Genomic DNA, 72089 nt, shown 5'->3' with positions numbered 1-72089 from the left:
AAAAATCACAAACAATCAAAAAGGAAAACCAGAGAACACTGATAGATACTTGTAGTTCTGGGGAACCAAAGTCACGGTTCAATTCATAGTGGCAAGAGAAGTGTCAGCATTGAAAAATATTATATCAAATCTTCTGGCCTTTCAGTCTGGGAAGTGAAACAGGAAATAATCAGTTTAGTATAAAGACTATGCTCAAGTGATGCACATAACTTAAACAGAAGCTTAAACAAAAAGTAATTTTAAGTGTTACTAACAAGTAACACTTTAAAACTTATTTTTTTGAATTTAAATTGACATACAAAGTTGCGGGTTTTGTTGATTATGGACAGAAAAGTGTGACTAAATTTTGGCCATGTGTTTTTCAGTCAAGGCTGTAGGAAAAAAATTATTTTACATTGGATATTTATGAAAACGTCAAAAATCTCAGAATGCTCATAGTCGTATACATATAGCTAAAATACTCTATTTCATTTTGTTGTCAGTCATCTAGAAAGAACAAGCAGTACTGTTACTGAGGTGATTATCATAAATGAGGTATTGAGGTAACAGATATAAGTGAATTACTTTTTCTATGAAAATTGTTTACTGATATCCATTAATAATGTATACAGCCAAACAAGATAAGCTTAAAAGCTCAACAATTTATCAACAGAAGTGAACTTCTTACAGGACTATTTATATGTCTGTAAACAACAACAAATATATTTTTGGGGCTTTTTCTTAGAACATATAATTTTGGTTCTTTTATTTTTATTCAACTGTTGTGAGTAAAACTTGGCCCCTCTGTGATTCGGCAAGGGAAAAGAGTCGATTTTTTTCATTGCGTGACAATCTGTGGCAAGCTAGCTTGAGATGGTTCAGGCTGATATTTGGTTGAATGATGGTTTGAACATAAGAAAATATGGAAACTAAAAAAACAGAAAAAAGGATTCTAAAGAGAACAAATAGTTTCTGCATATCTTCAAAGACCAAAATAACCCTCTGCTGCAGAGAGGGTTTTATTATGAGTAATTCCTATTACTCTTTTATTATGAGTAATAGGAATTTTATAGAAATATACAGGAATACAATGCCATTGTATTTCCTATTTCTGTATGCAAGGCAAAGCATCTAAATGTTTTTAAATCCTTTAATTTTTTAAAATAATAATAAATCATTAGGTTAGTATTTTTTAAAAAGAGAGAACTATTATTTAGCTTCTCATAGTTTTGTTCACTTTATACTGTGCAAAAGGCCAGAGAAGTGTAAGCTACATATGACAGAGAATCAGACAAATATAAGATTGCATTATTATTCTCTTAAGTTTTCTATTAATTTTCAAAGTAATGCTAAACACATAAGAATGACACATGCACCCCAAGAAACACAAAGAAAGTGGGGTTTTTTTTCAGGACAAAAGAACATTGCAAGCTGATTGCCATGACCTGATCCTAGGAGGTAAGAGACATATGTGTCAATTTATTGAATGCGGTGTATCTATGCCAAAGTATCAAATATTCTCAAGAAGGTGAATACAGAATGGTTTCTGGCACTCCTTTGATTCCTGTCCGTTCTAACTTTCTTCCATGATGTCCTAACCAGGACTCCTAGGGCAGCTTTCTTAGAACCACTATTTCTGATTACTGCTTTTGCCAGAGGGGTAGGAAGAAAGAAAGTGTGGGGGGAAAAAAAATTAAATGGGCAGAATAAAGAAACAGTGTTTGGCAACTGTTTGACCACTATGTCTCTTGTAATTGTTGAGAACTATTTATTTCTATTAGTCTATTTATTACTATTATTCTTCTGATAATACCATTGTTACTTTACTCATCATTTCTGATGGACAAAAATCCTTACAGGCTGTGAAACTCTAAGATGTGGGAGCACTTCCAAAATTCGAGCTCCACATTCACAGCTTGACTCCACATGGTGTCCATAGCCCCTCTCCTGTCTTTTGAACTAACAGGTGTGCTCACACATTCGCACACATCGCTGTCTATGCTGACATTCTTTATTTTTCTACTGCGTAAATCTTGAGGACAAAAGTGTTTTTCTTGATCTTCCTCCTCTGGACACACAGATAGTCATGATTGTACCCTAACTGATCAAGGATTCTTAATTAATCAGAATTCATCAAATATCAGTATAATTTCTAAGACTGTAGATTTTTACATTATGCAGTAGCCTTCTTAATAAGATAAAATAAAAAAAAACTCCAAAGCACAACACTCTGTATTTGTATATTATATTTCGTGTTGAAGAATGTGATACCCACATTGCATCTAACGTGTCTATATATTCAGCTGATATGTCAAGCTGTGTTAGTATAATATGTATCAAAACAAAATTACATGCAAGGTACAAAATGAAAAAAGACATTACCAACTCCACCCCTTATATGACACAAAATGAGCAGCAAAGCATGAACATGCAGAATGAGGAATCTTAGTAATATGTTTAGTAATTCAAAGTTTAGTTTTTAAAAGCAAAATTAGAAAATATTAATTTTGTATTTTCTGGCTATTTTATACTTTTCCACATGCTGGCATTTTTTAAGTATAAATCACTGAATACATTTACAAAATCACATCCTGAATTTTTCTCAAAATTTCTATCTTTCCTACAGCACCCCAGAGTAGCATGTACTAGCTATTTTAAAATCCATTTAAAATAATAATTGATCTTTAATTTTCAGAGGGGAAAAAAAAGATTAAATGGAAATCCTGTTTCTCAGTTATTTCTGAGAGAAGTTCAGTGCAAACAGGCAGATTTACCCAGTGAGATACCTGCAATGCCCCTTGAAGGCAAACCAATCATTAACTTGTATTAGCCTAAATGTCTGGGTTGCAAAGACCATGAAAATGGGAAAAACTCTGTGAAATCAGGAAAACAAAAATAAAAATCCACTCGTATCTTGAGTGGCATGTCTCAGCCGCATTACTGCAGTAATGCTACATAACCCTGTTCTGCAGTAGAAAATGAAAATAGTGTCTCAGGCTGAAGCTCCAAGACAATTTTTTTTTTGTTTTGTTACTACTCTGTGGCCCTGAAAAACCATTAGGGTCTAAACTACAAAGGAGGATAAGATCATATGTTTCCTAGCTCTGAATTAAAAGCCCAAGTTAAATGCCTAGAATTGCAATGCACTAGTTTGACAGACTCTGTACAGCCAGAGAGACTTTTAAGTTGTACATTATTCATCCAGTAAGAAAATGCAAAAGATTGCAAAATTTCTTATCCTCCACCTCAATATTACAAATGTTTTCATACATTACCAAGAATTGCAGGTCATGACCTTACCATACAAGAAAATGTCTCCACCTACTTTAAGAAAAATTTTATCATGTGGTTCTCACTTTTTTCCCTGCTAAAATTTTAAGCAAAGAATGCATTTTATATAAAGATATCTTGATCTTTTCTCTTAGGGTGAGAGTGTTCTTAAAATTATGCAACAAGTCATTCAGTGCAGGCCCCTGCTTGGGATGTGAAGATTTTTGTTTAGTTCCTTCTTCTGCTTCAGGACAGCTCAGTCTATTATCTTTTACTTGTGTACTGCCATGATTGCCTGCAGGTATTTTGAGTTATACTGGCCTCATGACTCTCCCTTTTAAAGTTCCACAGTTCATAACCCAACCAACCAGACAGGAAAGAGCTTCTTCCAAGAGGGAAAGAAAGGAGCATGACATCAAAGTGCAGTGATTAAAGTGTTTGTCTAGATAGAAGGGGGTGAAGATCTATTTATGCTTTTTTGTTATGCAAGGGACTAGACTGAAAGCTCCCCCTTCTCCATTATTTCCAATTCCAGTAGGGTACCAGTCTGCTTTTCCTTGATATCCAAGATGAGATTTCTGTAACCTCCTCAGTAACAGGTTTAGTATATAAAAATCAGGTACATATGAAGCTTTTTTTTATGAGCTAAGCGCCTGGTGATGTTTTAAAGCCTGACATTTTGATCATACAGGCCTCAATCCTGCTTAAAAACGGCCAAATAATGTAACTCATGTTAAAGGAGCTAGATCCTGTACTGCATGCCTGAGGCTGGCACCTCCTGCCCCTTCACTGTGGTTTTGTGTGTGGAAGCATGATAAAGATGATTAAAGATGAAAATGTACATTCAGCAGAAAACTTTAAATACAGTTATTTTGTTCAGAACTCCTCAATGTGGTCTGTGTTTTTACCTCCTCTACCTGTGCTTAATGCTGTAGGAGACATCACATTTGAACAGCACCTGGGCTTCTTTGACTGAAAAATGTCTTTTTGATCTTTACAAAATGGAGTAGGATTTGTACCTAAATCACTGAATTTTACATACTGGAGAAATCTGGAGAGGAGACAGGGCAGAGGCCTTAAAAATCTTGTGTGTGGTCCTCATATTAATTCTTGGTTTTGTCTTAAGTAAAAAGGTTAGAGTCAATGTCCTTAACTGAAGAACTATTTTTTTGGTTTAACATTTAATAACACAATTTAAAATGTGCATATGCTGAACATTTTTGTTAGCAAACATTTTTGATAGCAAAAATGACATTCCCAGACAGTGCAGTGAAGTATAAAGGATAAGTCTCAGTAAGAGTTTGTGTCTGTCCTGTGAGGAGCAGATAAAATATACTTTTCTTGGAAGTGTTCTCATCCTTTCCTCCCTCCAAGCCTTTCAGCTATAAAGCTACAGTCTGATTTAATGGCTTTTATTGCAACTTAAAATAAGCAGTTTAAGTATTTAATATGTCTTAGAACTGCTATTTTGTGTCTGTCATTTAGTCAAGTTCTTCACATTCTGATAGCAAGACCGAACAGGCAATGAAGAAAAACAATACAATTATATTCTCAGCACCACAAAATCCAAAAAACCAACCAACCAACCAAAAAACCCAAACAAACCAACAAAAAAAACCACCCCAAAAAATGCAAAAAAACCCAAGAAACCACACGAAATCCTGCCTTAAATCCATCACTGTAGAGAAATATAATGTCCCAAATGCTGGCAAAGACCAAATTTATCAACTCAACTGGGGTAAAATAACAAAGCAAAAATTGTCGAAAGAACTAGGAAAGAAACTTTTCCCCTAAAAACATCTTTCCATTGTCCTTTATTAACACCATTTTCATGCACAGCATCCTACTTAAGATGCAGAGTAAAATGTTCACCCTTTCTGCCAGTGAAGCAGGAAAATACTTCCCATTAGAATAAATAGCTGGAATTGTTGCCATGGTCCAAGTATTCTGCAGAGCATTTCCTTGGTCCTCAGAAACATTGTCCCTATAGAAAATGTGTGGATCACATCTCATTCTTTTTCTCACCTGAACTAGTAGTCACATGTGTACAAAATTGATTTGCAATATTTCTTTTTCATTTTATCAAATTTAAAAATAAATTTCACAAGTTAGAAACTACATATAAAAAAATTCCTATCTTAGGGCATAAATAACTGCAGTTCTTGAAGCTAGTTCTTTTTTTTTAAAGTCAGTATTTATTTGAACCTTTCCATACCAGTCTTTCTGAACTTGTGTTTTGGATAAAATATTTTGGAAACTAGAGGGGATGTGAAAACAGACTAAAGAACAATTTTCATTTGCATGGGATGCTTCCTTCACAGCTCAGTGACACTCTAGAACTGAATTTCCTCAGGTTAGTGGTATAAGTGCTAAATAAATTGTGTATGCACATAACAATGTAATATATGTAAAAAAATCCAACCAAAAAAAACCAAAATCACTTAAAAGTAAAAACAAATAAAATCAAATTACAGAACTATGTGTATGTGGATGTACAGGTAGTTAGCTTCCCTGAGAACATTTGACTTTCTGACTGAAGATGACAAAGAATAAATCTTTAATTTTTTTTAATATTTCAGAACGTTGTAAAAAGTTGTAACAATAAATGAAGAAACTGCAAACATTGAAAGGATAGAAAGATTGAGAAGAACACATATTTTTCAAAGGATGAATTTTAGAACGAAATTGGAATTTGCAGTTTTGTACTTCACTGCATTTAAGTAGTGAAGTACAAAGTGAAGTACTAGACATTTATGGTAGTTCTTATGGCATTAGTACACACAAAAAAAATCACATTTACTTATATATATTGTGAATGTGTATATCAGAGGACCTGGTTCAACCAGCAGTAAAGGATAATGTAGTGAATTCACTCAGAAGTATAAATCCAGATAATTGCATTTTCTTTGTCATAGTCCTTTTTAATTTGTCTGTTTAAATTGTTGCAGAAATTATCTGGGCATGGAATTCATATGACATGACACTGGATCTCAGTCTTCTGTAGCCCATATTCCTTAAAGACAGAATATTTTGCCTTTTGGTCCTTGCATCAGAGGAAAAACTAATATATTAAATCATACTAGTATATAAAATTTTTAATATTTCCCCGTTGTGAGAGCAAAATTCTAAACTTCAATTTATAAAGGAACTTGATCCTATGAGTTTTAAGGAAAAAAAAGCAGAAAGAAAATTAAAGGGATTGTACTATATTTCTTAAAATGAAGACTTTTAATTAAACCTTTAATGTTGGGCTTGGGGTGGTTTTTTTTCCTAATATTACATTGATTTAATTATTATTTTATTTAGCTGATTCGTGCACATTTCTTCAGTGCAGTTGTATGAGATTATTATAATAATTCTACATAGAGCTAAATTTGTATATTTGAGATTTATCTGCCCTTAAGTAAAACAGAACAGGCCATGGGACATATACATTATTGATAATGATAAAGAGTTGCTTACATTAAAAATGTCAGGAGACTGTCTTGAAACAAATCCAGTCAGAAATAAAGCAGCTTTTGGAAAAAAAACACTTTGCCTTGAAGTAAAGATTTGAAGAAGCACTGGAAGTTCTTTCTAATTTTTTTCTTCTTTTTCTTTGAAAAAGAAGAAAAAGGTAAAAAAAACCAAAGAAAAAATAAAGCCTTATTTGAAACAAAGTTTTTTGATCCTGTCAACCTTATTAAAAGTTGTTACACAGGCAACGACCTGTTTCTGTTCTGTATGCCAGTATTTCCAATCTGTGACAATATTACCCAACCCCCATTTATTCCTCTGAGAAGCCTGCATTGTTCACTAAAGGCATATTTAATTAAGCATAATTTGCAACCCTTTGATCACTTTCATGGTTCTTGTTTGAGTTAGAAAATTATTTCTATACCCTTCTAAGCTGCAGAAATCTGAACACCAAGATCCAGCAATAAAAAGCAGTGCCAAATGCATACCATCTGCTATATGATATTATCATTTGAATTCACCCAGCAATTAATTTATCAACATATTAGGCACAAGACTTCACATCTCCCTTTAAAAAGATGCATGCTTCTTGCATCCCAAAATATTCTAATAATTCTTTATTAGAGACTATCTGCTTCCTTATTGCCTACATTCTTTTTGTCATCTGTAGATGCGTTCAATAATGATTTTGTGGTTTTATTTTTTTCTTTTTGTCTTCAGACCATTTTTTTGATAGAAATGTTGAATAACACACAATGAAGATCTGGTCTCAGAGACATACTAGAAACACCATATTTCATTTGATGAAAATTCCCCATATATATTTGTCCTGGTTTCAGCTGGGATGGTAGCTGGTGCAGGGCTGTGTTTTGGATTCAGTGTGAGAATGATGCTGATAGCACACTGATGTTTGGTTGTTGCCAAGCAGTGCTTGCCCCAAGCCAAGGACTTTGTTCAGTGTCCCAGGCTCTGGGACACAAGAAGCTGTGAGGGAGCATGGCCAGGACAGCTGACCTGAACTGGCTAAAGGGATACTCAGTGCCACATTCCATATGATAGGAAGGCATATCCAGCACATAAAGGGAGGGCAGCTGCCAGGAGCCACTGGTGGCTGCTCAGGGTTGAGCTGGACATTGATCAGCAACTAGTGAGCAACAGTATTGTGCATCATTTCCTTTTCTTGTGTTTTACCCCCCTTTCTCCCTAATGTTCTTTGCTATTATCATTAGTAATAACAATATTTTATTATATTTTGTTTAAATTATTAAGCTGTTATTATTTCAAGATTTTCTTTTACTTTTCTGATTCTCATCCCCACTGGGATGGGGCAGGGAGAGAGTGAATAGCTATGTGGGATGCTGTTGCCAGCTGAGGTTAAACTATGACAAATACTTCAGACCTAACTCATAATTTTGAATCTTTTTAATATACAATTAAAATAACGTGATATGAAGCTGCATGAAAATCCAAGTACATTAAAACACTATTATCTTTGTCAACAAAACCTCTTATTTCAAGTTGATTTTAAGAGCTTCCATTTTCCTCAAACTAATGCCAATTGGCTTTGATTCTGTGGCCTCAAGCCTATTCCCACCAATTTGTTACATTGCTTAGAATGGGTATCACATGAACAGATGTGTAATCTATGATAATGCTCTCTTCCCAGAATGCCTCTAGAAACCAGAGCTATCTAATCACTACAATTTGCTTAGAATCCAAAAGGTGAGAATTGTCTATGTATTACCCTCTCCCACATTTACATTTATTAAAAAGAAATTAAAAAGAATAAACTGAACCATGTTTCAGAGTATGCCAAAGGCAGATATTCTAAACTGCATACTTTTCTTAAAGGGGAAGCGATGAAGGGATGAAGAGTATGTGACAGATCCCTGTAATTTTGCTTAATCAGCAGTGCAATGAATACAGCTGAGAATATATAGACTGCTACTGTCAGAATCACATATATTTTAGTACTGTCAAACATTACCTTTACCCCTGTTCTATAGTCTTCCAAGATTAACAGAAAACCAGCACTCCCGATTTATAAAGTTCCTTGCTTAGCTAAGATCATTATCTGCTTGCATTTGCCAGTCAAAATGTCCAAATTTTCCATGATTTCTGGATTTAGTTTCTTTATAAAGTTAAATTTTAAATCACCTGAGCTACATTTATTTCCCCCTCAGGTGACTTTTTTTTCAGAACCTGAAATACCATTTTAGGCAGCATGCCTTTGTAATTTTAAAAACATGTTAAAATATTTCTTAGATCTCCTTCCTGTATTTTTTTTGGATTAAATTATTTTGCCCACATAATACAACTGCAAACCTGCCCCTTAAAAAATTATGCATTTCTGATTGAGACATTTTTGAAACTACATCTTTGTTGAGTTTTTTGGAGTTCATTTACCCATTCTTGAAGCTAGTATGATAGGGACAATGAACACATGGATTCAATGATGCTACATAATTTTTACCTTGATAAAGTATTTCCTCAACACTTCAATGTGCAGCTGTGCATAGTAAAAGTATAAATTATAATACCAAAGTTTAATTATAATTATTACTACCGAGTTTTGTGTATGAAACCAGAAATGTTCAAAAGCAGCCATTTGTTTTTCCAAAGAACTGTGGCAAGAAAACTGCAACACAAAACAAAAATGCTACTCACAGAAGGGAGGTCATATGAAGACAAGATTTTGGTATTGCTGCATGCCCTAAAAATACTTCACTGTCCTTGAAAACAAATTAAGAAATTGCTTCTAACAGAAATATACCCTCATTTGAGGAAAGATCAAGAAAGTGACAACTGGAGAGGTGCCTGCCCAAACTGAGAAGATTATCTTTTTGTTTAGCAATTTGATTTCAAATCTGTGCCTATTTCATCATCCTCTTTATCCAAGTTCCAGGCTGATTAGGGTAAAGACAGAATTTTCTCTTAAACCCAGAACATCAGACAGTTATTTCAAGTTATTTCTAACTATACCCTTTATTTTTTCTGTGGAGAGAAGTCTAACAGTATTAATATTTTCTTCCTTCCCCTGGTTTTGTTGCCCAATTGGTATTTACAGTAATCCACAATTTCCATCATGCAGCAATTTGGATGCCAAGTCACTGCCCACTCCGGGCCTTTTAGGTTAATGTGGAGCGTGACTTCCAGTGAGTGAAAAGTTATTGCAAAGCTGTTGCATGGCACTGGTAGAGAGAGAAAGGAGGTGACATTTTCAAAGTGTGACATAAAGTTAAGCTCTCTCACTCTGCGCGTGGAAGAACCACCCTTGCTGACAGTATTCTTGTTAAGAATTGTTCACAGATTTTGTATTATGCCTTTAAGAACCTTGCATATAGAGAGGTTTTATTGCTAACTACTTAGTTCTTTAGTAACTACTGTTAGTAGTTACTAAAGAACTAAGGCCAGCAGCAGTGGGACTGTTAGTTTTCACTTCAGCAACTCAGAAACACAAGGGGCAGGCCTGCCCTTCTGGTTTTTGAGATTTGTGATAGTTCTGTGACATGGAACTTTTTTATAAAAACCCTTTCATCTTTCTTTTTCCTATTTGATAATATCATAACAAAAGATGCTCATACCTATAAATATGTAAAGCATATGCACTCCCTTTGGAGTTATTTATTTCAGCATCCCAGCCTAGTGTGCACACAAATCACTGTAATGACTGATTGCTAATCCTGTACCTGCTGTGTGTAAAAAAACAAAGGGAGAAAAGGGCCCTAATATCAATAATATCCCATGAGTATTAGGACTTCATTTACCCATATATTGCTGCATCATCAGGGACCTAGTTAATGCCAAACTATCTGCCCGCTACACAATTTCTTAAGCAGCCAAAACACAGAGAGGACTGGCTATAAATAGAGCGTTAACTAAACACAGGCCTGGAATATTTCTCCTCTGACTATGCATGAAGACAAGCAAATCAGTGATATTTGTATGTTTCTTACAGTTGCAGCAGGAAAATAATTACAGTACTTGCCTCTCTGTTTACTCTCAGTGAGGGGAAGCAACTGCATCCTGTCTCACACATGATTTTGTGGCTTCATTAATTAAAGCACAGTTCCAAAAAGAGCTGGTCTAACTTTTAGCTAATGAATAGAAAGCATGCAAAAAATAACTGGTCCATCTGAGAGCTGTCAATTATTTCAACCAGGAAATGGAAATATGAAAATGTTTTCAGATTTCAAGGAATAGATCTCACTATCACATATTAGCCCAAGTGTGAATCTGGGACTGGTGAAGCAGGAATGTGTATATCCAAATTAATATGTTCATATGAGTAAGATTGATTAAAAATTAATAATATTTTAAAGAAAACAGAATTGAAATAAAGATATATTTTAGAGTATATATATAAGGAGAGAGCACTTGTGCATTGCAAATTACACAGATTTTCATTAAGCATGTTAGCTTAGGTTCCAAAACCATCATATGTGTGTCATCCTAAAAGTTTGAAAGACTGATAAGGCTTACAGATTTTCTGTAAGACAAAGTAGATCATGGTCAGTTCCATATTGCTAACTTTTTTTCTGCTGCTCAAGCTTGCATTTGTTGCAGTATATTATTCCAATACTGCAAATTGCAGTGTAGTAATTTTACTTATCATTGAAAAAGTGGTCAAACTTATCCCTTTCTATTCAAAAGGTAGAGAACTTCCAAAAACACAATCAAAATATTACTTGCTACTGCTTCTATTATTGCAAAGGCAACACTTGCACAAAACAAGCCAGAATTTTTCATGGTTTATTCATCACTCTGAGAACTAAGTTTTGTTGTCAAAATTCATACAGCTGGTTCTTATTTCAGAAGACTAGTGGTTTGACCTAATGTTTAGCTTCCAGATTTTATCTGTAGTGGCTCACAGTTATATAGGAAGTATAAATTTTTATATATCTATATATATAAAAGTATATATTTGTAAACTCACAAGTATATTTTACTTGTGAGTTAACAAATTTCAGATCATTTTAAACATATTTCATTGCTCTGTTGTGGGTACCTCAACTTTCAATAAAACTACTTAAATAATGCTTGTATAAAATGGCTTTTATTTATTTGCATTTGTTCATGAATAGTCAAATACTTGTACAGTAAATTGTCTCATCACTCAGCATTATGCAGCATAACCACTTCTAAGGTTTTTTGCTGGTAGTGTGTTCTTGTTTTAACTCCCTGCCCTACACAGGCTTTGTTAGTTGTATATAATCTTTGAAAGATTTGTTCAAAGGAAACCAAAGACCAATCATTATGTTCAAGCTCAGTCCAGAGTCCAATAGAGTCAAAGCACAAAACAATTTTCAGTGTTTCCATTATATATGGTAATTTTCCCTTAAGAAATGTGCATTAAGTAGCAGTAGCCTTGATTTTATTAAGTCATATTATTCAAATCGATTTTGACATTACTTCCTCATGTTGCTATTTCTTTATTTTAGCCCTTAGTGAAGGAAACAAATCCCTTAAACTTCAGACAGGTGGCTAAGGTTTTTGAGTATGTGTTGTACAGAGGCTCCCTCTCTGGAGTGCCTGCAGGTATCCCCTAAGAGATGTTAACCTCCCAAATCAAGGGCTGTTAGGACAATAAACACTCTGGAATAGAACAGTATTTAGGACATCACTAACTTTTGCAGCCTATATTCTGTTCAGCACTGACATGATTTTGCTGTTAGCAGAGAACTGCCCTGGGGAGTTTTGAACAGTTCAGATAAGTCTACAAGAATTGAAGATACCTCAGCAGCTGTGGTGTAGTTTCTTCTCTCATGAAGAAAGGATAGTGGTGCCTTTCAAAACTGTTTCATTATTTTATGTGAATACACTATGAAGCAGGTTCAGTTAAGTACCTTTTATATTCAAGTGATCAAAAGAAACTTTTCAGTCTTTACACAGACAGAGAAATCAGAGAACAAGTAGATTTCTGTGAGGAAAACTTATTCTGAAATTATAAAGAAATCATTAACACAAAATGTTGGACTATGGGTCTGGTGTAGAGCTGGAATGAAATTATGAATAGGATTTATAAAGTGCTGAAAAAGGGGTTCATCATAGAAGTGCTGACACAGTAGTAGCAAGGGTTGACCAAGTGTGATTTTTGTGAGGACTGAAGATGCCATATGAAGTTAAAGAAAAATATTAGTGATTTATTCCTTGATGTATCTAAATCCCTCCACTTCTAAGACCATCACCTATATATGTCTTCCGTATATAGTGGAAAATATTTATTTTTGTGATGCTTTAGCATGTATTAGGAGATTTTCTTCAGCTGCGGGCTTAATCCCAAACTCATTAGCAAAATCCATTAAAGGAGTTTTTGAAATCTTTGTTTGTCTTAAACTATTTTTTGAGAACTCATGCAATGCTTCTACCTGTTATGATATTTTTGCATCATGGTCTGAAATCAAAGAAACTGAAAATTTGGACATAGATAGATTTTTAAAGTTCAGCACCTCACAATATTTAATGTCTTAAACAAAATCATGTACATTGCAGAAATGACAAATTTCTTTCAAAGTGATTATCATCTTTTAAACTTTCATCATAATTAAATTATTTTACTCTTTGGTATCGATTTTTAGAATTTTAGTCACTCTGTTTCTTGCTTCCCAATTATAAGGAAAACAATCCTTTGTTATACATTGGTTCCCAACAGCAGGCCTTTGAGATCTCAGTATTGGTGTGATATGACACAAAACATGGGAATTTAAACATCATTATCAAACGTCTTTTTTTAATTATGGCAAGGATAATGAGGTGAGCTGTATCTGACAGACCCCTTGGAACCCATTACTGCACTGTACAGCAGCTTATGCTGACACCACTGAGGTGCAAAACTTCAGACACCCACAAAGACTTTTAAAAGGCTCTGAAGACTATGTTCTGGTTGCCTATTGGGATACTTAATACCATCTTATTTCCATGTAACATTTAAAAAACAATGAGTTTCTCTATAACCAAGAAATTTCAAATGGTAAAGACAGTGCAGCACCTAAAATAAGTTGTTCAAGAGGTGATTTATATTGTCTCAGGTAGAAAGCTGCTCAAGACAGTCTAGTTAAATGGACTTTTATATGTGTGACCATTAAAAAAATGGTCCAGTTTTATTAGTGCAGTTAAACTCTCTCTCTGAAATGAGTGAAAATCCAAGCTTCACTTTATGGGAAGCCAAGGTACATGTGTAAGCATTCATTAATGGAACAAAAGGATCTTTATAAACTATACCTAAACTCTCACAAATACCGAGGAAAAAAACATTTATTCCATATAGGTGATTTCAAAAAAATTGGGTGGGGAATACGAAGGACTTGCATATGGTCAGTGAAAAAGCCAATGTAGGATGAGATATTCCAATGCAGAGCCTAAATTCTGCTTCATTTTCCTTACTCATTGATAATGTAAGAATACTGCTTGGAGACATTGAGACATGGTAAAAGCAAGAATGTCCTTCATGGAGACTTATAATGAACAATCCAGTTTTTTAATCCATAACAAAAATCCAAGATTTTGTTTATAACATTTTATATTTCAGTATCTATCAATAAAAAAGGAAATTAACATCTAATTATCAGTTTATTACTTATCTGACTGATATATGTCACAGTACTACATAACTACTTCAATTACAGAGCTAGTCTGAACTTCTCTTTGAAATTACTGGCCTAAAATGGTTTTGTGAAAATCTGGGGTTTCTCAAAGTAAAGTTCTTAATTTCATCAAGGCATCTTCAAAAATTGTAATTTCAGAAATGAATATTGCATTATACAGTGTTTAAATTCTGTTTTCTAACTTTCTACACATGACCCCCACTCTAAACTGCTTGATGTCTATAATTTTGCTTTAAAAAGAGCTACAATGTCTACTATCTGTCCACATTAGAACTTGAAATAGGCATGGTTCCATTTTGTGCTTCTTTCATGAATGAGAGAAATTGCATTAAATTACCTCATTTCCACAGAACTTAATTTAAAAACTATTTTACGAAGTCTCTTAGGTCTGACTTTTAGAGTATCTCTTTAATTTATAAATATTATCTACTTGTATACATAAAAGCCAGCCATTGTTTATTATTATGAATATAAAAATTAGAAAATATGTCCACAACTCCTCAACTACCCCTTACAGATTTGGATTTTAGCCCAAAGGGGTGAATACACTCACAAAGATTTCCAGACTCAGGGAAAAATATTGAGGGAAAATATTGCTTGAACACAGTATTCTCTGAGTGCTTCACAACCACAGTATAAGAAACAAAAGCTAGAAAAAATGAAAATATTTAAAATATTTGCATTCCTAACTTCATAGCATTACACAGTGAAAGAGAAAGACAAAATAAATAATCATAGAAACACAATCATATCAGATGGAAAGTACTTTTAAGATTACAGAGTCCAACATATATATGTTGGCAGAAATAATTTGAGTCAGCAGTGCCCTGGCAGCCAGGTGGACCAACAGTGTCCTGGGGTGCATCAGGCTCAGCATCACCAGCCAGGCAAGGGAGGGGATTGTCCTGCTCTGCTCTGCACTGGGGCAGCCTCACCTCGAGTGCTGGGGCAGTTTGGGCACCACAATATAACCAAGACATTAAACAGTTGGAGAGTGTCCAAAGAGGTCAGCGAGGACGCCAGAAGGGCCTTAAGGGGAAGATGTGTGAGGAGTGGATGAGGTCACTTTTCTGTTCAGCCTGGAGGAGGCTGAGAGGAGACGTCAGTGCAGCCTACAATTTCCTCCTGAGGGGAAGAGGAGGGGCAGGCACTGATCTCTATGGCGATCAGTGACACGACAAAGGGAATGGCCTGAGTTTGTGTCAGGAGAGGTTTACGTTGAATTCAGAAAAATGTTCTTCACCCAGAGGGTGGTTGGGTGCTGGAAAAGGCTCCCCAGGGAAGCAGTCACAGCACCAAGCCTGGGAGAGTTCAAGTAGTGTTTGGACAATGCTCTCAGATACATGGTGTGGGTCTTGGTCATGGTGCTGTGCAGGGCCAGGACTTGGATTCAGTTATCCTTGTAGGTCCCTTCCAACTCAGCATATCCTGTGACTCTGTGAACCATTAACCCAGCACTAACTTTACATGTGGTAGGAGTAAAGCCCACCATGAAACCATGTACCCAGATGCCACATCTACATGTGTTTTAAATCCTTCTAGAACTGGTGACTCAACCATTTCCCTGTACAGCTTGTTCCAATTCTTGATAACTCTTTCCATGGAAAAATTTTTCCATATCCAACCTAAACCCCACCTGGTGCAAGTAGAGGCCATTTTCATTTGTCCTGTCACATTACCTGGGAAAAAAGGCCAACCCCCACCTCACCACAACCTCACCACAACCTCCTTTCAGGCAGTTGTAGAATGATAAAAACCCACAAGCCGCCTCTCCCAGTTTCATCAGCTATTCCTCATAGGGCAATTCACCAGGATTTTTGTCTTTCTCTGAACATGTGCCAATGCCTCAGCATCTTCCTTGTAGTGAGGGGCCTAGAACTGGATTTCCACATGCACACAAAATGTTCAAAAGCCTTACAAAACATTCAGTGTAATAGCACCATTAAAAAAAAAAAGAAGAATCATCCAGTTATTAATAATCCAAATGCCTCCCAGCACATTAAATATATTTGCCACCTATAATTTCTATTGATTAAGTATTATATGATTTCATATGCATTAATTCTTTCTAACAATAATGCTTCTCTGACCCTCTCACTGTATTGCTATTAAAGTCTAAGTGCCTAATAAAATGCAGTTTATGTTTTCCTATATACCTTTGTTTTTGCTGTTCTTTACTCAGCTTCTGTACCAGATGATTGTAAGATTAATGTGTGTTCTTTATGACCTCAGATAATTACAGAAATGTTAAAATGAAGTGGTTGATCAAAACACCTGAAACTCATTGTCTCAAATAGTAAAATTCTTTAAAGACATGGGAAGGGCTCATTTTCAAAATTATGTAATCTCTTACCAATGTTGGGAATGGTTTTTAGAATACAGAAGGAGGTTAACTACCAAACTCAATTTTAAATATATTGATTTAAAAACATGTAATGATTAAAATAAATATATTTGTTTTGAATATATCCTGTAGGTGATATATTCTCTTCTATCTACTCCAAGCCTTGTGTAAAAGGGGCTGATAGTGTTGGTTTAGTCTTTGGTAAGAAATGGCTATGTAACAACCACTGAAATCTCAGCTGATAATAATTATAGCAGTCTCAGTAGGGAAGCCAAAGATGGATTTATCGTGACAAGATGAACCATTTTTAGCAGAGTTTGATTCCTTTAGAAGAAGACCACACAGAAAAAACTTGAAGGCTTTTGAAATGATGCATTTGTATGAGCTAAATTTTAAATTTGTGGTGTGCCTGTCATGAGGAGTGACACATAGCTGTGCCACCTGAGGAGCAGGGGATGACTCAGAACATCACCGTTTTCTCCTCCCCCGTGGGAGATGTAAGTTACTTTGGAATTCTCTTGTGTAGCAGTGACTTGTCTTGCATGTCTGTCCAGATGCTCTAGGAAGCCTCAGAGGAGAAAAAGTCTGCCTGCTTCCAACACAATTCCTCACTGCTTACTTTGAGGCTTCAGTGCAGGCCTTTGTGAATGAAGTCAGGCAGCCCATGAAGACAGGGCTATTAATGTCACTCCTTCTACAAACACTAAAGGAGTAAGTCTGAAATGCTTCCTCTTGTTGAGTAGCACTTCATTTCAGGAATCATTCTAAACAGGAAAATTCATGTCTGCTGATGTCATTTTTCCCTCTGTTCTGTGAGTTTTGTGTATTTTGTCCATTTATAATTGGTCTTGCAACTTGCTGAAATTTTCTTGTATTGTATTAATTTTGATATCTATAACTAGTTTTAGTTCATGATCAATTTAACTTTGAGGATCAAGAAATAGGTAAGTATTTTTTTCAAATTCTGTCCTTGTTTGGTTCTTCATAGAGGTAGTAAATGGAATTTGTGTTAGTTCTGTAAACATCAACACCTAGTGAATAGCGAGAACTTCCTTGAATTTGACAGTGTTCTGTGTTGAACTGGTTAGCTGTGTTGAATGGTTAAATTGCTGTACCTAAACAAACAAAAAAACCCCACAAAAATAAAACAAAAAAGGCAGTTTGTTCTGGCCAAAAATATATCCAAGGTAAGGAGAATATTAATGAATAGGTAAGAAGAATTGTAGTAAAAGCCTCAAGGAAAAACTATTACATGTGACTGTAACCAAGGATTTATTCTCATAGCTTTTAGCAATAAGAACAAAAAAAGAAATTCCATTTGCTAAAATGATAGCATCAGGTTTTCTGAACAAAAAAGAAAGGAAAGGAGATTAACTGAAATATGAAGCAATCCCCTGCAAACTGTTTATATAGTAGCCCAGTTGCTAGGGCAAATTCTGAAAAGACAGTGGCAACAGCAGGTTTAATATCAAATGTGTCACCTGTTCTCATACTGAAATCTCAGAAAAAGCCTCAGGCCTTCCCTGTCCCATTTATGCTACATGGTGTGCAGGAAAGAAATCCTAAGCTTTGTTCTTGCTCCTGTTTGCTGGTGACATCATAAAGGTCATTGCACAAGGATATTGATAATGACTTTGGGCTGATGGAGGAAACCTAATTTTAAAGAATTAAACACATAAGTTATGTTACATATTAAAGTCATACTTTTCGGGGATAATTTTCCATGTCTTCTTTTTTTTTCTTTTTTTTTTAATATCTGACTTCTTGAAGCTGGAGATCCTTAAAACAGAAAATAAAAATAAGGTGGCTTTAACAAATTGAAAATTCTGAATAAAAAAATTATGGTCTGGCATTTACAAAGCTTGTTTAAAGTAATAAAACTCTATGTATTGCCAGCTATACACTCATGTTGTCAGAGTTGGAAACAGTAGAGAATGTCATTCTGTAGGACTGAGGTGTCCATGAGGAGAAAAAAAGCTGTCCACATTGTAAAACATCAAAGCACCATTTAGAAACATGGGAGAGAAAAAGATAAGTATCTGCAATAGTGAAACTAAAAAGCAGAGTCCTATGTCCTGATCTGCCAACAAACAATAACCTCTAGAGGAGTATTATTAATATAAATGGCTGAGAAGGCATGCCAAGCAGTGCTTACAAATGTGTTACTGTAAATGTAAGAAATATTAATAAATCTTAATATTTTAAAATAAATGTCTTTTAAGGCAAACTCAAATATATGAGTATATTAGCCAAAGTTTTGAGAGTATTTAACATTATTTAAAATTAAATTAGGTGAAATGAAATAAAAAAATCTCATTCCATAACTTTTCATTTTAAGACAAAAGGAGTTTCTCCTTTTCTGAAGTTCATCTGTTCTGAGCTATTTTTCCTTGTCTTTTCTTTCTTTCAGAAAGGATTTGCTTTTTGCTTTTTTTAATCAGCTGCTGTGATCATTAACCACAGTCTTGAGCACACCCAGTTCCTTTGTATGATCGTGTCTGTGATTAGAACTGCATTAAACTGCATCCATCATTATGCATTTTCCAAATATGAGAAAGTGTAAGAAAATGTCAGTGAAAGAAAATGTTGGTCTTAAAGACTAGTAACGTAGTTTGCAAGCTGGAAAAGATACCTACAGTAGATAAACAATAGTCCAGCTCCATCAAGGAGTGAGGTTGGCTCAAGGAATGAGTCACAGCATACAAAAGTACATAATTGAACAGAGGTGTTGATAACAAATATCACCCTCACTGTAAAGCCCAGGAAGAGCCATTGGTGTAGTACTTACTGGCACATGAATCAGACATGGGCTTTGCAAGATCAGTCCTTCTTTTCTGCTCTTATTTTCTTTCCTCATTTATTATGTTTTTCCAAATATATATTCCTGATTATTGCCACCAGCTTCCTTTTGCCATTTCCTATTTGAACACATGGCCTGGAGATTTATGGTTTCACACAGTAAAAAACATGTTTTAACCTTCCCTCATTTCTGCTGGTACTACAGGCCAGTGGACAAATGGTAATAGTGGAGTTTGCCAAGGACATACCCAACTGCACATTCACTGGCAGAGATAAGGATATATAATATTTAGCAGTAAGTGAATTTTCCAATATAGTCTTAGGTATGTGCCATGGCCCCGAGCTCTCCCTTCTTATCCAAATCCCAGTGTTGGAGGTTTTCTTTTTAAAATAGCAGTTGGTTTGTATTCGGTAATTGGTTACCAGTTTTTAATCATGCCAAACATAATTGTTTTTCACAGGTTGCCATAATACATTGAAGCTAGGAGTTTGAAAGCCCGCCTTCTTAGGGAAAAAGTAGTGTTCCATTTCTGCAGTGCGATAAAGAAGAACAAATGCCCTTTGCAACTCCATAAAGCATTTTGAACTCCCTACTATTGTTCATGTACTGCTTCCTTTTATATTTCTAGTCTTCAACCAATTTTTAAGAGAGCTGCATATGTGTATATATTCAAGCAGCACGTATAAGCCTTAGGATAGTCAGCAGATTATCTACATAAATATTTAGATCTGTTTCAGAGAAACGTGACTTTTTATTTTGCTGTCTACAGGCACAGAATGTTTGTGACTCACAGCATCTAGATTTTGTGAAAGAATAACAACAAAAATGCCTAGTACGTGAGAAAAACAACATGAGAAACTTGTGTTTGCTTCCAAATAACAGTCTGGCTCAACCAATATTGAGGGTAAATTGCTGGTATTTTTATTAACATGTATTTTAGTCCTATCTCATCTGCCATTATTCAGACCTTATGAAGTTGTTAGTTTTTTATACACTGAAACTTTTTCAGTGATTATTTTAGCCATGAGTCTCCTGCAGCACTCTCATTCAGGAGTGAAGTCTTGCAGATGCATCTCCACAGACTGTGCAGAAAAAAAGAACCTTTCACTCTAGTGTTTGACCATATATCCATGCAGACCTTATCCATTTCAGAAGAAGGAAGAAAAGAAAGGTAAATTTTCTGCTGTAGAACTCTTACAAAAAAGAGTTTTTTTGTAAGAGCTACTTTTTTATTATAGGTGTAATTACAAACTTGTTAAGTACACCACTAAGTAATTTGACTCCTTAGATTCCATTTTTGCAACTATAAAATAGTGATTAAATATTGTTCTGACAGGCAATGAAATCATGCAGAGCTTGGGTATTTTTTTGTGAAGAGGGCTATGTAAAAGTGACTCATTTTCTGTGATTATTCTCTTGGATGTAGTAGAAAGCAATCATAAAAAGGACACCGACATGGAGATGAACATTTTGTTTTAAAACTTAGCTAATGCTTGCAGAGAGACAGTTTGTTATTCACTATGTCAGAGTTCTGTTTTTACAATGTATTCTATACAAATGTATTAATATCAGTGGAATGTGTTTATGCCAGACTGGCCCTTGTGTAAAAATCCATTTTCCCTGGATTACAAATCTTTTCCACAGTAGTCAGCATCTGATTAACTGGAAATACTTTTTTTTTGCTCATGTGAAAGGGTCCTTTTCCTATTCTTTATAATATTTAGTTTAATTCTATTTTCTCATACTAAGTTTATTATTGTACAGGAAGTGCTCTGTTTTCACATGTGTATTTTATATCCATTAAAGCTGTCTATGGTCATTATAAACTGCCCATATAAAACACTGACAATGTCTTCACAGCATGTGATTATATTCTCTCCCTAATCTTCCATAACACAATCCTGCCTGGTTCTTTCTTAAGCAGGACTAATTGAGTTGCATCAATCCATTCAGTGCATAACTAGGACTGAATTAAATATTGACTAAGTCTGTAGTTCTGTTAGAGATCTGAACAGAAAAAAAGTATACCACTAAGGATAAATATTTATAAAATATATATATATATAATAAAGAAAAAATTTTAGTGTGTAAAGGGTTTTTCCTATCTTTTTTAAAGCATTTGAGGATATATATATATTCATAAAATAAGGCAATGTCCCTTTAAGTCGTGTGCTAGTCAGCTGACCCCATTCTAGTTTGGAAGCTTTTCCCCTAAGGAAAATATGTTCTAACTAAGAAATTAGTATTTTTTCCTGAAAAGAACTCTTCATTTCCCATTACTAAATGTGCAGGTTTTGATAACAAAAATATTTTATTTATTCAAAACAAAAGTGAATTTAAGACTTATTTTTGTATTCTGATATCTGAGATTATTACTGCAATTCAATAAGCTTGGAAAATTTTACCTTTTCCGATGCTAAAAACCTGAAATATATTTATGCCTTGGATAAGAAAGCTTACTTCCAAATGGAATAGAGTTGGTTTCCACAAAACGTAATGTAACTTCTTATGTGATGAATAGACTTTCAGTATTCAAACTGATTACTCAATTTTGCAGAAAACTATAAGTTTAATGAGACATTGAATTAAAATGCTCAGGAAAACAAAAAATCTTATTTCCTTCTACTTTATGACAAATGTTCTCCAAACACAATATAAGCAACAATATCCTCACATATGCAGTGCTGATGCGCTGATGAATTTTGTTGTACTGTGAACACATTTTAGGAATTTTGTATTTGCTGCACATATGGAAACATGTCACTGGTGGTAATTTAGTTCTTGGTCTGCGAAATGGGGAAATAATAAGAATGAGAAATATGTCTTTTTTTACCATCAAGTGCGGGTCTAAAAAACTCTCAGACTCTCAGAACTGTCTCCTAACTGGGTATAAAGTAGCTGACAATAAATGCAATTCTGTTTCTGGAGATGATGTTGTTTAATTCCCTGATCCTTTTCATTCTTCATTTCTTACAGGTTGAACCTTTTTTGTGCTGGAGAAAAAAAAATCCTATTCAGGTTGTACAGAAATTTTCTTGAGAGAAATTCTGGCCTTTTTATATGCAGTAGCCAGTAAAGAGTCAAAGTAACAAACACACATAAGCCAAGAAGAGAAGAGAGAGAAAGGGCCTAATTCATAACAAATATTTTTTGCAATTACTAATTTGCCCTATGCCCCCTTTTCTTTACCTGTTACTTTCCTGCAATCAGGTGCAGCTCTGGAGGTACCAGTGTGATTAAACCTAGGCAGAAATCCTTCTCAAGGGGAGTTGTGACCTTCTCTGTTATTGTGTTTCATAGGCTGCCAGCAACGGTGGTGCTTTACAGAAATCTAAGATTAATTGCCCACCTCACATACTGGGAATGTCTGTCACCTTTTCCTACCCAAGAATAACTACATCTCTCTCTCTTTTGCTTTGTGGTTTGATTGGTATTTATTTTTTTTTCCCTGACCTCCTCCGAAGCTGCTGAATGGTTAAGCTGCTCCTTATTTTTATCTCAGCACATTTTCTGCTATAATGTTACTTTACCATCTCACTTGCAGCACCATTTATTCTCCTGTTGTTTTATAACTCCTTCTGAGACACAGCTCTTCCCAACTTTCATTTGCTTCACACAGGCCATGTGTCAGCTTTGCCAGCCTCATCAGAAGTACCTGATTATCCTCTCAGTGAGCTCAAGGTTAAGTATCTTGACCCCAGAGTTTGAAATTCTGAATTGCACCATATCTCATTCACCTCTAAGTCAAAGATAAGAGTTTGAACCCCCTTGTGGAAGATGAAGATGGAAGATTGTTGTTTAAACTCCGAAAAATACGCATTTTTCTAATCTTATTCAGATCCGTTTGATTTCTAGTTGCTGCAATTTCTGTTGACTTTTGTAGCAGATTGTCTCTGTTTAGCTTTTACCTAGCAACATTTCTGACTCAAATGCTGTGAAAAACAAATAGATTTTACCACACAGGCTGGAAAAAAACTGTGATAACAAATAGGAGATGCATAATATGCAATGGATCTGACTTCCAATTTAAAATATTTTTTATGAAAGCCACTTTATAAGATTCAGTCAGCTCTAAATTATTTCCTTTAAAAAAAAACATTAAGAAACCCCAAACAAAAATATGAAAACATCTTCACATCCTAACAGGGAAAGGGAATTTTAAAATGAAATTTATGGGAAATATGTCATTAATATTGCTCTTTTTTATGAACTCTTTGGGTGCTATTATCTGTGCAGAAATTCAGCCATATTGGAAGGACATTTTGTGAACATCCATGATTTAGTGTGATTTTACAGCTTAAAAAAACCAAAAAACAATCACATACATTGATGTATAAACAATCAATGTTCATCTTGATAGCCAGTTATTAGTGTTTGTTTTGGAAAATAACAGTTGCCAGGAAAAGTATCAGGATGAAAGTATAATTTGTCCATGTCTTTGCTGTGAGTGCCACCATCTATGTAAATACAAAATCAAAACTGTTTTGCTTTAAAATTCAATTATTTATTTTAGGTCTCACATTTTATAAATATTGAATTTGCTTTTATTATTTTCCCCAACATACTTCCAAAAAATTCTATATCATCTTTAGGATTCCATGATTTCCTAAAGTAGTTGATAGTTCAGAGGATTAAAAGAAATTTTCAAAAAATAAATATAATACTATTCTTTTTATATTCTCTTTCACTACATAGGATTTATATGCTGTGCTGTATTTCTCTTCACTAGAGATCAGGGAATGGTCTAGCAGGAGGTGTCCTGGCCCATGGCAGGTGAGGTTGGAAATAGATGATCTTTATGGTCCCTTCCAAACCAAACCAAACCAAACCAAACCAAACCAAACCAAACCATTTAATAGGACTATGAATATAACAAGATATTTTCCATTACTATGTCCTGTGCATGATTTTCTATTTGCTCTACTTTCCATATTAATCCAATCATAAAGAATATTCAGATGATTTTAAAAAATCTAAAATTTTCCTAGCTAAAAATTAATTTTAGTGGGACCTGCTTGGATGCCACAGGAGACACATTCAAAATAGTCTTTTAGATTCTTTGCAACATCAACTTTTAAAAGTGCTTCCAGCCAAAAAGGGGAGTGAAACCCAAAAAGAATCTGGTTTTCCTCAGTTTCACTACTTTTCTTTTATATCTTAATTTTCTTAAAATATTTCCATTATTAAAACTTTTATCGTAGTTGTTCTTAAAAGTATTAAAACCGGACATTTGAAAATACAAAGATTTGAACTTCATCCTTCAGTCTTTAAAACAGCTCATTTTCCATCCTTTTGTTTAAATTTGGCACAATTTAAAAAAGGGATGCTGTTTTATTTTAACAGTGGAATGCATGTTGCTACACTGCAGTGGAGGGTACCTTGACAGTATGAAGTCAAGTCAAGAATTGCAGCAATACTTTCAGTGCTGCACAAAAGGAGGCAGTGACAATTTCAACAAAGAGCTGGCAGTCTTAGGACTTGTTTAGGCAAAAGCAAATTTCAGCTCATACTGGATTTCTTTCAAGTTTCTCTCTCTAAGTTCTCTTTAATCGTCCTTAATATTAAGTGTTTTATATTGTACTGTATGTAACAACTATTCATAACCAGATTTTACAGAACAAAAGTATACACCAATAAACTGCTATATTAAGCTGTGTAGAAAAACATGGTTTCCTTTAAGACAACAGGATTGGTTTCCAAAGGAAGGTCGGCATTTGCTTTGCATCATCCTTCAGCTCATACTGAAAGTATCACAACATAGCCAAGTCTTTGGCTTCTTCTCAGCCATTTCCAAGGAGAAATAATAACTGATGTCAAAATGCTCATTTGGCCACCACATGATGTCTTTCTTCATGAGAACCTTCCAAACAGCTTCTCTGAGCTATTTCAGAGCAGCAGTTATCACCTGTCCTGGTGATTTTATGAAGGTACAAATGTCAAAGTTTCACCTGAGAGAAAACATCCATACAATAAAAGTAGCATAACATGCTTTACCCTTTAAGAACAGAAAACTGCAGCTGTTTCACACAGATTTTCTTTGCACTGAGGAACAAATATGCATGCCTAAATGTGATAGATATTACGTCCATAGATTAGTCAAGTAGGTTCTTGTGATGACCTAATAGAATATAACGTAGATTTTATATGTGTACCTATATTACTATATTCATCATAGAATCTGCTAATTAATATTAAATGTATACTTATGAGTTTAGTATTAAATTATGAATTAGTATTAAATGTATACTTATGAATATTTCTAAGTGCCATGTATCTATATGTATTAATATCTCAAGGTAAACACATAATTTATGAAAAAAAATAAACCAGATTTACTGGCAATGCCTTCTCTCTTCTTGTCAGATATCACAACTCTCCTTTAAAATAGAGGTCTCAAGTTCACTTTTCTTGATCAATTTTTAGCAGTCTAAGGATTATTTTTTCAAACAGTAATAGTAAAATTTGGAATTTAGATAAGACTAGTTCCAAGTGTCAGTCCTGATGCAATGACCAGTACAGAAAGAGACAACATATACATGTTTGAGATATAGCACAATCCTCTTCAGTATAACATCTTATTTTTTGTGCTTTTCTCTTCCAGTTTTTCTACATCTTTATGTCTACCTTGTGCTCAAAATTTTTGGATAGAACTTGTGGAAAATACTCCTATATCCATAGTAAGCCAAAAATTGACAAGGAATAAAAATTACTGCCGACAATTAAACAAGGAAAAATGAATGTAAGTTACTTCAACTTTTCTGAAATGTAACAAAAAGAAATATGAACTTCTTTTAGTCATCAAAATTTTTGACAAGGGGAAATTTATATTTTACATTGAATTTTCTTTTCATGATTTGTGACCTTTTTTTTAATATATATTTAATTTTTCCTTATTTTGTTCAGAATAAGAACATCAGATTAATAACCCCAGTACTTTGGAGTTTTGGAAACCCCCTACATTTTCAGTAATGAAACTTGCAAGTTCATTGCTCCAGGCCCTAGGCAAAGGACTCTGTTCCAATGGTCTTTCTCTTTCTTCATGTAGAGTTTAACAGGTCTGAAGAAGTATTTCTCCAACTAATATAACCTTTGTTTAACTTTCTTGAGCATATGTGAAACTATCAACATGGAATGTTTATAAGCCCCAGGCCTGTAAGGATTAGGAAAATAAGATTTTTTTTGCTTTCTGCTCTGCTTCAAAAGCAGTTAAGGGTTATGCATTCCAGTTTCACAAAGCACCTCATTCAGACCTAGCTTTAGGTGCTTAAGTCCGAGAGAGAGAACATTTCCTGAGTACCTCTTTTCAGAGATTTCTGTTGCCTATTTAGCCTGAGGTGCTGCAAACCTCATGCTCAGATCTGTTGATGGAGTGTGCCTGTCTCCTAGAGATATCTTGTTTATCAATTACAGTTCTGAAAATAGGTACTAGGCTGTAATTGTCAAATCTCTATCTTGAGCACTTCACTCATTATCCCCACCAAAACTCAATGCAATATTGTTTGTAGAAGCAGGCATAAGAAGCAGGACAAAATTACAGTTTTGCTCAACTTTGATCTATCTGTATCACTCTTTATGCTCCTTTTCCAAAATTCATATTACTTGTAATATCCAAGTAAGAAACAGATCCTCATCTGGAAGCAATTGGCATTGCTGTTGATGTTAACTTCAAATGAATTTAGGGACAGTGCTTCAATTGTGATGCCACCTGACCTGAATCTCAATAGAATCCATAGAACACGAATAATATTTAAAATGCCATAAATACCCAGAAAAAATGTTACCTTTTATTTAGACTCTTGTAATTCACCAGCTGTTTAGCTTTTAAAAGGATCTTAATAAAACATTTTCATTACTAAATGGAAAAATACCATGCAAAACACATGCATAAATATTTTCTAGAAGGAAGTAAAATGGAGCTATAACTCAAACACTGTGTATATATCTGCTTCTAGTCAGCAGATGAGATGACCATTTTGATGTGCCTTTTTGAAAGTGGTTGTTAACTCTGAGACAAATATAGTTTTAATTGTGTTCAACCACTTCATGGTTCAAAATCATCACCATGAAGTTAAGCATAAGTTGAAAGCATAGGCTTCTGAAAAACACATTCTCAGGTAAAATATTTCTATGCTTCCATTGACCCCACTAAAACTTAAATGTAGTGCTCAGAAGAGTCACATTCCATTTTTTTTTTCTTTTTATGCAAGACTGTGCAAAATCCATTTTTAAATTATTTAATAATTTTAATTATTTTCCATTTTCCAAAGTGTCATCTGACATTTTATCAGCAAACCATTTTTTCCTGCTAAAATCCCAAAGTTTTTATCATGAAACTATTTCCATCCAATATCAACAAATTAGTTGTGAAAGGCTTGATGTGTTCTACTACAACTAGGAATTACATAAAAATTCATGGGTTTTTTAGTAATGTTGTTTGCTACAACTGACAATGACTTCTCACATCCAAATTTCACAGTTTTCTAGCTCAGATGAAAAGCTTCTGTCAAATTTGCCTTGCAGTCATTTCAGCTTCAACTTAGCTTTTGTTTGTTTGCAATGTTCACATTCTTACTGGGAAGGAAAACAAGGTATAGGAAAACAGGGCTGCCATCAAACTTTTATACAGCATAGTGGTTTTAGGCTGATTGCTCTTAGCCTCCTGTATGCAAATCAGATAATTAAAAATGTATAATGAAAATGTAAATATGAACAATAGGAGAACCTCTTTGACAATGATCAAAGGAGTCTTCTTCAATGTTAGAAATCAGAAGATAATGAACCAACAGAACTATCTTTCAGTCTTTCACCTTCACAGATTAACTAAGGGGATTTCTTCAGCAAAAAGATGAACATGTAAAACAATAATCTGTGGAAATGCTTGAAAACTCATCCCTGAGGATTTTGAATGAATGAAGCAGACTCACAGAAGGATTTTGTAAACACTGCAGTCTCTCATTAAGGAGGTCTCCATGAGCAATGTATTTATTGGCCAAGTCAGTGTTCTTCTCTTCCCTGACACATTGTCTTATGGGAATGTTACATGAAAATATCTCTGAATGCCAAGGCAGAAGGGAAATTCATGTTATTTAAAGAACTGGTGTAGCTAGAGAAGGTTGGAGAAACTAGTGAGACTCAAGCCTGATGGGAGAGCACAAGAGAAAGAGAAGGAGCCTGTGAATTTTGTTTTGTGTTATTGTAGATCTCCATCAAAACTGTCTTTTAAGAAAAGGTCCCCTGCATTATAAGTGGGACTGATATTCCACAAATTTACCAAATGTCTAGACAGACTTCATCTTCCTCTCTCATGTGTTACCTTCTCCAGTAAGCAAACAACAGACTCAGAAATCTTACATTTGCATCCTCTGTTGCATCCAGTCTGGACATGTTTGTGACTATATGTTTAACAGTTAGATTACAGCACCTGATCACAGAGCTTTCACCTGTGTATTTGCTCTTTCTTGTGAAACCCACCTCAGCAGCCACTACAGCATCTGAAATAGATACAGTGAGCCTTCTGCTTTGAAATATATATTATCAGTTACTGACTTTACTCTTTGCAGCTGCTTCCACCTGATATATCCTGTGCCACCAGGAGTATCCAAAAATGGTGTAACTTACAAAGACAGCTTCTGAATTGTCATGCAACATTCAAACAGAATCCAAAATCAATAAGCTAATAGAGCTTATTGAATATGATATTTATGCAATTGTGAAATTTTTCTCAAAGCAGATCCCATGATCATTGATGAATCTTTGTTTCACCAGGACAAAAAGAAAAAAAAAAAGCAGAGATTTAATTTTGGAAACAAGAAGAAAAGGACAAGATTTATTACAGTTTTGGTCTGAAGGTTCTGTATTGCCTAAGCACTTTTCATACTGCCATTTCCAATGTATTGCTCTGACAGAAAAGGTCACAAAGTTTTATGCTGCAAAATAAAGAATAAAATAGAAAAGGAGAAATATAATTGTTTTGGTTGAAAAGTTCAGTAAGGTCTAGAAACGTTGAACAGTTGGACACTGATTTTATTTGACTGCAGGATCACACATATCAATGACAGTACAGTCGATTCAGTACTGCAGCTGATTCAATCTCCTGTGCCTTGCATGGGAAGAAAAGTAACTTTCTAAAAAGACAGTATATTTTCAATAATCTTTCAAATCATTTGTCTGTAGCAACTGCTTAGAAGGCTGACATTGAAATCCATTTGCTTATCAAAATGTTTTCTTCTACACAGTGTGTAAAGCTTCATGCTGGTTATTGTAAACTTGCCATTGATTTTCCAAACAGTTGCAGAGAACTGGGGTAAAAGGAAGGTCACATTTTGAAGAAATGTGGATAGTTGAAAGGTCTAAAAAGTAAAATAGATGACAGATAGTATTTTTGTAAATTGCAAGCTTTAGGTTTTCAAGGCATGTTGAACAGTGTTCATTTCACTTCATCACAGTTGGCAGTGATACAAAAAATATCTTTAATTCAAAGCAAATCAGTATTACAAGAGTTTTCAGTCTTGTAAAATTGACCATTCATTCCAACAATGGCTTTTTTGCCCCTTGAACAAAATTGCTTTCAATATTATTTTTGAAAAAAAAAGATAATATGATGCTTATTTCAGAGTACTAAGGAGAATACCTGTTTTCGTTATATAATTTTATTTTCATTGCAAATAGATGAAAGTAATATCCAAATCTGGAATTTCAGCATGAGTTGGCATTGGATAAGAGAGCTAGGTAACTATGTTCTCCAAATGTCCTCAGCAGAATAAAAATTTGGTACCTTGAAATAATCATACCATAAAAGATTTCAGAGTTGAATCAAAGAGGTAAAGCCTCAATTCTAAAATTAATGACTTGTTACAGAGGAGTAACATTACCTGCAATTTCAAGTGAAATTATCAGTTGTGTTAATACATTTTATCTGTGACCAGTGGAACATACTGAAGCTTTGTGTCTTTGATGTCTGAATTGCCTTTTAGTGTTCTTTCCTTTTTTGATTAATTTACATAGAAGAATGCTTGTTGTTCCTGCAGAAAAATATGCATTTTTGAACTGCTAATACCTGCAGTTGAAATGACAGTTAATTCATTAAGGGCTTTCACACCTATTTCCATGGGAATCAGTTATACATGACACTACTGCAAAAAAAAATTGCATAAAGTAAGAGGACAGCACTACCTATTGTTAGACCATTTAAGCCTTTTTTTTTCTTTTATTGATAGGAAGAAAAAAATTAAAAGTTTTCATACAGGCTTAGGGCAACCTTCTGTTTTTCATTAAGATTTTGTCCTGGAAGAAAGGAAAGAAGTAAAAAATAGAAAGAAATTAATCTTCTTACATAAAAGGAAAGAAATAAAAAGGAATTAAAAGATTCTGTCAAAATACATCAGAAAGAGTTGTTGAGGTTTTTCCCCCATAAATCAGAAATTGTAGTTCTAAATAAATTGAGGTATACCTAATGTTTGCTATACGTAATACAAAATTTTTTCATTTTTATGATATTTCTACTGAGTTTCAGTTATTGCATAAAAAAATGGAAAACTTTAATTGTATTTTAGGATATAGTTTCAAAACACAGCAAATAAAAGGGAGTGGATACATAGGATATAAATTCATGTAACTGATAATCTTAATTCACCAAGGAAACTAGGAAAATATATTTACTTAATAAAGTTTATACTATTTCATAATAATTTTAAAGAGCAAAGGCTAACAAATAAAAAGATATAATTTATCTGTTCTTGTGTAAAAAGAAACATATATTAGAATATTTTCAACCAAAACTACTTAATGAACACAGAAATTTGTTTTGATGAGGAAATGTCACTAGAAATAATTACATGAGTTTACAGTTTTAAGTTTATCTACACAATTAAAAAATGCAATGTTAACAAAGCAAATTATTTGCTATGAGTAGGCTGCACGTCAGATAAGACACCACTGAAAAGACTGAAAGCTTTCATATGACGTTTTCTAGATTTCGTGTTTGGACATGTCAAAATTGAAGAGATGAAAATTCAGTAGTACATCAGAGAAAGAATGGTAAAACCAGGCCTTTCATACCTCAGATAAAATACTTGAAAAATTACCTCAGGTTGTTTTGTCAACAAGATATGTATTTGACTGAACATCTCATGAGGGAATAAATTTTGTGCCAGAGCCAGAAAAACAGAGCAAATCCTGGTGTTCTTGATTTGACATGGCAGCAGAGCCTTCCTGCCTGCACACCTCACCAGGCTCCACCATCTCCTGACTTGATACCCCTCTCAAGTATTGGAAAAATATCCCTCCCTGCCAAGTGTTTCTACTGACCATCAGAGAAATCAGTGAAGACTAGCTGGCTTCCAAGCACTTTCCTCCTTCCTATAACCCCTTCCCCTGTACTTGTGCACTTCACTGCTTGTGCTAGCTCTATTTCCAGTCCAAGAGAAGAAACAGATACCAAAGGGAAGCAGCTGTCAGTAGCAGAGCCATGGTTTTCCTCCTGACAGAAAACAGTTTGTCTGTCCTCATCACTCTAAGACTAATGTCTAGAAAACCTGCTTTGCCACTTAAGCACCAAAAGCTCAGCAGAATTCAGGAGCTGCTGACATGAAACCTGAAGGATTCTTATCTTCCATCCAGATTCAGCCATGACTTCAAGTCTCTCATCAATGTGACACGCTAGACAACTACTTTTCTTGTGTCTGAAGTCAGCTCTTTTATTTGAACACAGATATTTGAGGAATATCTAACATTGATCATGCAGGAATAACCATGCTCTTCTTTACCTTTAAATTACAGAGACTGTAACAGATGTTTGATGTGGTGCACTTCTATTAAAAATACAATAAATATATAGGACTGTGGAGAGATATTGATAACATAGTGGCTTAGTGAGCTGGATTAACCTGGAGGGCTCAAATCCAGGTGCCAATCACTTTGATTAACAGTTCAGGGAAGGCTGCTCATGAAGTTACTCAATGGCAGCCCATTTTCTGATGCATTTTGCCATAAAGAAGTTAACTTCCAGTCTGGAGATTGTAAAGCTCCTGGTTATAACACTGGGAGTTGGTTAGGCTTTGAAATTGGAGTCGTGCTTACTAAGTAATTTGAATCACAAAGAAAGTCCCTTCCAATCAACTGGTACAAGGGTTTACCCCAATATTTCTTTTCAAAGATTCTTGTTTTTCACATTGCTTGAGAGAATTTACACCCCTTGCTGCTTCTACCTCTACATCTAGGACTCAGGATATTATAATTCTACCAGTTGTGCAAATCTCCAAAATGATAGAACTGCCTTGATGATACCACACAGCTGTAAAGAGCTGTGAGTGTTTGTCAGCATGACATTTTCTCCATACCTGCACTGAGCAAATTAACTGGGGATGAAAAATAACTACAAGAGTAGATTAAAGATTTTTGACTAAAAATACTGACTTGGTTATGAAACAAGATACCAGATAAATCTTCAAATTCAATTACACTGAGAATATAGCATCTCCATACTCAGTAACAGCTAAAATGTATTCAAGTAGATTATGTAAATCGTGAAACACTGAAAAAATTCCTATATGAGGTGGCAGATTTGTAAGGTAACTGGACTTAAGACCTTTGAAAAGTTTTTTGCTTCTCTTCCTTTACCCATATGGTGTCTTTAATGTTCTTCACTAAATAATGTAAATTTCTCTTTGTTTTTTAAAGTGAATTAAAATACTAAAAACATGCATTAAAATATTACTATTTTTAAAGGACCAATATATATTATTTTATCTATATCATTTTTAATATTATTATTATTAGTATAATCATAGGATCATTTATGTTGGGAAAAAAACATTAGGATCATCAAGTCCCACTGTTAAGCAAATGTTAACACAGCACTGCCAAGTCCATGACTAAGCCATACCTCAAGTGTCACTCCTATAGGTCTTTTAAACACCACCAGGGCTGTTGACTTGACCTCTTCCCTGGGCAGCCTGTTCCAATGCTTGACAACCCTTTCTGTGAAGAAATTTTTTCCTAATGTACCATCCAAATCTCCTCTGGCACAATTTGAGGATTTCTCCTTTTGTCTTTTTGCCTGGGAGAAGTGACTCACCCCCACCTCACTTAAACCTCTTTCTAGATAGATGCAGAGTTGTAAAGTCTCCCTTGAGCCTCCTTCTCTCCAGGCTAAACACTCCCCATTCTCTCAGCCATTTTTCAGAAGAATTCTGCTCCAGGCCCCTCACCGCCTCTGTTGCCTTTCCCTGGACCAACACCAGCATTCAATGTCCTTCTTGCAGTGAGTGAGGGGCTCAAAAGTATTTCAAGTATGGGGGAAAATAATTTCCTAATCCTGCCGTCCACACCATTTGTTTGCACAGCCCAGGTTGTCATTAGGGTCCATGGACATGTGGACATGCAGCTGTTTCACCCTCAGCCAGCTGTCCACCAGCACTCCCAGGTCCTTTCCCAATGGGCTGCTTTCCAGCCACTCTGCTCCCAGTCTGTAGTGCCGCAGGGGGTTTTTGTGGCAGAAGTGTAGGACCCAGAATTTGATGCCATTGAAACTCATGCTGCAGTTTCAGACTCAGAGTGATGTCTCAGCCCATCTATCTGCGCAGATTCCTCTATAGTCTTCTTATCCTCCAGGAGATCAATACTCCCACCTAACTTGGTGTCTTTGAATATACTGCGGGCACTCTCAATCCCTCATCCAGATCATCAATACAGGTATTGAACAGGACTGGGCCAAATACTTAGCCCTGGGGGACAGACACCAACTGGATACAGCACCATTCACCCATCACTCTCTGAACATGGCCATCCAGCCAGCTCTGCCTTAGACATGGGCTCCCAGCTTCTCCAGGAGAATGCCATGGGAGAGGGTATCAAAGGCTTTGCTGAAGTCCAGATGGACAAAATCCACAACCATTTGATCATCCATCCACTAGACAGGTCATAAAGGGAGTTCAACATGGTCAAAAAGGACCTTTCTTAACACCCATCCTGGCTCAGCCTGATCTATTGCTTGTCCTGGCTCTGTGTGTGTGTGTGTGTGTATATATATATATGTGTGTGTGTGTGTGTGTGTATAAATATGCATTTGCATATATATGGGTATATGTATAAGGACTACATATATCCTCACACACATATATACTCATAGCTTTGTAATTGTAGTTTAGTAAATCTGTGCATACAGTGCAGATAACTAGAAGTAACGAAACCAGAAACTTACATAACAATATTGAGCTAATTTTTTTAAAACCATTTTTTATTTGAAAAACTTCACACCTGAAAGTCCCTGATCTCCAGAGATATTGTAGAAAGCAAATGAGAAAGAGAAAATAGTGTATCAATCCAACAAGCCACCTAGTCCTCTAGATAAGCATGCATAAAATTACAAATAAAGAAATTTCTTTCCTATTGTCAATATAAATCAGATTTTCAAAATTGATTGAATGGAGTTATTTTTATCTGCTCCAACTTTCCATTGCTACATGCAGTGCTCTTATCTTGATAAAACAAGGTTGCATGGAGGGATAGGAATAACTCTCCTAAATCAATTCTGATTTAAGACAACTGTGGTAAGGATGTTTTTGGTATGTCTTGAAATGAAAGAGTTTAGTTTAAATGGTAGTGTAACAATACATAAAATCTCTCAAATTGCTCTGCACTCTGAAATCTTTTGATCAGAGCATTAGAAAAAACAGATCAAAGTGATATAAGGACATTCTTGAAACTTCACTACTAAATTTCCCAATTACTTTTTTTCAAGCATACATTATACAAGTATACACTTAATGACTTGGGGTGGGAGGGGGTTTCTCAATAAAAGAAACCTCTGAGAGAGCTGGGAGAGCCACTGCGATCCCACAGGGACAGGACCAATAGTAGCCAATCCTGTAATGCATAAAGGAAGCCCTTGGGGAGCACTGGTGGTCAGGAGCATTGCACATGGGCTGTGGGGATCAGCCAGGGCCCTGCACAGCACTTGGTGTGGTAATTCACACAGGAAGGGAGCTGGAGCCCTGCCAGCCCAACCAGGCTGTGGTGTGGCACCCAGTCAGCAGAAAACCATGGTCTCTCTAAGCTCTGCCCCCACCATGGCTGACTCAGTGCACAGACAGAGCTCACTGGGGACATGCTGCCACCCTGGTGTCAGCTTCAGGCTGTGCCCTGCTCTTAGGTCAGCATGGGACTGCAGCCGTGAGCACCCCTGGGGAGGGTGTGCCCAGGTACAGGAGCTCCTCTGCTCAGTGACCAGGCTCTGGGAGGCATGGGTGAGTTGACAGTATCAGGCAGTATGAGAGAGATACAGACAGCTGCAATCATCCCCTGCCTTCTTGGGACAGGCCCAGCAGCTGGCTCCTTCAATGACATATAGAACCTTCAATCATATATAGAACCTTCAATGATATTGAAGGTTCTAGAACCTCTCTCCAGCTGCCAAAACACTGTGAGCTAAAGGACAGGTGGCAACAGTGATGAGCTCCTGCTGGTCAGCCAGCACATTTCTTCTGTGACTATCTCATGTTTCCATGTGCCTTTGCATATGAAGTACAAGGTCTTGCAGATGGAATCAAACAATAATGAAGATGGTGGCTCCCAACAGTCCCATGTAATGCTGTAGTCTTGGGGCAGAGTGCCTGACCATCAGCCAGCAGTGTGCCAAGACAGCCAATGGCATCCTGGCTTGTGTCAGGAATAGTGTGGCCAGCAGGACCAGGGAAACAATTCTCCCCCTGTACCTGGCTCTTGTGAGGTCACACCTTGAGTTCTGTGTCCAGATCTGGGCCACAGCTCAGGAAGGACATTGAGGTGCTGGAGCAAGTCCAGAGAAAGAAAACAAAGCTGTTGAATGGGTCTGTTGAAAGACTAAGTCATATGAGGAGCAGCTGAAAGATATCGGGTTGTTTAGCCTAAAAAAGAGGAGGCTCAGGGGAGACCCTATCACTCTCTACAACTCTCTGAGAGGAGGGTGTAGCCAGGTGGGATCGGCCTCTTCTCACATGCACCCAGTGACAGGACAAGAGGGCAGAGCTTCAAGATGCATCAGGGAGGTTCAGGCTGGACATAAGGAGGAATGTCTCCTCACAAAAAGAGTTGTTAAGTGTTGACTGCCCAGGGAGGTGCTATAGTCACCATCCCTGGATGAATTTCAGAAAGACTGTGTGTGTATATATATGTATGTGTGTATATGTATATATGTATATATACATATGTGTACGTATATGTATATATGTTCACCTAGCAATTTTAATTATACATGAGGGGTAAAATGCACTATTATAAATTACATTTTCACTTCAGTGGCAAACACTGGCAAAAGAAATATCAGAGGTATTCTACATCTGGATGTAACATATGCAGTATCTGCTTCAATAATATCTAGTCTCTCCCAGCTTTCATCAATAGCATTTTATAATCTTTATATGTTTCCTATTCAAACACTTCATGGCCAGTACCATGAATTATTTTGTTTCTAAATTCCTAATTCAGTCTACAATGAAAACATATTATTCATCCAAGTTTATTATGAAATTTCAGAAAATGGGCATAAGACTTTAATGTAAGGTAAACTAAGCAAATATAAGTTCACAGAATACTTTTAGTTTTCAAACTGGCATACATATGGAACACAGACCTGAAAAGCCAACTAAAGTTAATGAGAATCCATATGCTTGACTCAAAGGCCTTGGCTCAGACTGAACATGACAGAGGCTATTGTTTTTTTCCAGCTGCTTGACTATACTGGCCAACAGCTAACTTTAGCTAGATACCTTGTATGCATTTCTGTTATTATTTTTCCATGTAAGCAATATTACCTTTTGCTACAGGGATACCAGACAGCCATAAATAAGGGACAGATGATCACTACAATGAAAAAATAAAATTAATAGTCTGTGCAAAGGAGGATGTGATTTATTTTGTGATCTGAATGAAAAAATTATGATAAAATAATTATGATAAAATTTATTTGGTACACTGAAATATGGCATAAAGTAAGCAAAAAAGCTGTTTGTAATAAAATTATACAGAATAATTTTCGTGCTTTGCTGCTTTGAAATCTCAGACTTATTTTTCTTTATGAAACTCAATAGCCATTTTGAAGAGTATCCATAAGGTTTCTTATATTTGTTGGGCTCTGAAGCACAATATATAGTAACTCATTAGATAATCTAGTGCATCTGCCCATGTGTATACTCTGAGCCTGAGCAAAATGGAGCAATGATGTTAGAGCCCTCTCCATGCTGATGTTATCTCAATTTTACTGTCTGGTTATTCACTCATGCTTGCTACACAGCACACGTGTGCCTGGAGTAACTCTCCCAGGTGCATGTACCTTTGAGAACAACAATTGCTAAACCTTTCTTCCCACATCTGTTTTTATAAAGAGCCTTGATGAATCTGATATTTGCAGTGGCTGGGGAGCTCATCTCCATTTCCCCAAGTAAGTGCATATCTGTATGGTGTCAAATAATGAGTACTGCAGCATAATGAGGATTTTAAAACAAGAAAAACAATGTTACAGTATTGTTGACACTATCATTGCTGAAGAAGTTTGGAGAGGTCAAATTGCCAAGAGAGGATCAGTTTTCATTAAAAAAATGACTGCTTTTAGAACACCCTAAAAGGGATGTGTGTGAGGGGAGGAGGACCATAGGTGTTCTTGCTTGTGTGTTTTTGTGTTGGGCTGGTTTTATTTTTTTCCTCAATTGTATCACTTGTTCCAATCAATTATTACCACTCCCTCCAATCCTTGCACTTATGAATTTATGTTGGCCACACACATGGGCATGTTTATTTCCAACTGGCAATGCCTTTGTGCATGTCAGAGGAACCAAAGCAGATTAAAGTAATGGTGCAAAAGCACCAGATGCAAAAGGCATGGGAAATGGAATGGGAGCATTCATTTATAAAAAAAGAAACAAGTTCTTCAATAATATCTATGCTGTTTGGCTTTTTTTTAAGTAAGCAAGTCATAACATATACTTGTTCTACTCACAGGGGCTGACTGCGAGCATAGAATCAACCAAGGGATTCAAAATTCACGAGGACTCACTTATTTTCTTGGTTTGTAAGACATCTGGCTATTTTGCTATATTACACTACTGGCCAAAAATACAGTCATAATTTCCACAGAAAAGGGTGTAATAAGGAATTTAAGGTAGAAATTTATAAACTGGTGTTAATAAATAGAGATTCAGCTCTAAATAATGTTGTGATTTTCAGGTTGCAAACAGAAATATTTGCATTTAAATACTGAGCCAGGAAAAACTTGTCTTTAATACCAAAGTAAAGCTTTTGTCTCATACTGCTCACTTACAAATTTGCTTCAAAACTTTCTGTTCTGTTTAGCTTTCTAGTACAAAATTAAAGAAATTACAGCTTGTTCATCTTCATAGTTAGGGAAAATTACTTTGCTAATCTCTGCCAAGAGACACAGGTCTGATTAAAAATCTTTGCCTCCGATATAGAAAAATTTCAGCAAATTTATTTTAAAAATGCTATAGCAAGAATGCTGAACAAGAAACAAAAAGAAAACAAAAGAAAAACATACAAAGAAAAAAAAACAAAAAACCACCCCAAACTGAACCAAACAAAAAATATCCCCTATTCATTTGTTAGATATTTGATCATCAAAGTCCCTAAGTATGGTCTCACTATGGTGCAGCTTCTATCTGAGCCTTCTTATTGAATAACACAGCTTTGACTTTAAGGCCAACTGAACTCTGTCACTTTTGGAGCTCTATTATAGACAGGAAATGTACGGATTTTTCTTTAAAATCTAATCAATGTGACCTGGAGCACAGTCAATTACTTGCTCTTCTAAGTAAAAGAATATTGTTATTGCATCTCACTGAAGTGTAATGATGCAATTCTTTGGGTACCTAATTTTTTAATTTCCACAGTTTCATATTAGGCATATTAGATCATCATAAGTGTAATACCAGCTCCAGGTGTCACCAGATTGTATATAAATGGGTATATTACGTACCACTACCAGAATTCCTACCTTAAAATTCTGAGATTCTTTGTTGTAAATTTTTGCCTGAAAAATGTACTCTTTATTGCTTAAAATGACAGTGAATTATTAACTTTTGTTATTCAGATGTAAATCAGAATAACTTTGCTATATGGAACTTTTCTATCAGACCAGACTCAAGAGATGGTCCATGCAATAGGGCTGTTTACTAGTTCCACTATACAAATGAAGTCAAACACATAGAGAAATATCTTTTATCAAAGCATTTTCATGCATATTTATTCGTTGACACTTCTGTCACTTGATCCAAGTACAGATGAGGAAAATTAATGAAGCAAATAAACTAGTCAGTTTAGGGTTTGTTTGCCCCTTCCAAAGAATGGAATAAGTATTAATATTATTCAGTAAATAATCACCATTGAAAGAAAATATATTCTATTCCAAATGAGACATATGAATATATAGATATAAAAAAATAGAATATATTTTCTTTTAATGGTGATTACCATTGAATATATGGTAAAATATGAATATATGGTAATTTTACATCCATGTGGAGTTTGAATTCATATCTTGGCAGTTACCTGCATGGAATTTCTACTGATGAATTTCCTCTGCTGGAAATTCTTCTTTCTCAAAAAATTTCTTAACTTCTTTTGGAAAAAAATTAAATTATTGGAAAAAAGAAATTATTTGGAAATAATGAAACAATATAAAAAATACAAAAGAGAAAGATAAAAATTATACAATTGGTGAGAAAAAGAAAAATTTAAAAGGAGAATTAATACTAAATTTTGACAGTACAGTTCAAATGAATGGAGAATTTATTTTGATTTCAAATTTCAAACAGAAAGGAAATTTCCTCAGTTCAGCTTTGTTGGTGTTGGTGCTCTGAAAAGCCCCTTAAGAAAAACAAAACCTCTTACTAAACTTTCTGATAATATATTTGCAAAGGGGTAAATATAATTTTTATATGTCTATCTTAAATATTTTAATCAATACTGAAACACAACTGTAATTTATTTGTTAATATTCATTCAGTCTACTATTCTGCATTGAAAATGATTGACAAATGTTTATTTTTGTTAACAGGATTTCAAGAAAAACCTCAGACTTGAAGACATTTAGTCCTATGTATAGTTATATATCCTATATATAGTTATATATCCTACTCTGTCATATGCATAGACAGAGTAGTACTGAATGAAGTTATTTTCCTCTATTCTCTCTCCAAAGGGGGAAATAAAGCTATTTTCTTCTTTTCTTCTTTGTTTTGGTTTTTTGGTTTTGGTTTGGTTTGTTTTTTTTTTTTTTGGTTGGTGGGTTTTTTTTTGGTTGGTGTGGTTTTTGTTGGTGGTGGGTTTTTTTGGAGATTTTTTGGTTGTGGATTTTTTTTTCCTTTAAGGGATGTTTTTGTGTCAGTTTCTGTATTTGTTTTCCCCTGGAATTTACTCTGCTTTTCAAGGATGGCCGCTTCTTTCACACATTCATAGTACACTGTGAATACTAAAGCTATTCTTTAAAAAGCTGACAGATCCCTTTTCCTTGTATCCCTCCCAGTCATGGCTTAATTGCAGAAATGTGAGGAAGGTCAGGCTGCTAGCCCTTCTAGAGAGTATTTCCAGTGAAAAGTGGAAAGCAGGGAAAAAAGCAGACACTGCCTGCTTTAAAAGTTTCCCTATTACAGCTTTTGAGGGCTGAGACAGAGTACACTGCATGGTACTCTCACACAAAATTTTAAACACAGCTGTGTGAGTTTCTCTTGGTGTTAGGACACTTAGAGGACACTTCAGCTGTTGTCTTTTGAATACACTGCACTTTTCACTGATAGGAATATTCAAAGTGTGCACTGGACATTTGACACACATCAGATTTGCTTGGTCTTTTGCTTTTAATGATATACTAATGTTAAGATGAACATTGGTGACTTACTTTTTTTCTTTTCATTTAACAGACTTACAAAGTAATTTTAATACCTGCTGCTGGATGGGCAATGCAGTGGGGTACAAGCAATGCCACAGACTCCTGGCTTGCATTGGGGACAATTATTTGGCAAAGAGACGGGACAGAACAATCAGAAGAGAGACTTTACTGCTACACATAAATAGAGAAGACTTAATCAAGGATGTGACAGTCATTGTCAACCTTAATCTGACTGACTGACATTGAAGCAGTACTGCTTCAGATCGTGAGCAAAGTGAGAAAACAAACAGCTGCAATCAAGTCCTTAAGTTCCAAAATTATGCATTTTGGCTCATTCAGGAAAATGATAGGCAATACAGAAGAAGTAAGGCAAAGACAGAAAATTTATGCCTCCTGGCCCTTGATCTGGCAAGTTCTGCTCCCAGGAATCCCAGCTCTCTGGGCCAAGTAACAGGTTCTGGGGAAGCACTACCCACAACAGAAGTGAGTTGAGTTAGATATTGCTTAAGTGGGCATAAGCATGTGTGAGCTGTTGGAAATCCTCTGAGAATCCTGATGGAGCTGGGTGATGTTGAGAGGCTGCACATGAATGTCTTTAAGGTGTTGTGCAAAAAATTAATGAAAAAAATAACTGGCTACATTCATCTTCAAAAAGAGAAAGGTAGAGGATTTAGTTACTACAATCTTGTAGGCCTAATGTCAGTACTCAGGAAAATTGTGAAGCAAATGCTCCTGAAATGTTTTGGAAACCAGAACAGAAAGGTTATTGGGAATGGACATCTTGGCCTTACCAAAGGTAAATGATGACCACAGTCATTGCCATCTATGAAGAAATGAAAAGCTCTGTGGGCAAGAGAAGAGCAATGGATGTTGTTAATATCAACCTTGGTAAGCATTTCAGATTTAATCCCTTGTTTAATGAGTAACATGGACTGTGTGTTATATTCCTCAGCATTCAGTGCTGTGGAACATTTCCATCAGTGGTGTGGATGTGAAATGGTCTACTCCTACCTTACCAGGGACATGTCAAAGGGACCTCAAGCTGAAGCATTTGGCTGTAAGGAAATTTAGACATTTCATTTAGTCAAATGCAAAACCTTGCACATGGGATCAAATAACAACCTTGCACATGGGATCAAATAACCTAATGCAATGGTACAAGCTGAAGACTGACTCAAGTGGGGAAGCAACTCTGCTGAAAAAAGCAAGAAGCTGCTTAGGTGGCTTCAAGACATCCCCTCCAGCCTAACTTTTTCCATGTGTCTATCTCTGAATGGGTTAGCATGGAATGGTGGCTAATTTCATCTTGTATGACCTCAGAGAACTAGAATTTGTAGAGGGAAAATAATTATTAAGATGAAATGCTTTCTCTCTTTTTCTCCTTTTCTTGGTTAAAGTCAGAATTATGGTTTGCTCTCTGTACAGTTCTTTTCAATTACTCTTTTTGCCTACAGAAACATAAAGTTAAAAGGATGATTTCAAATAGACATACAAAAAGCCAAGGCTTTAATTTCCTTTCTGTTGAAAGAAACAGAACCAGAGGAAAGTTTAAGAAGTGGTTCAGATAGGAATACTTTTTTTTCCTGGAAGTTGTGATGTAAACAAAATTCAAATGAGCTTTCTCTTCTACCCCCATCAAATTTGCATTTTTCAATCAGCTTCAATGATAATTGAATTTAAAAATGGGGAATTTAACCTTAAAAATAGTAAAAAACTCCGCCAAACCCAAGAAAGTAACAAAAGAAAGAACTAGGCAAAAGATCTGGGTGAAATGTCAGTAGTTTAACTAAAGAGAACTTTTACATTAGAGATTCCTTTTTGAACATAACACAGCTGAACATGCAAGGTTTAAGCTTAGTTTAAAGTAAAAAGCTCTGTGCTATAGGTAGTATCACAGCAAGTCAGCCCAAAATCTAAATGGGAAGAGTTACATTAATTAACTACTGTTTCTGCATATTTGTATTGCATGGATAGAAATTGAGGGAAAGTCATCCATTTTGGGGATGTTGGAAAACTGGAAAAATACTAGGGATAGTTTTATTGATAAATATCTATTGATGAAAAATTACACTGAAATGACTTCTAAACAAAAACACCAAATCAAATTTTGAAGAGGTTTATTACATAAGATGTTGAAGTGCTAAAAAAAATTCTTCTGTATTTTGCATTACTTCATACAGGAGAGGCTGGTTTATTAACTGCTTTGTCTTTAAAAGAACTTTTTCAAAGGTAAGTAGATAATCTTGAGTCAAGCACTATCCTGTCAGAACAAAGGGCATTATTTTTTTACTCATACATAATAGTTAAAAATCTTTGATTGATAAAATAGTATCCAATCAAATAGTAAAAGTAAAAATGTTGTTTTGCAATGAGCTGTTACATATTTTCTCAAGACAAGATCTGAGAGACTCTGCCTTTATAAACTAGGCTGTATGAAGGAGTAGAGAACAGATTCCAAAGAAAAGATATGCACTGAAAAAAATAGATGTGCACTGAGTATTAGCTGGACTGAGCTCTGAGGTTCTACAGCTTTGGGAATGTGCTGGCATAGTGCCCCCACTACCAAACTCCTTAACGTGCAGAGACCATATGGGATTTTGACAGAAGCAGCATGACATCAGTTCAATTTCCTTTTTTCTTCTAAATCTTGAAGTGTTCATATATACAGAATTCTGTTTACCTATCCAACTGAAAGTTAATTCTTTTAATACACAGAAAGAAGGTAAAATGATTTGTGGTAGATAATTCTGTACAAAATATGACTTGATGTGAATTTTGTACATTGAAGAAATTATAAAGAATTACTTAGGATGTTACAAAGTCATGGGTAACTGTGTGCAATTACTTTCAGTAACTTTATAGTTACAAATTAGGAAACAAGGAAACATTTTCAACAAGAGTGGGAGAATTTGCGTTCTATCATAAATTTTGGAAACAAACATCTTAGTTTTAAAACAAGCCTAATAGTGTATAATTTCTGTTTTGTATTCTTAGAATGCTTTGAAGGTTTGACACACCTTATGAATTATCATGTGGGCCTGTAACAGCTGTAGTTTTGACAGTTATCCTCTTCATCAAAAGGCTTTTCTCTTAAAAAATACTCCTACAGTGAAGGTAGAAATAGACTGTGATGTACAAAGTAAACATCTATATGTTGCTCCTTGATTTCTTTTTAAAACAGATTTTGCCAGTCCTTCTGATAAAATATGTCCATGTTTTTGATACAATTGATCTTGTCTGTTTTCTGACAATGTGGTCTTTTAACTATTTATATATCTTATTATAACTCTAACTTAAAAACATAAAGTGAAAAAAAAAGGAAACTTAGCCCTTATCATACACAGTGTTGGTAATAATTTCTTTCATTCACTCTCAGTGACAGTACTAACATAAAACAATTTAAACTTTAGGAAGAACATCATAGTTCTACATATAACCACCCTACAATTCCTCATGATAAAAGCAATTTCCCAGTGATCAGCATAAGAAAGTACAGTGAATTCCCAAAGAAAGAAAGGATTACCAGAGACATCTGGCTCCAAGGGCAATGTACAACCTGATTTTCTCTAATGTAAAAATTTACCAGATTGCTATCAAATATAAGTACTCAAATGTTGGGGAAAAAACCACCAAACCAAGAACCTAAAATGAATGATCTCCTATGACAACGTGACTTGCTTAGTGGGTGTGGGAAAGGCTGTGGATGTCATCTACCTGGACTTCAGTAAAGCCTTTGACACAGTTTTCCACAACATTCTCCTAGAGACACTGACTTTCCCTGGTGTGGAATGGTGTAAAATCACTGGGTAAAAAACTGCATGGATGGCCAGGCCCAGGATGTGGGTGAACAGAGTTGCATCCAGCTGGCAGCAAGTCACAAGTGTGGTTGCCAAGGGCTCAGTGTTGGGCCCAGTCCTGTTCAATACCTTTATCAATGATCAGGGATTGAATGCACCCTCAGTAAGTTTGCAGATGACACTATGTTAGTTAGGAGTGCTGATTTGCAGGAGGGCAGGAAGGCTCTGCAGAGGGATCTGGATAGGCTGGATCCATAGTCAGCCTTGTACATTCAATAAGGCAAAGTGCTGGATCCCATGCTTCCCCTGCAGTGCTACAGGCTGGGGGATGAGTAAGTGGGAAGCAGCTTAGAGGAAAAGGACCTGGGAGTGCTGGCCAACACAGCTGAACATGAGCCAGCAGTGTGCCCAGGTGGCTGGGAAGGCCAATGGCATCCTGGACTGTATCAGAAATAGTGTGGCCAGCAGGACTGGGACAGTGATCATCACAGATGAGGCTGCACCTCGAGTACTCTGTTCAGTCTAGCAAAGAAATTGAGGCACAGAAGTCCAGAGAAAGGCAATGAGGCTGGTGAAGGGTCTGGAGCACAAGTCTTATGCGGAGTGGCTGAGGGACCTGGGGTTGTTGAACCAGAAGAAAAGGAGGCCCAGAGGGAAGCTTATTGCTCTCTACAGAGCTTGGAAAGAGGTTTTAGCCAAATGGGTGCAGCCTCTTCTCCTGGCTAACCAATGGCAGGATGGGAGGATTAAGAAAAATTGCTTCACAGAAAGGATGGTCAAACATTAAAACAGAGGGCCCAGTGAAGCAGTGGATTCACACCCCCACCCCCAGAATCTTCCAAAAGTGTGAGAACATCACTTCAGGGGATGATTTAGTGGTTAAAATGGTGGCAGTGCTAGATTGATGTTGGACTTGTTCTTTTCATCATCAACAATTCTGTGATCCTATGATTCTATAATTTTAATGATAAAGTCAGTATACAAATTATGTACCATTGATCTTTACTAACCTACTTTCAAAGATAATATGAATTTTCTTTGTAAATTATGTGGTTTTAACACTTAAGCTTGAAATCTACCCAGTGATTTAATGCAATATTGTGCAAAGTACACTGTAATCAGTTTGAAAAAAATTCAGCCTTGAATTTTATTATAAGCCAGAATTTGCATATTATTTAATCCAAAAGAGCTTTTCTTTTGGATGAAGTAGATAACTGTAAGGTCTTTTTTTTTTTTCAATTAATTATTAAGAAAAATATTTATAGGGTTTCACAAAGCTTATATACCAAAGTTTCCTAGCTTCCAGATGTGTAGGCACAGAATTATAATTTTGTATCATCTCTAATGATGATGTATCCCTGACATATAGTGATAATATGTACTCTTAATAGCTTTGCTATTAAGAGATCTTAAAATATTGTCATAATTTGTTGTTCTTTCTGTGATAGTCATGGAGAGCTGAAGCTGAATAGAACCTTAAAATTTGCAATGATAGTAAAAATTACTTTTTCCTGCATCATACAAGATTGCTACTATTTGATACCCCTCACACTATGAAACAGCCTTCAGTAAACATTAGAGCCATTTGGTAAAACTGTTTCCCACATGATTTTTTAATTCATAGCTAGAAATTATTATTAGTCCTTGAAAGCAATTTTTCTATCCATTTCAAGTACAGATGGAGACGACTGCTGAAAAAAACATGGAGCTAATATATATTAGGTATGTATAATTTCTTTAAAATCATTTAAATAATTTAAAGTGGGGTTTGTATTTATAAAATTACAAATTCAGCAAGTTCCTAAATTTTATATGATACGACTGTAAAACAATATATATTATTATAAGACTAAAAGGGTCTTCCATCATAGAAAGACGGAAAGTGTATTTAATAAACCTTATTTTACTGATTATATTCACTTATGTACAAAGACAAAACTCGCCAGGATATTTATGTACAAAATTTCCATTTCTCTTGGATAAGGTTTTAGTGAAATACTTGTTTTTTCTCTTTTCTTAGAAGCTTTAACCAATTAATTTTTACAGGGCATAACTAGACACATCTCCTATATTATGTTGAAATATTTTGGGGTTTCTTGGAAGTGCATAAATGGTGACAAAATGACCAAAAACCAAGGTGAAATTTTCATGTACACATACATTTTAAAATGTGCATCTGCAAGTTAATTCAGTAGTAGTCATCAGTTTAAGAAAGGGACAAGAGAAATTTCGGTGCACTGGATAAAATAATAAACCATTACCTCTTACAGGACAAAAAAAAATAGTAGTTAAAATTCATTGTGTGCTTTGATAATAAGTATTTTTTTTCCATTAAAAGACATTAGCATTAATATTTCTATCCATAGACAATGTAAATAAAAGCATTTGGGTGTGTGACAGCTGTGCCTGCTAGATAAGAGAAGCATTGTGAAACAGTGGAGAAATAATTTTCCTGTGACTTATTTATATTCATCACTGCTATAAAAATGAAGGAGAGGGGAGGAAAATCAATCCCAGCATCTGGATGGAAAAGCTAAATAATTATTTTGTGAACATTGTGATTTGAGTGGTGACACCTTTATTCTGGTTCATTTCCCACATTTTTAAGATACTAATCAACACAGTGAAGAACTTTGAAGTGGCTCTGAAATGTATTTCTTTCTCAGATTTCCTGTGTTGTAGGACAGCTGAGCAGATGCTAAAAGCTCTTCTGTGTCTGCTGTGTCTGATGACACATAGAGGCCAAAAGGTTTTTTGACATATAGCTTGACTGAAATTCACAACCATCTAATAATCTCCTCTCTGTCAAAGAGGGGGTGACTAGTTCCCTTTAGGAAATAAAAAAGTCTTATTTTATGGATATAGTGTAATGCACTGCCTCACACTTCTGAAACCTTCTCTAGGTTGTAGGTAGCTCTCCTAAAAAGTACTGCATATTTTACATATCAAAATATCAAATTGTGAATTCACTGGAACTTATAGTTTATAGTTCAAATCTCTTCCACTTCCCAAATCCTGTAGCGACCTGTTATATAAAAGAAAAAAGGTCTTCATTTTAATAACATTGCAGTGATCAAATATAAAATAGTATATTCTTCTGAAAGAAAATGGGCTTGATTTCTTAGAAATACCTTGTGCTGAATTCCTTATGTCTGAGAAACTGATACAAAATTTGTTTTCAATAGTACAAAATTATTACTCTCAAAATTCAATTTTGCACATAAATTTGCTATAATTTATCATTATCTTCTCATGTACACTTCAGTGATCTCAACAAGAATGTTTACACTCTCATAAATCCATGTATACATTTTGGGTTAGGAAAACTAATTGTGTGCTCTAAAAGCAGCAGATGGTCACAAATTCACTATGGAAAAAGTGAGTTCTAGTGTCATCAGTAGAAATGAACTCTACCAACCAACCAAGTAATGTGGTCTACAACCTTCTTGTCCCCTCTGCAGATCCCAGCTTAAAATATTATTCCTCCTATGAAGACAGGCTCACAGAGCTGGGGTTGTTCAGCCTGGACAAGAGGAGGCTCCAGGGAGGCTTACAGCAGCCTTCCAGAACCTTCCGGGGAAAGCTGGAGGGGACCTTTTATAAGGCCACGTAGTGACAGGACAAGAGATAATGCCTTTAAATTGAAAGAGGGCAAGTTTACATTAGTTATACAGAAGAAATTCTTTACTGTGAAGGTGATGAGACACTGGAACACGTTGTCCAGAGAAGTTATGAATGTTCCATTCTTGGAAGTGTTCAAGGCCACGTTGCATGGGGCTTCAAGAAAGCTGGTCTGCTAGAAGGTTTTGCTGACCATGCCAGGGGATTGGAACTAGATGATCTTTAAAGTCCCTTCCAACCCAAACCATTCTGTGCTTATATGATGACTCTCAGGGAAGCAATTTATTGTTCTTTCAACTGAGAAGAGACAAGGGGCTATCTGAGGCTCTCAATATAAAGGCAGAAAAAGAAAATATTGAGATAAAGAAAAAAAAAGTAGTAGATTCAACAAAAAATTGTTTCATAGGACTTTGAATAACAATGTAGGAAGATGCTAAACAAATATATTATCCTCTGCATTCCCAAATAGAGCTGATAATTTCAGAATAATTTCCTTGAGGGCAAAAGCTCTTTTAAATTCACTATATGAACTGAAAATTATTTGCAAAGGTTTATATATAATGTAATTAGCAACTATGGATAACTACATATTTTAAATCAAATGCTAAGCACACATTTTATGATTACCACATGGTCTATACCATAATCCAAATATTTCCTTCCCAGCTCTTTATTCTTCCCTTTTTTATCCTCTTTCCCACTTGCTGGTGCTCATTAGATCTTCTTGTTGCCTGATCTTAGCAGCTCCTCTATCATGAAGTCCCTGTGCTCAGCTTTCATCCGTACCCTATGCCTGGCACTCTTTATTTAGTCCCAAATAAACCCCTATCAGACCAGTGCTCTCAGAGTGACTGTCCAGCCTCTCTAACCTGTGCTTAGGGTGCAGCAAATCCATTGGCTCATCTCATCTACAGTCTTCATGCCAGCCTTCAGCCTGGGAGGGCAGGCTCTGAAGAGCTCTTCTCGCACCCTTCCAAACGCTCCTCTGTGTGTGTCTGTGCACACATGTATGCAAGCACACACACAAACAAGAAACAGAAGTTCTGGAATAGGAGTATGTTGCAATAAACAATTCTCTCAAACAACAAATACTGACTTCTTTCCATCCCTGCAAGCTTCCACTATTGGTAAGAGTAGCATGAAACAAGCAGTTATGGGGTGTGCACATAGTTTCCTGTCATTGATGGCAGACTTTGAATGTGGCACAAGCTGACAGATACGTGCACAGAACAAAACAAGATGTGCCACATAGTTTTGGTTCACCAAAGTTCAATGTATTTTTTTTTCCTCTGTTGCTGAGAGAAGCTATTTTGAGATGCAAAAGAGAAGGCATATGTTTATGGGTGTTTTGTTTAGAAAATGTGACATGCCTTAAGAATGTTTGTCAATTCTAACATGTTTTTCTCCCACATGCTGGTGATTGGTGGCTGTAGCTGAAGAAAATTTCTAGTCATGGTTGCTAAAATTGATACTCTTAGGACATACAGAGACAGTGGAAGAGTCAATGTGTACATTTTGGTGAGAATTTCTCCAACAGTAGGCCTATCAACATTTTCTCCAGTTTATTTAAAGTCTGGGTTTGGTATCATTATGTCATTTCATCCTACTCCCTCCATCCTCCCTCTCCCTACCACCCCCTCAACCACCACTGAAGGTAGTTGCTCCTAAATGTGTATGTAAAGCCATCTTTTGAAAAAAAATGTATCTGCAAGCAGACAGCCTGCAGCACAAGAAGTAAAGAATTGTAGACTAAGATGTTTTCACCATTTCACCGAGCATAGAATAGCTTAGAGAAAATTGTTTAGGTGAGATTAGAGTCATTCCACATTTACAAAAATCTGAAATTATTTTGCAGGCCAGCCCTGCATGGTGTGCCTGTGATAAGCCCAGTAAGAACTAGGCAGCAAACTGATAGGTCAATAGATAGATTATGAAACTCTTTTACTGTTATATGGATGCTTCTTATTTTCTCCAGAAAGCAGAGCTTTCAGACATAACATTACTGACTAATCAGTATCTCCATATGGAGAAGAAATTTAAAAGAAAAAATGATGTTGATAGGAAAAATAATTTGAAATGTGTACATATATATGTATAAATGAGTATATGTAAGTACATATGCAATGGAAAAAAGAGGTGTCTGGAAATTCTGGAAAAGATCTATATGCAGCAACTCATCAGATAGAAGTTTTTCACTTGAATTGGCAGCAAAATGAATGTCATCATGATATAGAATAAAGAAGCAATATTTTCTCTAAGTTTCTTTTTCAGCTGCATCTGGAACATCTTATCAGGTTAGGATATATGAGCAAGAAGAACAGTCAAGTTGCTTGGAATTCAAAAATAATAACATTTTTAAAAAGCAGGTAAAGAAATTTAAAAAATAGCTAACACTTTAAATGTCAGCCCTGGAGTGATGTGCTGGGCTTGTAACCCCTTATGTGAAGATGAATCCCCCATCAATAAAACGTTCGATTAACAAAAATGGTCAATTTTACATCCCAATGATCATCTTTTTAAAATAATTTTTTTTACTTGTGGATTACCTCATGCATTGAAATCAGATATGGTTTAGGCCATGTCTCAGGTGACAGCTCTGGGGGCTGTGAGGCAGGTAATGCGAGGAGAAGAGTGTGGTGTAAGATGTGTGCTTTTCCATTTTTTTAACTTCTGTCTTACTGGTTCTTTGGGAGATGTGAAAGGGTGTTTAATGCAAATCAAAACAAAGTGATTCCTAAATAAAAATTTCTAAATGCTTCCAGATTCATAGCACATCAAAAATAATAGCACTATTTCTGTTTTCTTTGTTTTTATGATTTCAGGAAGGACTGTGAGAACACATAATCAGTAAGTGAATGTCAGATAAACCTAAGAATGCATCACTTTATGTATAATGCTAACTCTAAAGAGATATCAAGGCATACAAGAAGAAAAATCTGTTTAGAACGCCTGTCTTCATGTTCAAATTGAACTGAAATAAATCGTACAATCTGCTTTAATATATATTTTTGTTAATGTTTTATCAATAAAAAAGTAGTAGAAAACTATTAGGCATTCATCGAAGCCTTTTTTTCCAAGTTAAAAGTCTAAACACAAGACAATATATAGGTAAAAATGACTGATAAATAAAAATTCTAAATACTAGGTATCTTTGAGCATCAAGCTAATTCAAATTAAGCTATCAGTTAATGGCAGCTAACTTTCCAGAAATTAAAGTATTCTCATGTTGTTGCCACTGATTAAAAGTTGACAAGATAAAATGACATGAGAATATAGCAGGGACTCTTTAGTCATAATGAACTGGGATTGTTGCATTGCATAAATAGCTTTTAAAATAAGTTAGTGTTATGCCTGCTCATCAGAGTTTAATTAAATCATGTGGTATTATGAAGAAACTGGAGAGCATTTAATTTAATATAAGATGTACAGACTAGATTGACAGGTAATTCCTGTTAAAAATTACAGCATATGTCTATCACCATATTATGGGATACTAGACTGTAGCTGGAAGAGCAGTTTGTTGAATGGGGAATTTCAGAGTATCTATAAATTTGTTACAGATGAAACCAGCATTCAAGCACACTATTGTCTCAAGTCATTCTTACCCAAAGCACCACCAAAATAATTTGTCCTGTGTCACAGGTGAGCTATTCAGACACCGTTATAAAAGGCATGGTTGCCACAGCCCACCAAGAGCTGTATTTATAAGTTAATTACAAATTCCTGGCCAGAAATAAAAAAAAAAATTGCTGCACTAGGCTATAGGGCTACACTATGCCAGGGCAATCCTTTAAAAATCTGCTATTTATGTGCATTTGTGTGCATTCATATATTCATACTTATGGACAATAATTAGGTTCAGCTCTGCTTACAGTGATACTCTTCCTCAAATACAGGAGTGTCATAACAACCTGTATATAGAAAACAAAAAAGAAAGGGATCAAATGTATCTTGTTTTTATGCACACAGTGAAAAAGAATGGATAGTAATTTTTTCCCTGGTATCAGTATTTTTTCCCTGATATTGCACTAAAGAAAATAAAATTAAAAGCAATGGAAGGGTTTTGTTATGACCACATGTGTAAAATTGAGTGGTAATAAGTAAAACAGAGAATTTGACCTTCACCTTCCACACTTCACTGGGATCCATGTTAAATTTTTATTAGAAGGGAAGATGAGCTTTGTGGGGAAAATAATTCTTTGTATCTTACTGTTAAAAAAAAAATTGGAAAACTCTACTGGCAATGCATAAATTTAGAGAAAAGTGAAATCTCTAACTTTTGTTTCATGTTAAGAGCTCTCTCTAAACTGTAGCTGAATTCAGATTGCCTATTATCTTGCCACATTAAAAATCTAAGTAATTATATGTTCTTTTGTGTAACCATCTTATGAGCTTACTTTCATGACTTTTTCCAATAAACTAGCATAATCTCACTGAAGAAAGAGAAAGTCACATGTAAATCTCATTGTACTATTGCAAAAGGCATACACATCCCTACCTCCACCCACTGTTCATTTAGAATTCAGCTTTCACTGAAGTGCGGGATTATTTTTCTATTGACTTCTGTTGACTTCCTGTGTGCATGAAGCTCATAAAACCTCTGGCCTGGTTTATAATTGCATTTCAACTGTTATTCTGATTTTCAATCTTTCTTTGAAATACTTTTATCTTGGCAGAGATTTGTCTAACTTCCTCTCTGCTACTCAAGCTTGCTTTGGGAATTATATTAAATGTATAACCTTTGAAAAATATATTGAGATTAACAAGTGCTGCAAGTATTTAATAAATGTTCTCTTAGAACCATAAAGCATTGGTTTTTTTCAAGCTGTCAAGCAGAGAGACAGCTATTACCATGAATAATAGATAGAGTTTTGAGATAATTTATATTAAAAAATAAATCCTGTATCTGTAAGACTTGTTGTTGCAGAGAATGTCAAAACCAAATTAACTTAGTACCACTCTGGACCTGAAAATAACAGCTATTCAAAGAATATTTGTTAAATTATTTACTTGACAAACTCTGTATTTTTTTCCCTTCCAAAAAAACCTCAGGATTTTTTATCTCTGTCTACGTTCTCAAAACACTAAAGTTTCTGTCCTGGTTCTGGACAGGACAGGTTTATTTTTAGCCAGGAGAGGGCATGACCAGGGCCCTGAGGTTGTTCTATACCACCACATGTCATTGCCAGGGATGGATGGGGGACTCTCCTCTGGGGAAAAGGGAGTCTTTCCAGTCAAGAAAACATGGCAGAGGGAGAAGCCTGATATTGTTCATTGCTGGGGGCTTTTCATGTAAATAGTTTATTTTTTTATGCCTTTTATTACTCATATTGCTTTTGTTATTGTTCTTTTTCTTATCTCATTGTCGTTTAAAGTAAGTTGTTCTTATTTCAACCCATGATCTTTGCCTTTTGTGCCTCCATTAGGAGAGGGGAGGAGAAGCAGCACCTGATTTCAGCAAGAGTACTAAAATTGAATAATACCGTTCCTAAACCACGACAGTTTCCTCAGTATTAGAGACCATTATGTCTATTTAAATGTCTGGAGCAATGGACATAAATGTGTTATTTGTGCTACAGAGCAAGATTAAAGCTGATTACAGATACTCAGATAGCTAAATAAAGCCTAAATGTTTATTTAAAAAACATTTTATTTGACACAAAGAGAGACACAATAGGTACTGGGGTGAAGACAGCAGTTTGTTATGTTCACAGTGCGTGTATCAGCTCCCAGCTCAAAAAGAAATGACCACAACCTCAGCATCTTTTGCCTTCATTACCATATAACTCATCTGAGGTTTTGCCCTTCAAATTTCATTGGTTATATGATTCTTTTGGACATGGAAGTCAGTGTTAATCCCTTTTGACATGAAAGTAGCTTATGGAGAATCTTAAGAAACTTCACTTAAGGAAAGAATTTTCTCTAAGAAAACTGCCTCTTAAAATAATCTCAGATGAAGGGAATAATTAAAAAGTAGTTGATGAGCTTTTGTAGATGGTGGATACAACATCTTCATATGCAATCTATATGAGTATTATAAAATCATATGAACATGTTATATCATTTATGACAAGCTATGATTTGTTATAAATGCAATTCATGACTGAAAAACTTTGGTGGGAAATAATAGGAGATATGAAAAGTATAAAGGAAAGAAAACAAAAATAATCTCCTCTGTAGTTTTAAGTATCCAGACATAGGAAATAAAGGTAATTGTTGAAAAGATGGAAAATAACTTGGAAAGAAACAAACAGAGGATAATATTGAGAAGACAAGGAAACCAGAAAATAGTAAAGCAAACTAAAGGCTGAGGACAGCAGAATACTTCACGGGAGATTGCATGGAGTATATCCATGCAATCATTTTTTCAGTATTTCAGTATGGAAGGTTTCAACAATGTGGCAGTAGTTCACAAGGTTCCTTTCTGATGTACATTTTGACATATTCTTAACTCAAAACCAGTTCATCTGACTTCAGCTATTTTCTAGTGATTGGAAGCAAGCTAGACATTTCATAAAGTCAATGAACTGCAGAAGTTTTATAGATCAGAGTTTTATTTGAGTATAAGAAAATAAGTTCAAAAGATTGTGTTCTAGAAGATTGTGCTAGACTGACTTCTCAAAATAGAGCTAAGCAGTAAGGAACAAAATCCTACAATAAGCAAAAAAGAAAAAATCATAACATACCTTTTTTTGCACTCTAATTTTGAAATTAGCAGCATTATAGAATAAATATAATAAAATTTATGATCTTAAAGTCTTTTCCAACCCAAATGATTTAATTATTTATATATAAATATTTGTAAGTGTGTATAGATGCATGCATACTCCTGAGTTTCTTTTTTTTTAGGTTCTATCTAAAGTTTCAAAATCGGGGTTATTTTCCTTTAGGTAATGTCGACAAAACTGTTTCAATATAATTATATGTATGGCTAATTTATACTTCTGAATGATAGAATGACAATAAAATATTATTCTGAAAAGGTAGGTCTGTTGAGATTGTTCTTTTGGCGTCTCACAAAAGGTGAAAAATTGAATACATTTTACCTCCATGATCTTTAGGGCAATGTTATGTCTCTTGGTACATTGTAACCTTCTTCACAAAGGATGCCCTCCAGAATTCAAGGTTTAATGAATAATAGAAGGCATTTGAATGCTAAGAATCCATTTTTTGACATACAGAAGGATATACTAAAAGCATTGCATAACATGCTCTTAGATTTTGGGATTTCATATTAGGTCAAAGCAGCAAGGAGGATTTTTTTCAGTGCAATTGGTAGTTTTCACTCAAAAAGCAAGAAATCCTTTTTACAGTCTACAGCTTCCTCATGATGGGAAGCAGAAGATCTCTTTTCTCTGTTGACTAATGATAGGACCTGAGGGAACAGCATTAAGCTGTGTCAAGGGAGGTTCACATTAAATTTAGGGAAATTCTCTTCACACAGAGGGTGTTTGGGCACTGGAAGAGGCTCCCCAGGGAAGAGGCCACAGCAGCAGCCTGACAGAGTTCAGGGAGCGTATGGACAATGTTCTCAGGCACCTGGTGTGACTCTTGGGGCTGTCCTGTGCAGCGAAAGGAGTTGGACTTGTGATCCTTGTGGGTCCCTTCCAACTCAGGATCTTCTGTGATTTGGTGACTCTCAATAAATGAAAGCGAGATTTCAAAAGAAAATTATTTGCATTAATTTTTTCCTATTTAATTTTGTTTTTTGGGTTTTTTTCACTTTGTAGTGTTACTTCTAGCATTTCTTGTAGCAAAGACTTTGGGTTTTGGTTGCACATTCTTTTCCTCTTCTTTTTTAATTAATGCAGGTAGTAAATTTTTGAGTTGTTAATATCATCCTCTATCAAAAATATTTTTTTACATTTTTTATGCCTGTTTGCTTTCCATTGTGGAACACCAAACTTGTTTTTTATGCTTCAGCATAAAACAAATGTAAACAAATAAAGGGAACCTGTCAGTACAAAGGCCTGTAAGATCCCTAATTTATATAGAATTTCCCATCTTCCTTACTGTGTCTCAGAATGATCTCTCATTATATACAGCACAGTAGTTTTGCAAAGTCCTTTTGTGCAGCTCTTAGTCACGGTGCTTGGAAGATGTAAATTAAAAAATATTTTTAAAAAAATGCTTGAAGGAAAATTATATTAAATTTGTAACAGAGCTTTATTACCATCAATAAACTCGCCTATCTGCAGTACAGATAGTTGTTGAAACTACTTGGAACAAATTACCAGCAGGCAATTAAGCTAGAAAAACAATAAGGATATGGCACGAAATAGAAAAAAAAAGTTAAGAAATTCAAATTCCCATTTAATATTTCATCCTTCCATTCTTACAGAATGCATAATATCTGTACATGGATGCTAGATCTGTCCCCCTTTTGACCTATCTGCTGACAAACTGTCCTAAAATAATCATACCTGCAATTAAATTATTCAACAGAGATGAAATAATCTGTATTTTTGTTTGCTAGAACTGCATGCTATAGCATGTTATTTTTTTAAAGCATATTATTTACCAGAAGAATAGAAATGTCAGTTTTAAAACCACGCGCAACTCCTGCATAATCACACAAGGAAAACTGAAAAGAACACTAGGGATGAAATCAAGTCAAAGGTGGCAAAAGAAGAGATCTTACAAATACTGCAAGATAATTTAGACAAATCCATATTCAAGCATACAAGGGGTTCTTCTGGAAAAATATATCTATAAATAAAACCACTGATTACACTAGAAAAAATCCTATCCAAAACCAGATGTTCAGAGTCACTTCTAAATGAAAAAATATTTTCTGAAAGAACTTTGCAAGATTAATTTTTATGCAAGCAGGAGGATTTACAATTTTTGGATTAGATTCCTAAAGTATTTCCTCCTTTGAATCTGCAGAGATTTGAGGAAAAAAATAGTAAAAGGTAGACTTGGATTGATACTCATATCTCTATTCCAGAAGTGTAAAGAATTAGGATTCCAAGGTGCAGCATGTGGTTCCATCAGTGGAAACAGCACATATCTCACTGAAATGTCAGCATGGTGTCTGGAACCAGAAGACTTGGACAGACTTTATATCTCTTTTTTGAGATTTGACCAAAGCAAATTGCCTCCTCCGAGGCATGCCTGAGTGAGTTAGGTAATTCCCTCCCTGTCCACTGAACTCCCCTGGGCTGGCAATTCAGTATTTATGCATGTACAGAATAGTCCTAACCAAGTAGAACCAGAAAAATAGGAACATAAGTCCCCTGTGAGGTGAGGCATGCTCCAAAGATGTTTAACACATACTGGCAAGTTCAGAAATGTAGAACAATTAATTTAAACTTACTTTCTGCATACAGAACCCAGAATGCTTCACTGCATTCTGGGAACATGCACTTGGATGGATACAGACAATTGCTTGTTCAAAAATCATATGTTAACTAAGTAACTCTGATTTGTTTAACCATATTTGTGCAATACTCTCTATTTGCTAAAACATGACTGAGACATTATTCCTTTTTATATAGCAGTTCAATTGTCAAAACAGTGTTTTTCAGTTTTTGTGACTGATGATTTAGATTTTTGGGAAGGAAAATAATTGCCAATATAATATTTTATTTCCTCTTTTTAAAACGCTATTTATACTGTTCCAGTGGTTTTGCATTCCAGCCTCTGATGTTAGAGCACACTAACATTCTTTTATGAGAAGATAGAAAAAAGTAGAGGTTGGAATATTTTGGAGTAAGAAATTTACATTTGTCGTCTTCTTTATAAACAGATTCAACTCATCTCCTAAAGAACACAGTTAACAGCTCAGCAGCATATGGGATGGACAACTACAGAGAATGCTCACATGTTTTACATTGAAGAATAATTTGTTAAAAGAATTCTAAGGACACGATTCAAGGCCGCTCATACCCTGTTAAGCAGCTTATGCTTATCTGTCCAATGCAGTCTTGTCAGATGCCTGTGAACCTGCTCTTCCCTGCATAGGGGAAGAGAGTGTGCATTCTGGCACACTGCTGATCTCAGTGTAACAAAAGCTTTTCAAAGAACGTGGTTTTGCTGCTTTCAGAGCATAGTTCCAGTCACAGTCCTAAGAAGATTCCATGTAGATGGACATAGATTTTCAAACCTGCATAACATTGATTAGTCTTTTCCATGTAACATCAGCGTTCACTGTGTCTTAATACTTTCCCTTCACAATTTGTTTCTAATCTTTCTTTTTCTTTTATTTTTCTGTCTAGGACACTTTTCTTTTAATATTCATGAATGGCATGGCAGACAATCCTATATCTCAATTCCTATTTTGAAGTGTAATATTAATTTCTATCACCCTTTTCAGACTCTGTCCATGACCAAAACAGCAAACAGCACAAGCACAGAAATTCATTGTAAAAAAGCCTGAAAAAGTGTCAGGAAAGTGAAACTTAATCTCAATTTAGCTCACAGAGTGAGTATTCTCTAGTGAATTGGAATATAGTTTGATACAGTTGATAGGGTCTCTGGCTACTAATCAGAAATTAATTGAGTAAGCTAATTGATTAAGATTTTTTTCAACCACTTTGTTAAATAGCTTGTAAAATGCCACAGAATATACTTCAAATACTGCAACTGACATCAAATCACATACTCAGATGAGCTGTTAAATGAAATTACTAAAATTCTGTAAGAAAGAGTGCATCCTGTTCAAAGGAATAATTTCCATTTTCAAAGGAGATGGAAAAGGAGACATGAATTAAGACAAATTCGAGTTATTTTCAGCAGATTGACTCTTATGGGAAAATATCTATCATCGTTGCTCATCGCTATTCAGCTAACTGGTTTCCATGGATTGTCATCAGCAGATGAATGAAGTTTCAGAGCACATGAAAAATAAATGTATCATTCTTCAGTACTTATCTGAGAAACACACCTATATTCTGTAGAAAGAAGGCACCAGACAACTCTGCTTCCCATAGTGTACCAGCCTCTACAAAACTTGAGAACAGGTCAAGCCCCTGCATTTATTACCCTCCTTAAGATACTGTAAGAATTTCTGAAGTACTGCAGGAGCCAGCAGTAAACATCAGGGGAGCTTAACACTGCCAGACTATCACAGAAAACCAGCCAGCCTGACTCTGATGTCAGTCTCCTTGGAAAAAATCCAGTAGAAGACAATGGAGTTGTGTTGGACATGCAGTGCTATAATTGTGATCTGAATCTCTCCTACAGAATTTAAGGGTGTCTGTTTAAATGAGATTTCAGACCTTTCTACAGGACTGACTGTTAGATGCAAATGCAAAGCTGTTTTACTGCAACAAGTGTTAATATTTATTTCAGAATCTGATAGATATTTGAAACTTTGGCACACAACTGCATTTATTCAATGACAAAATATATTTCCTAGGGTATTTTAATTAGTTATAGACATGCATAATCTGAACTTGACCATCTGATATAATGACCGTATTAAAAAAATCAATTGTTGGAACATTATTTAATATTATCCTGTCAGAACAAATTTCTCTCCTGAAAATTTTTCTGAAAATAAATTAAAGTTTAAAATTAATTAAAAGTCATATTTTGTGAAATGAAATAATTAAATGTGCAAATTAGAAGGTGAAACCCAATTATTCAAATATATTCTTTTTAAAAGGACTAATTCTATTTATGCAGTCTCTGTTCTATAGAACCTCTACTCCTTTCCAACAAAGCCATACATGAGTTGAACACAGATTTATTTGTCACATGCCTAAAACAGAAAATGTCTGTACTATTTGCTGAAATGTGTCAGTACACAGTTACTGAAGCATATCAGTGAACAGCTTGAGGTTCATCTACTTCTGTCTCAAAAGCATGTTGAAAATTAAGTCAGCATAGTTTGACAGCAATATTATCTTTACATTTGAAATTAATTAGATAAACATGAACAAATTCTAGCAGTTTAAATCAGTTAAATATACAAATGTGTAAAATAAGCTTATTACTTCAATGTATTATGAAAAACTTGTTATTTTCATTCTTGCACTAGATGAAATTCAAAGTTGCAATTAGCAGTCATCATATGACTTTTTGTACTTCAGGACCGCAAAATCCTCAGCAATTTGAGATCAAAATAACACTTGGGCACTGCAATAGTTACAGTTAGGATCAACATATAGAAGAGAGCAAAATTATCTTTGGAAAACATTTGGCATAATTTGGCTGGTACTTCTGAGCAGTAACAAAAGCTACAATAAAACTTAATTTGAACTGAATTGAGAGACAAAACATGAAAAGATAGTAATGTAGAATGTACTTGGATTTATGCCTGTGGGTTCTTTCAAAACTATGCCAATATTCATGGATACCCAAGTTTAAGAAAAGCCTTTTGCAAATGTGCTCTAAAATCAGAGGCTCTGGGGTCTCAAGAATCAATAATGTGGCCCATTCAGTCATGTGAATGCCTAATGTTTCTGTTTCTAATTTCTTTGTATTTTTATTCTCAACAAAGTTTGTTTGAAGCTCTTCTCTGTAGAAATGTTTGCATGTATTCCCCTTTCTATGTGGTGGTTGTAGCATGTGACTCTGAATTATATTTCTGAATTGCCTTTTCAGCTCAATGTATTCTTAGATACAAATATCCTTTTCTATGGCCATTGTTCTTCTGTGAAAGCTTGAACCTATATTCTGGTGTCAGAATATGAGAGAAGAACTAATGTTTCTGATGTGGAAATAAAAGAGATATATCTAATTTAAATTGTTTCCTTCCTTTCCTCCATCATTATTTTAGTCTAGTTTTTAAATTTTGTTCTGTGTGAAATAAATACAAATCCAAAATTTTCAACAAGTTCACTTTCAAAACTTAGCATATGAAAACATATGCCATGTTTTCAGATGTAGTCAGTACAGTTCCAGCAGCTAGAAGTAACACCATTCCCATTTTAACTTTCCAGTTGAAGCACTGGTGTGAGAGAACTAAAACATCCACTTCTGTCTAAAAGACAAGCTACCGTGTTTCTGCTGACTGATAACAAGGCAAAGTTTGGCCTGTCCATTATGGACACTTTCTTCCTCCTCTATGAAATTGTCATACACACTACATGTCCTAATTAGGAGTAAGAAACTTGGGCAGCAAGAGTAAATTCAAAACAGAGCATTGTTATTTGTGATGGGATAATGTAGGCAGGACTATTTTCCTCCAAAATCCTAACAAGATTCCAAACCTTATTGATTTTTCTCACCATAGGAAATAAATCTTATGCATTAATGTAGTTGAACTATCCTTAAGCTCTCCTGCAAACCCTCTGCAAAATAAACTTCCCTCTCAATTACATATACATCTAGAAATGTCTTAAAAGGTTCTCTACCCAAGTGCACAAACATTGAACAAACAGATGGAGAACACTGCTAGGATATAAAATACATCATACACTGTAAAAAGACTATGCCCTGAGAGCCTGCCAACCTAATTTAATTCCATATATACCTCCCTGTTCCTCCCTTCTGTCCAATGTTTCAGGGAAAACACAAGACTTTTCTGCCTTTGCATACTTCAGGTTTTCAAGCTATTACAAACACCATCAAAACCTTAGCCTTGTTAAGCACTAGTAAAGCAGCATGTCAGGCTTACACTAAACTAAACTTACAGTTTACTCAAAAAGTGCAATAATTCAGTAAATGCATCCATTTTAATCACTTTTATCAACAGTATTAAAATTATTCAGAATTATTAAATGGGCAGGAGAAGTTTATACCTGTTTCCTTGACCTGCCCGTTACATTTTTTCCTCTCATGTAACACAGGAAACAAGAAACTGTCAAAAAAACACTAACTGTCATTTTATCAGGAAAATTTATCTAGTATCTCTTCCCTAGTCTTGCTAGTAATAAATTAAGATATTTTAGTCTGGTCTTCTCAGAGACATTTGCCTTTTTGCATTTCACTAAGATCTTCTATTTCCCACATATATTGCCCTATTTAGTCCCAATGCTTCAAACTCTGCTGATCTTAAATGCCTCCTGGTAAAGAGAAACAGCAGTTTTACTTAGTCTGTATTCGATTTCTGCTAAAAGTCATGAAGTGTTTCACTGTGATATTTCCATATTAGTCATGTAATTTAATTTTAAATGAGAAAAAAAAATAAAATATTTAAGAAGCAATTAGCCTATTATTATTAATGAATATATATAAATTATTTGCTTTTTAATAATTATCTTCATCATATTTTATCTCAACCCACATTCTCATTTCAGAAAGTTGTAATACTAAGATATTTTTTCTGATGTTTATTGATCCAGATCCGAGCAGTTTAAGCCCAGCTGATTTTTCTGTCTTTAATCGATTAACAGAGAAATGACATTCCAGCTGAGTATTTGATGCTCAGTAAGATCCTTTTTTTGGATGGTAACTTTGTTTGGTAATATTGAACTGTCTGAAATTTTAAATTCATGTACACCAAAGTAGACAATAAGTCAGATTCTGAGTTAAAACCCTAAAATACTTCAGGTGACTAAGTACGCCACAGGTTTCTATCAGCTCCTGTAGAAAAGAAAAAAAATAAATCTTGGAATACACATGAGAGAAAAGTAAAGAGGGAAATGCTTTTACCAATCTAGGATAGCTGCAAAGTTAATTCTATTACCTTGGGACAAACCAACCTTTCACAGATATAAATGTGAAATTACTCAAACTTTCAATTCAAGTACTTGTTTTACTGGTATGTTACATGGGCAGACTCATAAAAGTTTTCATTTCTATTGTTTCATGCTGTAAGCAGCAAATGCTCCATTCGATAACTTCAGCTTTGCTAAAAACACCTAATTTATTTCCTGTATTATTGATGTTACCATAATTTTCTGTACATTGACACACCAGGAGTTTAAATGAGTTGTATGCCCTTGTTACTAGTTATTTAACACTTAAACTTTCTGTTGCCCTCTGCTTTAGCAAAATAAAAGTTAGAAATACACTAAAATAAAGTAAAACTTTCCATCTGTTTGACTTTTTCACACTGCACCAGAGCTTTTTGGACAATTGTTATCCTGAAAACTACCCAAGTCAGGCAGACATATGATGGAGAATATGTTGTATTATAATTACCACAGAATTGTTTGCAATTTAAATGTAAGAAATAGCTTATTATAGTGATCATGTCAAATGTAGTGGTGTCCAAAAATAAAATCCATATTTGGAGTCAGTTTGTCTGGTACAAATATGATTTTAACTTTCTAAAAGTGATGGCTTCCATATGATGCTGGAGATGATCAAAATAAGAGGGATGGGAAATAATTGGCTGGAACAGAGGTTTTCCTTTCTTCTTGATAGAAAATGTTTTAGCAGATGCCTCTTAGAAGAAACTATTCCAGCACTCTGGAAATGAAGCGCATGAAGTTCACTATTTTAACTGCCAGAAATAAACATTTTAAAAGAAAAAGCTCTATTTTGACTGGTATTAAGGGACTGATCTTTAAATACTCACTGCAAGTTACTTTTCTTAAAGTTAGAAGTATATGTAGAAAAATAAGTCATACTGTTTTAGCTATTACTTGACAATGCAGAATTTTGGGGGTTGCCCTGCTCTTGGGCTGAATAATTTCTAGAGGGAGAAAACTCCAAAACTTCTCTTTGTGAAATGGAACTTCCTTCAATGGAACATGGGAATCACATTTAACTTGAAAGTTTCCTTGGCATAATGCCCATAGCTATTACCAGTGAGCCAGGAGAAGACTGTGGCCAGTGGAAAATGGAAAAGATTTTTCTCATCAAGTTGAACAGGAGTCCTGACAATAAAGCCAAAATAATAGTGTGTTTGGCTTCTGAGTATCTAGAAGGTGGATGTGCTCCCACTTATTAGGTGTACTTGTGCAAGGAGTAATGCACAGCTCTAACTGCACAATAATTTTTATGACAATTTATGGATTAGCATCACTAAACTGACTCATTTAACTCACTCGTGTCAAAGATGGAAAAGTTTTTTGGGACAGTAGATGACTTCTTTTCAGATCTTGTTACTGCCTGCCATATCACAGATCAAATAAGTTTAATTATATTGCCAGTTTGTATCCTAGAGCATAACTGGAAGAAGAAACAATGGTGAGTATTTCAGCTAAATGTTGATCTGGCATGAGATATTTTGATAAAAAATAGGAATTATTAAGAATGGGTTTTTGTCCTCTAGTAGAATAAATAACCTCATGAGTATTCTTTAAATTAATGCTCTCAGGTAAGTAACTTATGTTGAATAACACTGAAAAGAGGCGTATTTCATAGTAGACAGCTATAATTTATTGAAGACAAATACTCATAAAGAATAAATATTAAACATGGTTGACATAGTCAGCTTTCCTGTCTTAACAAAAGCTCTCATGCTTCTTAATATCTTCAAAAGACCTTTCCCAGTGAAATCTGACCGAGATTGTTTCATACTAAGCACTTCAGCTTCAATTAAACTGGTATTTTTAAATTAAACTTTGTTTTGTAAAAAGAAAGAACAACAAAAACAACCTTGTTGATAGTAACTGAAACATAAACTATGCATAAAGTAAACTGTATTGTTCCATCTTTTTTCCTGACAGTGAGATTTGAGTCATACAAAATATTCTAGCTTTTCAACATAATCCCTTAGGGAGTTGTGATAAAAGACCTAAGATCATCAATTCAAACAATCACAGCACTAATGACGGTAAAACTGATGATGTTGCAAGACGAGCAGCAGAATAACTCCTCCAATTCATATTTCTTTCTTTACAGAGCAGATTACATCCATGTGGATGATCAACATCCTCCTTGATTGATTTTTGAAAATTGAACAGTGTTAAGAAAACTGAAAGGTCTTTTGATATATTTTTGTGGCTGTCACAACTAAAGTAAGTATAAGGCAAAGTAGGGAATCATGCCAGGGGATGGAAAAAACACTGGAATGAAAAGAACATGAAAAAAAATGATTAGTATCTCTAAATACTCAGATATCAGGAGGCTAGTCCTAGGAGGCTAAAAGATATTCAGAAGTATACATTCCCTTTTCTCTTTCCTTCTAGCCTGACCTGGTACAGGTTTTCCTAAAATTACTTATTCTATCATCTCTACATCTGCAAAGTGATGTGCGATTGTGGCACAGTGTGCCTGAGATATGAAAAGTACCTTCCCTTAAAGTACAAAAAAGTTTTGACAAAAATCAGTCCAAGCTATGCTCAGCTTCATGTAAAAGGATTGGAAACTCAGGCTTTGTTCAGCTGAGTTATGTGTGTCATATACAGTAGTAAAGTATACATAGTCTGTATAGTAGTGATTGATTTTGCAATAATGCTTTTAGCTTCATTTAGTTACTATTCTATGTCATAAAATAAATTCTAAAAACTAAACTCACTAATAATTATAAGCTTTATTTAACACCCCCACAGCTCTTAAGAAAATAGCAAGTGCTTCATAATTAGGGATATATTAGAATCCAATTTCAGTGCTTATAATCATATAAAAGCATCCTAAAAAAATTAAAAATGAGCAAACATAGGTTATTCCTCATTATAGCTAGATATAAGAAAATGAGAAGTTAACTGTCTTAAAACATCTCTCAACATAATATTGAAATATGGCATAATATTCAAAATATGGCAGAAATACAGCCACTAATTATACACAGGAAATATGTCTGAGATTTTTCTCAGTGGTTACTTCCTTGATATGTAAAATGCAGTAAATTACTACATTTCAATCAATAGAACACCTTGATATTAGGTGAGGAAATAAAAGACATACAGTTAACACAGCTGAATTCCTGGAAGAGGTATGGTGACACTCCAGAAACAAAATTTCAATTTTAGATTCTGCAGTGATGAGGTCTGGAACAGGCATTGGGGAATATGGCTTTATGTCTTCTAAGGGGGCTTGCCTTCACTGGAATTGGTGAATTCCACTGAAATTTCATGGGTTGAAGTAAAACAAAAATTAAAAGAAAGAGAAAAAAAGTAGAAAATACCGAAACCCACTCCTGCTTCCAAATCTGGGTTTTTGGAGTGAACTTAAAAGTCAATAACATCATAGCTGAAGAAATTTCTAATCAAGGGATAGCAAAACTTCACCATTCTGTCAGCTACAAATAAGAATTTTTCCAGGAAAGAGACATATCTTAGAAAACTGATGTCGAGGCAGAGCTCTCAAAATGGTGGTAAAGTCAATGGAGGTTTTTGAATCTATTAGCCAACAGAGCTAAGCTTATCATGGCTCTTGGAATGGCTACAAGAATTTTTGAGCAAGGAGATCCATATGTACCTACTGACTGTAGCATTACTGAGTAGGGTGTGAGGCTTTCTCATGCCATGCTCAAACTCCTATTGCAGAGTCACCTGAAGAGAGCAAGACACTAATTTCATTCATTTTCCAGCATTGCATTTAATAATTTCTGCAAATATGCCTTTTTCTATTATTAATAACTTTCACTTTCTTTCTCCCTATACTGCTAGCTGTTTACAGTACAAAAAGAAGCTTGCTGAGGCAGGGTGATGTGGACTTTGTTTCATACAAATGTGGTCTTGCTTACTTCAGAGAAAATTCAGTAAAAATTACATCACATAACTTAGTGGCAGCATGTAGAAACTTGCTGGAACTGCAAGAGTACTGAAAGACAACAGAGTAATGCATGTTGCTAAGAAATTTCATCAATCTTTTTTGAGAGAGTTCAGTAACAAAAAACAGAAACTAGCTTAGCATGAAGAACATATAAATAATACTAGAATTATTTCCCTAACTTTTTTGCATGCTTTGCTTATTATACATATTGCAGAGATTCAACAAAATGGCTATTTGATTTTTTTAATTCCAAAGAAGTGAAACATGGTGTAACTAGAGCATGAATATTAGTAAACACACAGATTTCAATACAATTTCACTATTAACCAGTCACAAAGTTTTTCTTCCTCTCATTCAGTTCCTCTTCCTCTCATTCCTGTCATTCCTCTCACTCAACATTCAAATTGTTGAGTGAGCACATCAGAGAGTATAAAAATACTTTTTTTTCATCAATCTGTAAGTTATTGTTACAATGAAGGGACAAGGAAAACTGAGAAAAGTCTCCATCTGTTCCATAAAAAAGGGATCAAAAAATTATAGAAAGAAAGATCTGAGAGTTACATCAGAAATCCCATTACAGTTAAAATAAAGCTGTAAATGTAAGTGTTGATTTATGTGACTTTTCAGCTTGTCCTGGCTGTAACCAACTCTTCTTCTATCCTTCCCCAGCATCTTTATGGTAGATGGAAAGCAAAAAAAGGCAATTTTTACAGGTTGCTGGTTATAAACTTAGTTAAAATTTTGTGTTTGAAAAACTTTGCTCAAAATGTTGTGTTGTATTGCACGAAATAGTTTATTTATTTAGTTGTTGTTTTGCACTGGGTTGTCATCATGGATTGCTAACAGCTGAGGACAGCAGCACCCTTGGCTGTGCAGGTGTAGGTACATAACTCATGTGCAGCCGCTCAAAGTGCTGCAGTGGTCACGAATCACTTTGTTGTTGCTTGTACGAAGCAAAGCAATGCAGAGTCCCCTGGCAGGTGCAAAGGAGAGCTGCTTAATTGCAAAGACCAGGCCTTTTTAATCATTTAGCTCATTATCAGTTACATTCCATTTAAGTATAACAAATATAATTCAACCAACCACCATAAGCCACGGTGTGAGCACGTAATGGTTAAATAACTTGTTTTTCTACCCCCAATTCAGCTGAGTCACTTTGCCATAGTCCTTTAATGCTTAGTCAAAGTAGCAGGCCTGAGCCATGATTTTACAAGGGTAACAAGGCCTTATTTTATAAGGTTTTACTTATATGCAACTGTTGCTGTTACAGATTTTGAATGCTCAAAAAGGCCCTGATCTTCCTTCATCTTGGCCCCCCAGAGAGACCAATTTGTGAATAAGACTTCAGGCAGAAGTGACTAGCGAGCTGTGTTGAGGTAAGTATACTTGTCTGTCACATTTGAAGGGCAGGTGCAGGAAAATATAACTTTTTCACAATCTGTTTCTTTGGGTAGGCTTTGAGGTATCATATATCATCCTCTGATGTTGTGGAAAGCACAGAACTGTTAGGACAATTTCATTTTACCAAATGGTGAGCTGAAAGATGGTAAAAGGAACATGAAGCCCCCGTCAAACCCGCCCTATGCTGTGGTAATTAATCTAGGAGATGAGGTGCAGAAATGTATTTTTTCCAGTGAAAAGTGGAGAAGCAGTGGCCTGCGGCTGCCACCCTGGCCTTAATGAGAGTCCTGCGTAGAAGAGCAACTTGTCACGCTTATCTTAACTTTGATAAAAACTCTCTGTTCACTTGGGAAAGGTGCAGAGCAGAGGAATGACTGCAGCCATAAACAGCACGAGGGAATGTTTTCCCTTTGCCTACCAGAATGCTGCGAGGTGGCGTGTTAGAGTGAATGCCTGATAAGGCCAGTTTGGTGGTGTCACTCTTTTGTCTTTCCTCTGTGCATTCCCAAGACTTCCTTTAAATTTTCCCATACTAAAAAAATAAATACTGGAGTGGGTGTAATAAAGATGGATCCTGCTGGAAGAAGCAGTGGTCTCTGTTTTTTTTTTTTCCCAAGATGCTGCAAAGAATATGCAAAAATCTGCAGTTTCATAAGTATTTTCAAATTTTCATAAATGAAGAGCAGCTGAGAACTCATGTGTCTTGCCAGAAAAGGAGCCATTTTCTAAACACATAAATATATTCTGCCCAAATACCTTTGATCCTTCTATATCAGTATTCTGCACAAATAAACTGCTATTTGTTCAGGTCTACCATGTAAAATATTATGACCTCATAAAAGTTAAATATGATGCTCTTCAATGAACCTTCCCAAAGAAAGCAATAGTGTGATAAACAGATATCTCTTGTGCAAAATAACACAACTTTAAAAAGAGAATCTAAACATGTTTAGAATATTTTCATAATTTAAGATCTTCTTCCCCCAATGACTTTAACACTGTGATAGCTGCAGAATCAGAGGGTGATGGTGAAAGGTAATCAGTCTTGTTTTTTGTTTTTTTTTTCTTTTGAACACATTTTCCTTGACAATGGTAAGCATATACTTGAATGGTACATTTTTCAAGGTCTGGAGAGGCCATCTAATTCCTCTGTGACTATCTCCTCATTCACTGACCATACTGTTAGTGTTCAACACTGATTATAGTCACAGAAAGCTTCTTGTTACAGTCTTAAGGCATTAGGACTAAGCAAATCCAACACTTTAAATCCCTGCAATACTAATTTAGCTGTTCTCAGAAGATTTTAATCTCATTCTGAGCTACAGAAATACACTATTGACAAGTGAGAGACAATCTCACTCACACAGCCTTGATACAGCTAATTTTTCTGCTGTCTTATCGTAGGATATTGGCACAGAAACTCATCACAACTACTATTCTGTGCAGAAAAATATAAGACAAATAAAATCAGTGTTATGTTACAAGCAAAGATAAGAAATGTCACAAACATAGCCTTTCACAAATGTATTATGTATTCAGCTCAAGGGATTCACAGTAACCTGTAAAATCTGAAACAAATTTCATAATTTTGAAAAGATAATATGGGGTGATTACTGAAGTGGAGAAAAACAGGGAAGGCAAGGAAGTAGTGTAAAAGTACATACTATTATTCCTAAAGGGTAAATTGAAAAGTGTGTTTACATTTCAAGCTAATAAATAAATTACTTAACATTGGAAAGCAACTGCAAAATCAATGTGCAAACCACAAAATAAACACAAGTAGTTCATAAAGTCAATAAGATAGGGATCATCTGGATCATCTGTATTATGAACGATTGCAGTAGGCAAATTTTAAACAGAAACTGAACACTGAAAAACCAAAATTTCAGGTGACTTGTCACATTAACGAGCCAGAGTAAGCTCCAAAAAAAGAATGTACACGGAGATTGTTACTGTCTGCTTAAACCAGAGAGTAGGAAGCTAGGAAAGAAGCTTATGCTGGACTAGTCAGAGACAATCATTTCCAACTGAGAGATACAAAATATCCAAGATGTAAAAAAATGTGTCTGACCCTGAATTCAAGTGGTTCAAATTCTAAGACAATGATAAACTGCTTGAGTTGAGGTAAATAAATTAACTTCTAGGAAGTAGTGAAAGTTGGATTAATTGTTCTAATTTACATCAATTAACTACTGTTTGGACAAGAAAGAGTTATTTTACATTTTACAGTGATGTGTCACTGCTCTAGAAACAAGGGTCTTGAATGACTATTGCAAATCAAATTCCAGCTAGTTTCTTGAGAGCCTGAACAATTCTAGACCATATTGATAATTTAAGAGGACATGCATTAGAGATTAAAGGTCCAGAAAGATAGCAGTAGCCTGGAAAATGACAATTCTGCATTTTTCAGAAGCAAGTTTTGTTACCCTCTTCCCCTCACCATCATTTCTGGATCAGTATCAGAAGAAAATCAAAATTGAAGTCTTGGTGTCTTTTGCCACAGGTCTGCTTGTTCCTGAAGCATCCACCTTTCTTGCAATAAGAGCAGTAATAAATAAGAAAACAAACTGTCACGTTTTTTTCAAATTTTATATATGGTTGATTTGTATGCAAGTATTATTCAATCTGAGCCCCTTGCACTATATATTTTTATGAAAAAGCAAAACATTGCTAATACCAAAATTTTATATGATTCACAACTCTATATTAACCATATTAACAATATACATGTGAATCATAAGTATGTGAGTGAAATGTCCAGGTAATGACAGAAGGATGGACATCAGGGCCTTCAATTTGAACACATTTTAATAGCTACTAAATAAATTCTATGTCTTCTGAAATGCCATTATAATCAATTTCTGAGTGGAGAGAGGTTCCTCAAGAGAGTGATCACTCAGTATCCCTTGCTTTTTAACAACTTTATTTTTGTGCTCCAGTAGTGCTTGATGTGAAGAGTTAACACTAATACAAATAAATACATATTTTCATCTCAAATAACTGAAGATAATCTTAAGAGACAATGCCCTGATGAGTAAAAGGGTGTGATGAGTACCTTCCAGGAGGATAGCTGCATCCAGTAAAATGGCAAATGGAGATAAAGTCATGAGATAAACATGTCTGCAGCTTGCCCATTGCTGCTGCCCCTACTGCTGCACAGAAAGAGTGACTTCAGCCTTGTGGAGGGGCTGAAAGCAGAGAAAAAAGTCATTACAGGAGGGAAATGTACATGGAAAAAAGGATTCCTATGTAATCCGTCACATATTTGCCACTAATTGGAGTTTTTTTGCAATGGAGTAAACTGAAGCTTTGTCATAGAACTCAATGCCAGAAGCATCAGTCTTCAAAATGCAGTAAATTCCTTTATAAGTGTCATCAAGAAAGGTCAGGAACATGCTGATGTTTCAGGAAAGCCTGGATTATTTGCTTCTGAGCTTGAACA

At 35.2% G+C, this 72089-nt stretch overlaps 1 long non-coding RNA gene across 2 annotated transcripts; it reads left to right on the top strand.

Annotated features, from left to right (window-relative positions):
• The first annotated feature begins 20511 nt into the window (after positions 1-20511).
• LOC143693844 (uncharacterized) lies at positions 20512-61250 on the top strand. 2 transcript variants are annotated; one of them, XR_013181825.1, is made up of 5 exons: positions 20582-20624; positions 26055-26192; positions 41359-42215; positions 46798-46846; positions 58497-61250. It is a non-coding gene; the product is annotated as an uncharacterized LOC143693844 (long non-coding RNA). The 2 variants fall into 2 exon arrangements; XR_013181826.1 differs by lacking the exon at positions 26055-26192 and having other exon boundaries at positions 20512-20624.
• Positions 61251-72089: the final 10839 nt, after the last annotated feature.

This window comes from Agelaius phoeniceus, chromosome 4 (assembly GCF_051311805.1).
Source record: "Agelaius phoeniceus isolate bAgePho1 chromosome 4, bAgePho1.hap1, whole genome shotgun sequence".
NCBI classification, from domain to species: Eukaryota; Metazoa; Chordata; class Aves; order Passeriformes; family Icteridae; genus Agelaius; species Agelaius phoeniceus.
The sequence above is the reverse complement of the archived record's forward strand: the minus strand, read 5'-3'. Positions and strand labels throughout refer to the sequence as shown.